The 72,089-nt window shown below is 42.6% G+C and overlaps 1 protein-coding gene across 3 annotated transcripts; it reads left to right on the forward strand.

The window, feature by feature from the left end:
- Nucleotides 1–1,921: 1,921 nt before the first annotated feature.
- sh3k1 (SH3 domain-containing kinase-binding protein 1) lies at nt 1,922–38,551 on the forward strand. 3 transcript variants are annotated; one of them, NM_001140537.1, is given in 19 exon segments: nt 1,986–2,195; nt 3,614–3,771; nt 13,514–13,616; nt 16,422–16,528; nt 17,192–17,336; nt 18,337–18,410; nt 18,675–18,764; nt 22,436–22,505; nt 22,665–22,759; nt 34,176–34,277; nt 34,383–34,434; nt 35,636–35,713; nt 36,176–36,314; nt 36,503–36,573; nt 36,860–36,969; nt 37,045–37,221; nt 37,523–37,749; nt 37,851–37,914; nt 38,023–38,551. In NM_001140537.1, coding segments are annotated over 19 exon segments (1,905 nt in total). In that variant the 5' UTR covers nt 1,986–2,191; the 3' UTR covers nt 38,062–38,551.
- Nucleotides 38,552–72,089: the final 33,538 nt, after the last annotated feature.

Below are 72,089 nucleotides of genomic sequence, written 5' to 3' on the forward strand. Positions count from 1 at the left end.
GGCATATGGCAGACAGTGTGTATGGCATCGTGTGGGCGAGCAGTTTGTTGATGCCAATGTTGTGAACAGAGTTCCCCATGGTGGAGGGGAGGGGGGGGGGGGGGGTTATGGTATGGGCAGGCATAAGCTACGGACAATGAACACAATTTGAATTTTATCGATGGCAATTTGAATGCACAGAAGTACCGTGACGAGATCCTGAGGTCCATTGTCGGGCCATTAATCCGCCACCATCACGTCATGTTTCAGCATGATAATGCACAGCCCCATGACGTAAGGATCTGTACACAATTCCTGGTCGCTAAAAATGTCCCAGTTCTTTCATGGCCTGCATACTCACCAGACATGTCACCCACTGAGCATTTTTGGGATGCTCTGGATCAACGTGAGTGAAAGAGTTTTCCAATATCCAGCAAGTTAGCACATCCATTGAAGAGGAGTGGGACAACATTCCACAGGCCACAATAAACAGCCTGATCAACTCTATGGGAAGGAAATATCGTGCTGCATGAGGCAAATGGTGGTCACACCAGATACTGACTGTTTTTCTGATCCATGCCCATTTTCTTTTGGTATCTGTGACCATTAGATGCATATCTGTATTCCCAGTCCTGTGAAATCCATAGATTAGGGCCCAATTCATTTATTTCAATTGAGTGATTTCCTTATATGAACTGGAACTCAGTAAAATCTTAGAAATTGTTGCATTTATATTTTTCTTCAGTGTATATACATCAATATGCCATGTAAAACACAACGTTCACATTTGCAGAGATCGGATACAGATCAATTGTATATAAGGTCTCTACATACGAGGAACTCTGTGATAATCTGCCCAACATGTCTGCAATGTAGGCAGCATGGAACGCCACCAAATTCTGTTCAGGCCTGCACAGATTATCCAGTCTTTATTTTCAATGGCCGGAGGACGTATATCATCGGATAATCCACATTAATATTATTGTCCCAGTGGCGATTTTAGCATGTAAATCTTGGTGGGGGCAAACTCAAAAAAATGGTTTTAGATGCATGCCAGCAAAGCCACTACACAACACTAAACAATACATGAATTGCACTATAACGGCGACAAGCGGTGCCCACAAACGTTTAGGGCCTACATAAAGCTGTCTCTACAGCAGAGCTTTCTTTCTGGCACAATGGAGTGAATCCTTACCACCGCTACACCTGGCAATCAGCGGAGTCTTGTCTGGCAGCGAAACAATTAATTCAGCTTCGTTTACTGACTTTTAAAAAAAACATAGCCGATATGGCTGACCATATCTTCCTGGCATATTTCATAATTTATGCAGCAGCATATAAGACATTTTTTGGACTGACTTTGTTCTGTGCGGCATTCCTTCGTTGGCATATTTTGTCATCAAAGAAAAAGATTTACAATTCTGAGTTGGATGACCGTTCAAAACCTATTTTCCCAGTCTGACTTCCCAGTTGCAATGCTTGCGATTATCCACTGTCACCGATTCCTTCCAAACCACTCATTGTTGAATTAGCGATGTCCAACTTCTTGTGTAATGTTTATGTTCAGTGGCCGATGAGCACCGATACGTTTCATCTATATTTTCTCTTCATTATTTCTCTTAATTTGATAAGGATTAAGAAGGATTTGCCAGTAGACTTGATTCACGATGATGAATGCTAGCTAAGATTGTGAAAGTAAGACGTTGACATGATCAGTCCAATCAAAGCTACTGTACATATAACGTGATTTGACGTCATTTCTGTGGCCAATGACCTTGAGCCTTCTTGGAAGGGCACTTTTAATATAACTCTATGATAGGACCCAAAGGGCTGAACTTTTGGATGTCTACCCTTACTAAAGGACTGAAGCTAGACTCTGGAACGCACCCAATCTTTTGTGGGAAGATTCGTGATTTCTCGCGATATTTTCTGTACTGACGTGGTACGCAGCTCAGCGCAAAGAGAAAGCGAGCGCGCAGATCTATCTGTACATCAGTGGTTTTCCGCTATCTGGCTGCTGTCTGGTGTGATAAGGGGATAAAGCGGAAGGAATATGGTTCCATCTCACGTTCCTCCGGCTGCAGCGCTGTCATAACGGAGTTTTCGTGTGGGCGGCTGGGGCTTGTACTCGGTCCACCGAATAACCAGGATTCCTGCCTTTCCCGTTTAACGCGGTAGTCCCTGCAGCAGTAGCTGAGCGTCACGGGAACAGATGGGTGAGTTGAGACAAGATGATTTAAAAAAAAAAAAATGTTTTACCTTTGTGATGCTTCAATTTATAGTTGTAACAGTAGAAAACCTAAACACAACTGGACACACCGGGATACTTTACAGTAAAGACGCTGAATGTAGTCTAAACTATGTTTTCGTTAGCTGCGTGTCCTGATGACCATAACGCGATGCTTAGGCGGGGAACTTGCGTGTGTGTTGCGAGTACAGCAGACAGTAAGAAGACATTGATGTGTTACAGATGTTGACACGTTTACATTTTCATTCTCCGTCCTCTCTCTTCAGCTTTCTCGCTCTTCCTCTCCCCGTTTTTGCTAGAATATAGCCTAACTGAGTGTAAATGGGTTTAGTTGTAGAGTTACTGATAGGTAGTGAAGCTCCCTCAAGGTAAACCCCAGGGAGAGGTGGGGGGAGAGAGGAGGGGGAGGACCGGAAGAGAAAGCAGCTTCATGATCTTCACTGTAATACAGACTGAGATAGCAGCTGTTGTGTAGATAGGCCAGATATCCCCTCCTCTCTTCCTCCTCTATTATTTCAATCCTCTCCTCTCTTCTTCTTCTCCTCTCTTCATTCTATTCCTGTAGTGCCTGTATAAGCCACCCCCCTAGTTGTGACCAATAATATACTCATTCACAGATACACACAGACACCACCTGGCACCATCCCTGAGTTCAAGTCCTGGTCCCCATGGTAACCAGACACCTCAGCAGCACCTCCATGGGGATTGTTGTTGGTGGCCAGCTGACATATGAATATTCATGATGCAGCTGCAGTGTGTCATCAGTATTGTGTGTGTGTGTTCTACTACTGAGTTGGGAGTGTATTATGTCTACAGGCTTAGTTGGTACACTCCTATGGTTCCTCTGTTCTTTCTCTCAGTGCAGACAAGCACAGGGTAGATGGGGATAGATGGGGAGAGAATGAGAAAGGGTGTTTTAGGGGTTGGGAGCGAGGAGGAGGGGGATTGAGTCATAGCAGTCCTCCGTCTCGTTCCACCATTCCCGTAGTTACATCCCCACCACCACCCACACAACTATGACAGCGATCTGTGTATTTGTGTGTCCTTTTACAAACTGAGGTATTCTCTTTGGGCGCATTCCTGACTTGGGATGCAAACACAACTCAACTATTGCGGAAATCAAATAACATTTTATTGGTCACGTACACAGTTTAGCAGGTGTTATGGCGGGGGCAATGCAGTAAATGTCTACAATTTCAGAAATTATTTTTAAAAAACAGGAACTAAATGATGCATTCATGTCAATGGAAAACTTGGTGACTTCAGCACAGATCTCTCACATTAAGATTCAGGCTTAAGTTTGTTAGCCATTAAGTCTAAATAGTTAGTCTTTTCTCTTGTCTCTCTTCTCTCTCTGTTTCTCTCTGTCTCTGTGTGTGTTTCCAGTGGAGGCCGTGGTAGAGTTTGACTATGAGGCTCAACAGGAGGATGAGTTGAGTCTGCGTGTCGGTGACATCATCGTCAAGGTAACCAAGGATGACGGAGGGTGGTGGAAAGGAGAGATAGACGGACGGAGGGGGCTGTTCCCAGACAACTTTGTCAGAGTGAGTAACAATGACAACACACTCAAATCAATGTTGTTGTTCCCATATTGTGTTTCAAGAGCATTGTACATCCAAGTGTTTAGGATCTGTAGCACTTTTTAAATGCGTCAAGGTATTTAGAATGTCAATAAAAATGCTTCACAGTGTTTAAATTGTAAATACCTCAACATGTTTGTTCACTGTAACATTTTAGGTTTTAAAAACTAAACACACTGGGGATGAGGTTTTAAGTGTAGGGTGTAAAGCACAATTTGCATATTTCCCAGCATGCCTTTCAAGTGAATGTGAGAGACCTCCCACGACTGTGTTTGTTGGTGAGAGAGACATGGTTGTTGATTTCAAAAACTTGATTCTCTATGTGAACATGTAACTTTTTTTAATGTAAACGTGAACTCTAACTTGGCCATTCACATATTATACATGTCATGAGACCTTTAGTTATGGCCTAGTTATCCTCAATAATGTGTTCTGAAAATCTTGACTCATGGGCCACAAGTGATTAATAATTCTTATTGGAATACAGCTAGAGGGTGAATATCCAACAATTTAAAATATTTTTTTCACTCAAGACATGGCATATGGGGGAGCAGTGAGATACCCAATCGGTTAGATGATACTTTTCTCGTCAATCATCTTGAAAAAAAACGTATAGTTATAGATTGCACTATGCAGAAATAGCTCCACCATTTCCTGGTTGCTAAAATTACAATAGTTCTTCTAATTTCAGTTTATGTGGCAAAACAAACAGGTAGGTGTAGAGAATCATTGTACTGTCTAAACCGCTCTGAAATATATATTTGCATAACCAATACTATTGTATTTTCAGCTGTTTGAAGCTGGTGTATAAAACTGAAAGTGAAATACGCAAAAAACTAAACTTAAGAGAAAGCGTAGAAATAGAGCACCATAGAACCGATCTACCTCTTCTTAGACTTGCTTCCATTGAGATCTATAACACACATTTCTATGTGAATTTGGTCGGTCCGCCTAAAAAAAGTTACATATTGCTGCTTTTGAAAACTCGAAATCAACCAAAGGTCAAATGCTTTACTATCTAAAGGTTACAAGTGTGTGGGCGACATGGAGAAACAAAATGGTGCAGTTTAAGGCCATGTGGCGGAGAGTGATGCAGGCGCTAGAGATGAGGGGTGTGAGCAGTTGGGTCCTGGCAGGAGTGATGTCGTGGATGTTTGTGTGCATCTTTATGTTGTCGTTTTGTATGTGGATAGTTTGTATTATAAAAAAAATATAATAAATAAAATATTAAAGCCAATATTTTTTTCACCCAAACCTGCACTCAATGACTGCTATGGTGAAGGACTTAACAAACAATACTACCTTAACCATCTAAACTGGATCCACCATCTCAGTAACGGGTGTAATAAATCCAACCCCTTACAGATTGGATTAGTTTAGAAAAATGTAAGTTATTTATCTTTGAATAGTATAAAATCAAGTAATCAATCAATGTGCATGAGGAAGCATAGATATTAAAACAAACTATTCTAAAAATCAACCTGCAACTAAACATGCTGGACAAAACTGATAACGAGGCCCCGCCCATGTCTTTTTCACTCTGAGAGAGTTGAACTCAACATAGTTTGGAAACAATAACACCACGGGAATGGAAACATTTCCTGAATCAAATGTCTCGTTCAGTTGTCCTGAAATATAGGTTTGATTGATTGATTGAATTTACTTGACAATTTGTAAAACCCATACATAAAGGTGCTCCAGCTGGTGACGCCTCCACATGCAATTTAAGGAAATCATCAAGGATAACACAATAAATCTTAACAGCTTATTTCCATGATGGTCCTTTTGAAGAGGGAAAGGTGGCAGACATTCCTAACACTGATCTGTATAGAAGGCGTGGAAAGTCACATACATTTCTATTGACTAAATCCACTCTTAACAGGACTATGGGAAAGTAAACACTAGTGTTTAAAATCTGAACACTTAGGAGATGAAGGTGTTCTCCGGGTTGGAAACTAACTGGAAAAAGCTCACTATCATGTTTAATCTTGCATTCTAAATGCTTATTGGCAAATCTAAATATGTCATGTTTCAGTTTTAAACACGTCACGTTTCATGTTTTTTACAGTGTAGCCTAATGAACCTAATGAATGGTTCTGTGAACCTGTAAAGAACACAAACATGTTCTTTGAATGTCCTGGATGGGAGACCAGATGCTGCAGAAAAAACACTGACACCAGTATCTAACGGTGGTGTGATTGTGTGATACGGGGGAAGCATCCACTTCCTTTCACAGTAGAGGAAGTAAAAATGACACAAGCAAACATGAACCCAGTGTTGTTGTGTGTTTCTTTAACCCTGAATGGTCAATGATGAAGTCGATCTAGAATAGAACAGACAAGACGTTCATCTGCTGAATTGTTGCTCCTAAAACTCCTTATTTAATAACTGTTGTGTTGAAATTCACTGCTCACTCAGATTACACTCACCCTGTGTCAGTTTTAGGGATGAATATTTCCCAGAGAACCTTCCAGGTTTCAACACCAGGAATAATACATATTATGCCGAGAGTCCCGAGAAATAACTATCTGTAAGGTCGAGCAGTGAACTTAAAACACAGATTCAACCACAAAGACCAGGGAGGTTTTCCAATGACATGCAAAGAAGGGTACGTATTGGTAGAGGGGTGTACATTTTTTTATTTTTTTTTAAAGCAGACATTGAATGTCCGTTTGAGCATGGTGAAGTTATTAATTACACTTTGGATGGTGTATCAATACACCCAGTCACTACAAAGATATAGGCATCCTTCCTAAACTCAGTTTGCAGAGAGGAAGGAAACCACTCAAGGATTTCACCATGAGGCCAATGGTGACTTTAAAACAGTTACAGAGTTTAATGGCTGTGATAGGAGAAAACTGAGGATGGATCAACAACATTGTAGATACTCCACAATACTAACCTAACTGACAGAGTGAAAAGAAAAACCTGGTTGTCTGCTTTCTACCAGACACTGGAAGATGAATTCACCTTTCAGCAGGACAATAACCTGGTGAAGGAAAAAGGAAACAGCACACTGCTCTTGATAGTATCATTTGATCTTTAATAAGCTTCACGTATCGGCCTCACGGCCTTTGTCAGAGCTTTTGTGAATTTCTTAAAATTAGCACCCTTATGTAGACCTAGCCCCACCCACATCTGTTCCACGCATGGAAAGGGGTTGGAGGCGAAGGAAAAACAAATAAGTGCTACCAAATATAACAGTATGCATTTCATAAATATTTGAATAAAGTGTGTAAATAAGACGTATTAAACACGTCTGTAAAACCACAATGAGGACATAGCAAGTTTTCATTAATCATTGGGTACATCGTACGAAAAACATCAGAGTAATATTAAATAGGGACATAATTCATGTTCAAATTCACAACATAACATACATAGGCATTTCATCATTAAGTCCTTTAGGAAATAATGTCTGGAGGGTGAAAATCCAAAAACATTCTCTTTTGCTCAGAGTATTATTAATATCACCTCCCCTGCTGATATCTTGACTTTCTCTATGCCACAAAATCTAAAGGTAGAAATGTTATGTTTTAGGTCATTAAAATGTACTGCGACTGGATAATCCCTGTCGTTTCTCCTGATTGAACTTTTATGTTCACTAATTCTCTGTTTGAGAGAGCGGGAGGTTTAACCGAAATAGCACAGCCCACATGGACATATAATAATGTAGATAACATGGGTGGTGGACACGTAATAATGTCATTTATTTGGAACAGTTTTCCTGTATGGGGGTGGCAGAAATATTCACAAGTCATCATATCGTTGCACTGTGCGCATCCTCTGCATTTATAGCTACCATTTGGAAAAGGGCGTAAAAGAGCCTGGCTAATTTTCTTTTGTTGCTGGCAGTTGGCATGAACCAATTTATCGCGTAAATTGCGACCTCGCTTATACACAATAAGTTGTGGATTTTTAAATTCTGCCGGCAAAGCTGGGTCCGATGGTAAAATATGCCAGTGTTTCTTGTCCGCATCTCCCACTTTTCGCGCGTTCAAGTATGTGGTTGTGAACATTACGGAGTGTTCTTTAGCTTTAGCGGGTCTTTTCTGTAGCAGTTCATCTCGTGTTTTCCCCAATGCCAAATGAAGAGCTTCATACACACATTGTGGCGGATAGCCTCTTCTTAGAAACCTAATGCGCATCTCCGCTGCTTTTTCTAGATAATCATCTGTGGCATATACGGCGCAGTCTGAAAAACTGGCTTCTAGGAAGTCCTCTTTTTAATGGCTCAGGACGGACGCTGTCCCCCGTAATATAGTATTTCTGTCCATTTCTTTTCTGTACAGAGTTGTAAACAGGGTTCCATTTGATTTCTCAGGACAATAACCTAAAACACAAGGCCAAATCTACACTGAAGTTGCTTACCAAGAAGTCAGTGAACGTTCCTGAGTGGCCGAGTTACAGTTTTGACTTAAATCTACTTGAAAATCTATGGCAAGACCTGAAAATGGTTGTCTAGCAATAACCATCAACCAATTTGACAGAGCTTGAAGAATTTTAGAAAATAATAAATGGGCAAATGTTGCACCATCCAGGTATGTAAAGCTCTTAGAGACTCACAACTGTAATCATTGCCAAAGGTGATTCTACAAAGTATTGACTCAGGGCAGGGCCGGCGCCAGAACAAATCAGTTGGACCAGCCATGTGTGCACCCGCTTGCGCGTTCACAATTAGTTTTAATAGGTGTAATAGTAAAGACCATAGGCAGCTGGTGAATTTCAAGTTTGGGGAAGCTTACAATTTATCCTACCATTTCTACCGATCTTTTATATGCACATTTTTGTGGAACAGTTTAATTTCACTAATAACATTTTATTTTCTCAAAATCATTGTTACGTGGTTGAAAAAATTCAGCTGAGGTGAGGGCAGCAGCCTCAGCCATATGAACACATTGATACACTGTGATCCATTGGCGGCTAAAGAAATGAGCTCATAGAACTCCGAGAGAGCCTATAGGCCAATGCAGCAGTAGGCCTGTACCTACCATCTCAACTAAGTAAAGCTGACAAATAAAAACAGTAGAAAATAACCTGATGAAAATTCTGGTTCTTTCAATCACATGAATCTCTCTTCTCCGCCTGTCTGCCTCCCTTTCTATCTGTCTTGACTTGAGCTGTTGTTAGTGAAGTGCAACGGTGTATCAACTAGACTATTCCAGGCCCTCAGAGTTTCCCACGCCAGTGAGCTCTAGACCGCTGTTTTTTAAATAACGTTTCCACCGACTATATGGGATCATCAGATCATGATATTTTGCTCTTTCACACCGAGGCTTGGTGATTATTGAGGCCGGGAGTGTTAGAAAGATTTTTTTAAATACTGAGGAACTATAATTTGCAATGGATGTAAAACATTTTTTACAAAAAATACTCACTTTGTTTCCGATGTGTGAGGTGAAGAAAACCATACTGAGAAGCTCAGCTTATTAGTGGTGGACGTGTTGAGTTAAGACAATCAGACATTAACAAATGGGCACCTTCCTGTATTTGCATGCCGCAGGCCAGGTAGGCCTACTCTATATGCGTGCTCAGGCTCCCTCAACGTTATCAGGACAGGAGAACACATACTCATTGCTCACAGAGCAAACAAAAGGCAATGAAACGATTGACAAAACCAAAACTTGTTTCTCACAAGTTTAGAAGGTTGTGAACTCTGCAAACAATGTTTCCACTCCGAGAATGAGAACGGCGAATCACTGTAATTAATACATGCATTGATAGAAGTGTATGTAACCATATGATGAGGGAATAATAGTACATTTACTAGGCCTACTGGAGACATATGTAATGGGGAATTGATAAAAAATGTACCATCAAAGGGCAAAGAATTCACACAATGAAAAAATGTATGGGCAAGAATTGGCGGTAGACAGCTGAGCACATTCTGGAGAGCTGCACCATACCTTGGCCACACACCCCTCCGCCACACACAGGTCTGCACATTATACCCCTAGAACAGCATTGGACTTATACTGGACAGATATGGGTAAGAGTGAGCCCTCTCACTTTGCCTTTTCCTGTCTGCTAAAACTATATCACCGGAGAAAGCATCTAAGCGAATGAAACAGCACCCCTCTATATATAGCCCATGTATCTGACGCGGTCTGGCCAGAAATAATATGACATGCTATACTATTTTGGTCCAGACAGCATTACATATATGGTCTACACATACTGAGATGTAAATGTACAAATGTCTTAAAAACATCTTTTCACTTTCTCATTATGGGGTATTGTGTGTAGATGGGTGAGAGAGAAATACAATGAATACATTTTTAATTCAGGCTGTGACGACAACAAAGTGTGAAATAAGTCAGAGGGTATATTCTTTCAGAAGGCTCTGTATGATCACTATGGCATGGGGTATCCCCTAACAAGCGGGGCGCTCCACCACCTTGTCGGCTTGGCTGTGCCAAGAATTACAAATGTTATGATTCTCTTCTCCATCTCTCTGAAGTGTGCACTTGTTCACCCCCATCTCATTAATTGAAAAGAGGCCTTAATGGCCATGTCCTCTTATAATCTCCACCCGGCACAGCCAGAAGAGGACTGGCCACCTCTCAGAGCCTGGTTCCTCTATTGGTTTCTTCCTAGGTTCCTGCCTTTCTAGGGAGTTTTTCCTAGCCACCATGTATCTACATTTGCATTGCTTGCTGTTTAGGATTTTAGGCTGGGGTTCTATATAAGCACTTTGTGACATTTTCTAATGTAAAAAGGGCTTTATAAATACATTTGATTTAGATTATTATCATTTGTTTTGGTATTCGAGTACTGATCTTTAGATCATAATGAATAACATTACATGGACAGAGGGTACCTGATCCTAGATCAGCACTCCTAGTCTGTGATGCTTTATGGATATGGGCCCTGCTGGTATGTTAGTGCTAGGCTGGAACAAAAACCTGTAAAAAAAAAAAAAACCTGCTTTCCAGGACCAGGGTTGGAAAACGTTCATCTCAGAGGAAAAGAGTTTGACCAGATGTGTGTGTGTGTGCGCGCACCAGTGTGTGTGTGTGTGCGCGCAGTCGTGGCCAAAAATCTTGAGAATGACACAAATATTAATTTTCACAAAGTCTGCTGCTTCAGTGTCTTTAGATATTTTTGTCAGATGTTACTATGGAATAGTGAAGTATAATTACAAGCATTTCATAAGTGTCAAAGGCTTTTATTGACAATTACATGAAGTTGATGCAAAGAGTCAATATTTGCAGTGTTGACCCTTCTTTTTCAAGACCTCTGCAATCCGCCCTGGCATGCTGTCAATTAACTTCTGGGCCTCATCCTGACTGATGGCAGCCCATTCTTACATAATCAATGCTTGGAGTTTGTCAGAATGTGTGGGTTTTTGTTTGTCCACCCGCCTCTTGAGGATTGACCACAAGTTGTCAATGGGATTAAGGTCTGGGGAGTTTCCTGGCCATGGACCCAAAATATCGATGTTTTGTTCCCCGAGCCACGTAGTTATCACTTTTGCCTTATGGCAAGGTGCTCCATCATGCTGGAAAAGGCATTGTTCGTCACCAAACTGTTCCTGGATGGTTGGGAGAAGTTGCTCTTGGAGGATGTTTTGGTACCATTCTTTATTCATGGCTGTGTTCTTTGGCAAAATTGTGAGTGAGCCCACTCCCTTGGCTGAGAAGCGAGCCCACTCCCTTGGCTGAGAAGCAACCCCACACATGAATGGTCTCAGGATGCTTTACTGTTGGCATGACACAGGACTGATGGTAGCGCTCACCTTGTCTTCTCCGGACAAGCTTTTTTTCCAGATGCCCCAAACAATCTGAAAGGGGATTCATCAGAGAAAATGACTTTACCCCAGTCCTCAGCAGTCCAATTCCTGTACCTTTTGCAGAATATCAGTCTGTCCCTGATGTTTTTCCTGGAGAGAAGTGGCTTCTTTGCTGCCCTTGACACCAGGCCATCCTTCAAAAGTCTTCACCTCACTGTGCGTGCAGATGCACTCACTCCTGCCTGCTGCCATTCCTGAGCAAGCTCTGTACTGGTGGTGCACTGATCCCGCAGCTGAATCAACTTTAGGAGACGGTCCTGGCGCTTGCTGGACTTTCTTGGGCGACCTGAAGCCTTCTTCACAACAATTGAACCGCTCTCCTTGAAGTTCTTGATGATCCGATAAATGGTTGATTTAGATGCAATCTTACTGGCAGCAATATCCTTGCCTGTGAAGCCCTTTTTGTGCAAAGCAATGATGACGGCACGTGTTTCCTTGCAGGTAACCATGGTAGACAGAGGAAGAACAATGATTCCAAGCACCACCCTCCTTTTGAAGCTTCCAGTCTGTTATTCGAACTCAATCAGCATGACAGAGTGATCTCCAGCCTTGTCCTCGTTAACACTCACACCTGTGTTAACGAGAGAATCACTGACATGATGTCAGCTGGTCCTTTTGTGGCAGGGCTGAAATGCATTGGAAAAGTTTTTGGGGGATTCAGTTCATTTGGATGGCAAAGAGGGACTTTGCAGTTAATTGCAATTCATCTGATCACTCTTCATAACATTCTGGAATATATGCAAATTGCCATCATACAAACTGAGGCAGCAGACTTTGTGAAAATTAATATTTGTGTCATTCTCAAAACTTTTGGCCACGACTGTACTGTAAGCAGGTGTTTCCTGTTCTGACATTGCAAATCTGTTCCTCTTCCTGTTCCTCTTCCTTTTGTTATATCGGTTTGGTTAACTTCTATAGAGAAACACACTCACTTATACTCTGACACACTCAGGTGTGTGTGTGTGAATGTGTGCGTGCATGTGAATGTGTGTGTGTGTGTTATTGCGTCAGACTGTTAGCTGCAGAGCAGGGATTACGAAACTGCATCCTGACGAATGCATTAAAGAACTGTGAAATACACAGCCATGTGTGTGAATAAAAAGGCTGTGTATGTTGCAGCTGTAGGGCAATGCTGACGTACACACAGTAACTCGGGTAGGGAAATGCTGACGTACACACAGTAACTCAGGTAGGGAAATGCTGACGTACACACAGTAACTCGGGTAGGGAAATGCTGACGTACACACAGTAACTCAGGTAGGGAAATGCTGACGTACACACAGTAACTCGGGTAGGGAAATGCTGACGTACACACAGTAACTCGGGTAGGGCAATGCTGACATACACACAGTAACTCGGGTAGGGCAATGCTGACGTACACACAGTAACTCGGGTAGGGAAATGCTGACGTACACACAGTAACTCGGGTAGGGAAATGCTGACGTACACACAGTAACTCGGGTAGGGAAATGCTGACGTACACACAGTAACTCAGGTAGGGCAATGCTGACGTACACACAGTAACTCAGGTAGGGCAATGCTGAAGTACACACAGTAACTCGGGTAGGGCAATGCTGATGTACACACAGTAACTCAGGTAGGGCAATGCTGACGTACACACAGTAACTCGGGTAGGGCAATGCTGACGTACACACAGTAACTCGGGTCGTGTGTGTCCTGTGATAGTTTACATTAAAAAAAAGGGCAAGACACAATAACTGCTTTAGCGTTTGTGGGTGGACATTAAGTTAGGGATGTGTGTGTGTGTGTGTGTGTGTTCCTCTTCCTGCTCATAAAGGGTTAGGTGACTCGGGTTACAGACATTTTATCCATTACCATGACTTCAGCACCTGATAGATAGATGGGACACAAGAAACACAGAGATACAAACATTCAAACTCTCTCTCTGTCCAGGAGATGAAGAAGGAGGTGAAGAGAGCGGCGGGTCCTAAATCTGATTTGTCCAATGGCAGTACAAGCCCTGTACCTGAGCCTGACCGACGACCAGCCAGGAAAGGTACCCCCCCCATCACACACACACACACCCGTAGGTAGGTTAATGTCCCCCTGCTCATACACAGATCCTATTAGAGTGATAGGGATTAGCATGAGGTTATCCTTTGTCCTTCACACACACGTGCACACATTCCTGGTACTACCGTTGACTAAAGGAATTATTCACACTACATCATCATCATACTCATCATCATCATCATACATACATACATGCAGCATACATACATACATACATACATACCATACATACATACATACATACATACTGTTGAAGTCAGAAGTTTAAATACACTTAGTTTGGAGTCATTAAAACTCGTTTTTCAACCACTACACAAATTTCTTGTTAACAAACTATAGTTTTGGCAAGTTGGTTAGGACATCTACTTTGTGCATGACACAAGTCATTTTTCCAATAATTGTTTACAGACAGATTATTTCACTTATAATTCACTGTATCACAATTCCAGCGGGTCAGAAGTTTACATACACTAAGTTGACTGTGCCTTTAAACAGCTTGGTAAAATTCCAGAAAATGATGTCATGGCTTTAGAAGCTTCTAATAGGCTAATTGACATAATTTGAGTCAATTGGAGGTGTACCTGTGGATGTATTTTAAGGCCTACCTTCAAACTCAGTGCTTCTTTGCTTGACATCATGGGAAAATCCAAAGAAATCAGCCAAGACTTCAGAAAAGAAATTGTAGACCTCCACAAGTCTGGTTCTGAAGGTACCACGTTCATCTGTACAAACAATCGTATGCAAGTATAAACACCATGGGACCACGCAGCCGTCATACCGCTCAGGAAGGAGATGCGTTCTGTCTCCTAGAGATGAACGTACTTTGGTGCGAAAAGTGCAAATCAATCCCAGAACAACAGCAAAGGACCTTGTGAAGATGCTGGAGGAAACGGGTACAAAAGTATCTATATCCACAGTAAAACGAGTCCTATATCGGCATAACCTGAAAGGCCACTCAGCAAGGAAGAAGCCACTGCTCCAAACCACCATAAAAAAAAAGCCAGACTACGGTTTGCAACTGCACATGGGGACAAAGATTGTACCTTTTGGATAAATGTCCTCTGGTCTGATGAAACAAAAATAGAACTGTTTGGCCATAATGACCATTGTTATGTTTGGAGGAAAAAGGGATGCTTGCAAGCCGAAGAACACCATCCCAACCGTGAAGCACCGGTTGGCAGCATCATGTTGTGGGGGTGCTTTGCTGCAGGAGGGACTGGTGCACTTCAACAAAATAGATAGCATCATGAGGAAAGGAAAATGATGTGGATATATTGAAGCAACATCTCAAGACATCAGTCAGGAAGTTAAAACTTGGTCGCAAATGGGTCTTCCAAATGGACAATGACCCCAAGCATACTTCCAAAGTTGTGGCAAAATGGCTTAAGGACAACAAAGTCAAGGTATTGGAGTGGCCATCACAAAGCCCTGACCTCAATCCTATAGAACATTTGTGGGCAGAACTGAAAAAGTGTGTGCAAGCAAGGAGGCCTGCAAACCTGACTCAGTTACACCAGATCTGTCAGGAGGAATGGGCCAAAATGTATCCAACTTATTGTTGGAAGATTGTGAAAGGTTACCTGAAACGTTTGACCCAAGTTAAACAATTTAAAGGCAGTGCTGCCAAATACCAATTGAGTGTATGTAAACTTCTGACCCACTGGGAATATGATGAAAGAAATATAAGCTGAAATAAATTATGCTCTCTTCTATTATTCTGACATTTCACATTCTTAAAATAAAGTGGTGATCCTAACTGACCTAAGACAGGGAATTTTTACTAGGATTAAATGTCAGGAATTGTGAAAAACTGTGTTTAAATGTATTTGGCTAAGGTGTATGTAAACTTCTGACTTCAACTGTATACAGTACCAGTCAAGAGTTTGGACACACCTACTCATTCAAGGGTTTTTCTTTATTTTTACAATTTTCTACATTGTAGAATAATAGTGAAGACACACTATGAAATAACACATGTATTCATGTAGAAACCAAAAAAGTGTTAAAAAAAAAAGATTTATATTTGAGATTCTTCAAAGTAGCCACCCTTTGCCTTGATGACAGCTTTGCACACTCTTGGCATTCTCTTAACCAGCTTAATGATGTAGCCACCTGGAATGCATTTCAATTAACAGGTGTGCTTTCTTAAAAGTTCATTTGTGGATTTTCTTTCCTTCTTAATGCATTCGAGCCAAACAGTTGTGTTGTGACAAGGTAGGAGTGGTATACAGAAGATTGCTTTATTTGAGCTGTTCTAACCATAATATGGACTTGGTCTTTTACCAAATAAAGCTAAGAGAAATGACATTCCATCATTACTTTTAAGACGACTTTTAAGAAAGCTGTTAATTGAAATGCATTCCAGGTGGCTACATCATTAAGCTGATTGAGAGAATGCCAAGAGTGTGCAAAGCTGTCATCAAGGCAAAAGGTGGCTGTTTGAAGAATCTCAAATATAAAATATATTGTTAACACTTTTTTTGTTGTTGGTTACTACATGATTCCATATGTGTTATTTCATAGTTTTGATGTATTCACTATTATTCTACAATGTAGAAAATAGTAAAAATAAAGAAAAACCCTTGAATGAGTAGGTGTTCTGAAACTTTTGACCAGCAGTGTGTGTGTATATGTATATATAATGTTAGTATGTGTGCACTATACTACAAATAATATTTGTGAAAATAATAAATAATTAAATAATATACTAGTGTGTGTGTGTGTGTGTGTGTGTGTGTGGTGTGTGTGTGTGTGTGTGTGTGTGTGTGTGTGTGTGTGTGTGTTCCAGGAGATCAAATCCACCAGAGGAGGTGTAAGGCTACCTTCAGCTATGTTCCCCAGAACGAGGATGAGTTAGAGCTGAAGATAGGAGATGTCATCCACATACTGGGGGAGGTGAGAGGGGAGGCTGACTGTGTGTTTGGGTGTGGGTCGGTTTCAACTTTTTCTTTACTGTAGTAACTTCCCCCTCTGGTGGCCACATGACAGATCTGTTAAACCACATTATAATACTGTAGTGACCCTGTGTTCACAGTCATGTATATTAGCTCCCCCACGGGAACTATCTGTCTTACATCATGGAGAGCATGCAGGTCTCCCAACCAGAACCCTGGGCTTTCAATTTTAATCTTCAGACAACTTCACTCTCCCTTCCTGTTTCATTACAATATTGACTTGTGTGTTCAGGTGGAGGAGGGCTGGTGGGAGGGCAGTCTGAACGGTAAGACAGGGATGTTTCCTGTGTTCAGGTGGAGGAGGGCTGGTGGGAGGGCAGTCTGAACGGTAAGACAGGGATGTTTCCTGTGTTCAGGTGGAGGAGGGCTGGTGGGAGGGCAGTCTGAACGGTAAGACAGGGATGTTTCCTGTGTTCAGGTGGAGGAGGGCTGGTGGGAGGGCAGTCTGAACGGTAAGACAGGGATGTTTCCTGTGTTCAGGTGGAGGAGGGCTGGTGGGAGGGCAGTCTGAACGGTAAGACAGGGATGTTTCCTGTGTTCAGGTGGAGGAGGGCTGGTGGGAGGGCAGTCTGAACGGTAAGACAGGGATGTTTCCTGTGTTCAGGTGGAGGAGGGCTGGTGGGAGGGCAGTCTGAACGGTAAGACAGGGATGTTTCCCTCCAACTTCACCAGAGAGCTGGAGGACACGCCCCCTTCACTAGACACATCCACTAGGTCATCACAGGAGGAGCTACGCAGCAACAAGACCAGTGAGTCACACACACATCACAGCCATGCACATGCACAAACCATCACCAGCTAGGTTTCCATCCAGTTGGAGACAGATTTTCATGCGAATATTCTAAAATCTGCCTAAAATAAATATGTGCATTTTCCCACCAGTGGTATGTTTCCACCAAACAGACTTGTTACAGATAAACATCAGTGCGTGATGATGTAGTGCACACAAAGTAATTTGTCTTATATTTTCACATACCGAATAAAAATTATTCTGTTCAATGTGTTTCCATCGCATTTTCAACTCTAGCGATTGTTTTGTCACAAAAACTGTTGTGTTAAATAGTAAATGTGCCTACTCTGGTCTTGGCACCTGCGCTCTAGCCAACAGCTCACAGATACAGTGCAGGTAGGCTGTGAGGGTTGTCTAGTCTACACCATGAGATTATTATGGTTTTCTATTAGTCAAACAGCAGTCAAGCATAGATCATCATCTCACCAGAATAAGACCCTGGATATTTATTGGAAAGCAGCGTCAAGCTCATTACCGTGCACTTTCACCACCCTATGAAATGAATCAGAACTTATTTCATCTGTAGTCTAATAAACTGCAAGTTTTCCCGACGAGTCGTAGTGGGACAACATGTCATCCATATGATGGTTGTTATATCAATATTTGTGTATAAAAACGTTTCCCCCGTCATTTCTTGTATAAATCATTTTACCACCTTGTCTAGTGGATTTTGTTTTGTTGACATTTGGAAAGTTTTCCGTCAGGCTTGTCGTGCCATATTTTATCCAGCGTGTATTTTACACACATAAAAAGGTTGGATGGAAACCTGGTTACTGATCAAATGGTTTTTATATGCATGAAATGGCAGATCAATATTCATATGATGTAATACAATTAAAGAACATTGTTACGTGATTCTGCTGAAAACAGGGTTTCTAATCTATTGTTAGCATAAATAGTCAGTGTGTGTGTGTGTGTGTGTGTGTGTGTGTGTGTGTGTGCGGTGTGTGCGTGCGTAGGTAAAGACAGTCCAGGCAGCGAGAGTGACGGAGGAGAGAGTCGCTCTGACAGTGGAGAGATTCAACCCAAGAAGGTCTCTATTGTCTGTCTGTCTCTGTCTGTCTGTCTGTCTGTCTGTCTGTCTGTCTGTCTGTCTGTCTGTCTGTCTGTCTGTCTGTCTGTCTGTCTGTCTGTCTGTCTGTCTGTCTGTCTGTCTGTCTGTCTGTCTGTCTGTCTGTCTGTCTGTCTGTCTGTCTGTGTCGTGGTAAGTGTAGTTTAATAACAGTTTCATGATAACTGTGATGTGTTAGAACAGTATTGTCGTGGTAACTATAGTGATGGTAACGTGTGTCTCCAGGTTCGAGGGTTTGGGTTTGGTGACATCTTTAAAGCCCAGCCCATCAGACTGAGACCTGCATCTGGAGACATGGACACAGAGGGAGAGAAGGTGATGCACGTCCCCCCCCCCCCCCCCACACACACACACACACACACACACACACACACACACACTTAAAGGGATAGTTCAGGCAGAATCTATATTTGGGTGGAATTACCCTTACCTTGAGTTGTGTCTGAAGGCCCATAGTGACAGAATCCACACTAGTCCAGCAGTTTAAATTCATGAACTTAGATGATCCTAATTATGTAAGCTCCTGGCTGTGGCAGAAGGAAACAATGGATTATTGTGGATTCTGTCACTATGGGCCTTCAGACACAACTCAAGGTAAGGGTAATTCCACCCAAATATAGATTCTGCCTGAACTATCCCTTTAATGGTGCATACAGATGTAGGATTTAATTTGAGCCAGTTTGCTAAAGCAGGAAAATAATTATTCAGCATCAGGAAATGTGAATTATTAAATGGATTATAATTAATGGACATTTTTCTTTAGGGTAAATCATGTCTGACATTTTTAAAGTGAAAATCACAAACGTTTGGAAGCCTTTTTAAACCTGAAATACACAGGTTTCCCAAACTCGGTCCTTGGGACTACAAGGGTGTACATTTAGTTTTTGTTCCCCTAGCACTACACAGCTGACTCAAATAATCATCTAGCTTTGATCATTTGAATCAGCTGTGTAGTGCTAGTGCAAAAACCAAACCGTACCCCTCTTGGGGTCCCGAGGACCGAGTTTGGGAAACGCTGCACGACAAGTTAAGATCCTACATCTGTATACGATGTCAGTGTTTACGTGTAAATGGGGGAGGAAGTCCATTCCAAGCTCCTCCTTTTCCTGTCTCTCAGTTTCAGGAAGTACCTCATATTATATCACACACACACACACACACACACACACACACACACACACACACACACACACACACACACACACACACACACACACACACCGTTCAGTGATGAAGGCGTGTGAGAGCGCTCTACAGGGAGTAACGGAGGGAGAGGCAGTAGAGGTTTTCACCTACGTGTACACACACACACACACACACACACACACACACTGAGTCACTGTGGCTGGCAGGACAGATATAGCAGGGCTGTGTCTAGAACCACAGGACTAGGGTAAGACAAGCCTACGTCTCTCCTTTTCTCTCTCTCTTCACTTTGTTCTGTCTCCTTTTCTCTCTCTCTTCACTTTGTTCTGTCTCCTTTTCTCTCTCTCTTCACTTTGCTCTGTCTCCTTTTCTCTCTCTTCACTTTGCTCTGTCTCCTTTTCTCTCTCTTCACTTTGTTCTGTCTCCTTTTCTCTCTCTTCACTTTGTTCTGTCTCCTTTTCTCTCTCTCTTCACTTTGTTCTGTCTCCTTTTCTCTGTCTTCACTTTGTTCTGTCTCCTTTTCTCTCTCTCTTCACTTTGTTCTGTCTCCTTTTCTCTCTCTCTTCACTTTGTTCTGTCTCCTTTTCTCTCTCTCTTCACTTTGTTCTGTCTCCTTTTCTCTCTCTTCACTTTGTTCTGTCTCCTTTTCTCTCTCTCTTCACTTTGTTCTGTCTCCTTTTCTCTCTCTCTTCACTTTGTTCTGTCTCCTTTTCTCTCTCTTCACTTTGCTCTGTCTCCTTTTCTCTCTCTCTTCACTTTGTTCTGTCTCCTTTTCTCTCTCTCTTCACTTTGTTCTGTCTCCTTTTCTCTCTGTCTTCACTTTGTTCTGTCTCCTTTTCTCTCTCTCTTCACTTTGTTCTGTCTCCTTTTCTCTCTCTTCACTTTGTTCTGTCTCCTTTTCTCTCTCTCTTCACTTTGTTCTGTCTCCTTTTCTCTGTCTTCACTTTGTTCTGTCTCCTTTTCTCTCTCTTCACTTTGCTCTGTCTCCTTTTCTCTCTCTCTTCACTTTGTTCTGTCTCCTTTTCTCTCTGTCTTCACTTTGTTCTGTCTCCTTTTCTCTCTCTCTTCACTTTGTTCTGTCTCCTTTTCTCTCTCTTCACTTTGTTCTGTCTCCTTTTCTCTCTCTCTTCACTTTGTTCTGTCTCCTTTTCTCTCTGTCTTCACTTTGTTCTGTCTCCTTTTCTCTCTCTCTTCACTTTGTTCTGTCTCCTCTCTCTCTTCACTTTGTTCTGTCTCCTTTTCTCTCTGTCTTCACTTTGTTCTGTCTCCTTTTCTCTCTCTCTCTCCACTTTGCTCTGTCTCCTTTTCTCTCTCTCTCTCTCACTCTCTCTCTCTCCACTTTGCTCTCTCCCCTTTTCTCTCTCTCACTCTCTCTCTCTCTTCACTTTGTTCTCTCTCCACTTTGTTCTCTCTTCTTTCTCTCTCTCTCTCTCTTCACTTTGTTCTCTCACCTTTTCTCTCTCTCTCTCTCTCTCTCTCCACTTTGCTCTCTCTCTCGCTCTCTACTTTGCTCTCCTTTTCTCTCTCTCTCTCTCTCTCTCTCTCTCTCTCTCTCACTCTCTCTCTCTCTCTCCACTTTGCTCTCTCCCCTTTTCTCTCTCTCTCTTCACTTTGATCTCTCTCCTTTTCTCTCTCTCTCTCTCCACTTTGCTCTCTCTCTCGCTCTCCACTTTGCTCTCCTTTTCTCTCTCTCTCTCTCTCTCTCTCTCACTCTCTCTCTCACTCTCTTTCACTTTGTTCTTCTTTTCTCTCTCTCTCTCTCCACTTTGCTCTCTCCCCTTTTCTCTCTCTCTCTCTCTCTCTCTCTCTCTCTCTCTCTCACTCTCTCTCTCTTCACTTTGTTCTCTCTCCTTTTCTCTCTCTCTCTCTCCACTTTGTTCTCTCCCCTTTTCTCTCTCTCTCTCTCTCTCTCTCTCTTCACTTTGCTCTCTCTCGTTTTCTTTTCTCTTGTCACACTCTCGCTGAGTCTGATTTATAACGGGACTGTGTGGATGATGGCAGGGTCATGTTTGGTTTAGGGTGTGTCTTGTGTAATGTTTGTTGTGTATGAGTATATTGATCTGTGTCTGCGTGTGCATTTTTGTTGTGTGTGTGAGTTTGGGTACGTGTCAGGCTGTGTTTGTGCTGATGTGTGTACGATATTTTGCAGCCTGTCCTGCTGTGCGGGTGGCTGTGTAGTGGTGGTTTATGGGAAGTGTAATTTCTGTTCTCTAATGATAATTGGGCTGGTGGTGGGAGAGGGGTTTTAGAATGGGGGGGGGGGTTACTATTACTATGGGGGGTAGTTCCTGGTAGTAGCCTTTAAACACAGATGGAGGATCAGATTGCCCCACCTCCAAAAAATACAAAGCGTCTACAGTTAACTTCTGTACTAGACTGAACTCTATCTTCCCCCGAGGGCTGAGGAGTATCCAGCTGTGTGTCAGTCTGACGTTACTTTAACCATGGTTGACCAGTTAGTGTGTGTGTGTGTGTGTGTGTGTGCACTCCACATGGCTTGAAATTAGAACAGCTCGACTGGGTAGAAAGAGGGATGCAGTGGGAGGAAAGAGCGAGAGAGAGGCAGGAAGTTGTGGAGGGAGAGGGAAATGGGACTGGAGGGAGGGAGGGAGGTGAAGAGGGACTGGGGGAGAGAGAGGGGCAGAGGAGTTGGGATGTTCTTCTGAGTGTGAAACAGAGAAGTGTGTGTTTGAGACAGACCGGGCTCTCTCTGTGTGTGGTGTGTGTGTGTGTGTGTGTGTGTGTGTGCCACATAGACAGAGCCCAGTCTGTCCGGAATTGATCGCAAATGGAGTATTCTGGGAATGTAGTTTCCTGTGTGTTTCCCTCTTCTCCTCTAGGCACAGGTTAGGAAATCACCCTCTGTTTCCCTGGAAACCATGAAGGCGGAACCTGAGGGCATGGTGAAAGGTGAGAGGGAGGGGCCTGGGATCTTCTAGACAGTCTCTCACTTCCTGTTTCACACCTAGAATAAGATAAAGATTCACACCTGCTGAGTCTCTTGATTTACTTTAATAAACCTGAGTTTTGGGATTCAACGTGAGTGTCTGTATTCTGATTGGTTCCCAGGCCGTGAGCTGTGTAAGGTCATCTTCCCGTACGACGCCAATAACGAAGACGAGCTGTCAATGAAAGAGGGAGAGATTGTCACCATAATCAACAGGGTGTGTGTGTCTAACATCAGAGTCCATGCATGCGGTTGTGCATGTGTGTATCAGGTTTGGGGTTAATTCCACAAATTCAATTCCAATTCAATTCCCTCTACCTGTAAATTCCAAATTCCATTTAATTCAAATTCTGCAGTAAATTCTTTATTTTAAGTGCATTAAATCCATTAACGGGGAGATGTATAAATATTGAATTCCAATTCAAGTAGCCCTTTCCACTCGTACCTGTATACGGGTTGAAAATGGCAGATTTGGGCACTAATAAGCACCTAAGTTGGAACGCAGTGGCTGTACAGTAACATGCTATACATGATGTCAGAGCTCAGTGGCTGTACAGTAACATGCTATACATGATGTCAGAGGTCAGTGGCTATACAGTAACATGCTATACATGACGTCAGAGCTCAGTGGCTACAGTAACATGCTATACATGTCGTCAGAGCTCAGTGGCTATACAGTAACATGCTATACATGATGTCAGAGCTCAGTGGCTATACAGTAACATGCTATACATGACGTCAGAGCTCAGTGGCTACAGTAACATGCTATACATGACGTCAGAGCTCAGTGGCTATACAGTAACATGCTATACATGACGTCAGAGCTCAGTGGCTATACAGTAACATGCTATACATGACGTCAGAGCTCAGTGGCTATACAGTAACATGCTATACATGATGTCAGAGCTCAGTGGCTACAGTAACATGCTATACATGATGTCAGAGCTCAGTGGCTGTACAGTAACATGCTATACATGATGTCAGAGCTCAGTGGCTATACAGTAACATGCTATACATGACGTCAGAGCTCAGTGGCTGTACAGTAACATGCTATACATGACGTCAGAGCTCAGTGGCTGTACAGTAACATGCTATACATGATGTCAGAGCTCAGTGGCTATACAGTAACATGCTATACATGATGTCAGAGCTCAGTGGCTACAGTAACATGCTATACATGATGTCAGAGCTCAGTGGCTGTACAGTAACATGCTATACATGACGTCAGAGCTCAGTGGCTGTACAGTAACATGCTATACATGATGTCAGAGCTCAGTGGCTATACAGTAACATGCTATACATGACGTCAGAGCTCAGTGGCTGTACAGTAACATGATGTCAGAGCTCAGTGGCTATACAGTAACATGCTATACATGACGTCAGAGCTCAGTGGCTGTACAGTAACATGCTATACATGATGTCAGAGCTCAGTGGCTATACAGTAACATGCTATACATGATGTCAGAGCTCAGTGGCTATACAGTAACATGCTATACATGATGTCAGAGCTCAGTGGCTACAGTAACATGCTATACATGATGTCAGAGCTCAGTGGCTGTACAGTAACATGCTATACATGACGTCAGAGCTCAGTGGCTGTACAGTAACATGCTATACATGACGTCAGAGCTCAGTGGCTGTACAGTAACATGCTATACATGACGTCAGAGCTCAGTGGCTGTACAGTAACATGCTATACATGATGTCAGAGCTCAGTGGCTATACAGTAACATGCTATACATGATGTCAGAGCTCAATGGCTACAGTAACATGCTATACATGATGTCAGAGCTCAGTGGCTGTACAGTAACATGCTATACATGACGTCAGAGCTCAGTGGCTGTACAGTAACATGCTATACATGATGTCAGAGCTCAGTGGCTATACAGTAACATGCTATACATGACGTCAGAGCTCAGTGGCTGTACAGTAACATGATGTCAGAGCTCAGTGGCTATACAGTAACATGCTATACATGACGTCAGAGCTCAGTGGCTGTACAGTAACATGCTATACATGATGTCAGAGCTCAGTGGCTATACAGTAACATGCTATACATGATGTCAGAGCTCAGTGGCTATACAGTAACATGCTATACATGATGTCAGAGCTCAGTGGCTACAGTAACATGCTATACATGATGTCAGAGCTCAGTGGCTGTACAGTAACATGCTATACATGACGTCAGAGCTCAGTGGCTGTACAGTAACATGCTATACATGATGTCAGAGCTCAGTGGCTATACAGTAACATGCTATACATGACGTCAGAGCTCAGTGGCTGTACAGTAACATGCTATACATGATGTCAGAGCTCAGTGGCTGTACAGTAACATGCTATACATGACGTCAGAGCTCAGTGGCTGTACAGTAACATGCTATACATGATGTCAGAGCTCAGTGGCTGTACAGTAACATGCTATACATGACGTCAGAGCTCAGTGGCTATACAGTAACATGCTATACATGATGTCAGAGCTCAGTGGCTATACAGTAACATGCTATACATGATGTCAGAGCTCAGTGGCTATACAGTAACATGCCTATACATGACGTCAGAACTCAGTGGCTGTACAGTAACATGCTATACATGATGTCAGAGCTCAGTGGCTATACAGTAACATGCTATACATGATGTCAGAGCTCAGTGGCTGTACAGTAACATGCTATACATGATGTCAGAGCTCTGGCTCTTCGGTTCACAGCGCTGTGTGGATTTTGACTGACAGCCATTTTGAACTTGAGCACCGCACGCCAAGAAGTTGCCCCCATTCCTCCTGCTAATTGGGCAACTTTTGCACATTTTTGGTCTGAGGGAAATTAGCCGTTGAGGATTATAATAAATACCGCTTTGATGTCATACAGACAAACCAAACACCATCACATTTCTATATCATAAAACTACTGTCATATACAGTGTCAGCGTTTATGATCACTATGTTTGATGTACAGTTACCAGATGACATACTGTCATACCCTGGGTTGTCCTGAACAGAAGGAGCCTGTTTGATGTACAGTTACCAGATGACATGGTGTCATACCCTGGGTTGTCCTGAACAGAAGGAGCCTATACGGACCTGAATACACATCTTTCTATACACATCAAAGACTAGTCCATGTCATATTATATTTTATAACTTAGCTAGTCATGTTGGCAATAGAACAGACCTTCAAATGATGCCCACCTGACCCAGATTGAATTATAATGGACTGTTTTTTTGGATTGGGTAAACAACAGTTATTGTGTGACGCAGGGTTGTGTTCCAACAAAACAAGTAAAAAGTGTGCTTGCTCTAGTTCCTCAACGGCACAGCTAGGAGAGCTACAAAAGCACCTTATAGTTGAAGACTCTTCTTTGAGTCATAAAAGTGCATTGAAATGACTAAATAACTGTGCACACTTTGGAGAGGTGTGTGACCACTTGGAGACACCAGTTTTTCGTCTTATGTTGCAGCTACCCCAAATATACCAAGAATATTCTTATCATGTTACTGAGTGTATCCAGAATATTTTCAGATTTCTTTATCAACAAATGCAGCAAAAAGTACAGTAAATGTAAAATGATCATACAATCAACAGTGTAATGTTTGGATTCAGTCTTGTCAGGTGAACTGTTGTGTCCTTACCTGTAAAGTTCTGTATCCAATTTTCAAGGAAAATAGATTAAAAGGGAAACGAGTAGCTCTCGTCGTCGATAAACTATATATTGATAACCAGTTGTTCAGAGACACAAAGACTACTCCATGGTTATTTAAACAATTACAAAGTTATTATAGACAAGGAAAATAATGAAACACAATTCTAGCCCGGTTATGGATTGTAATAATACAACAACAAATATAGCTTTTCTATCTATCTTCAAATATAACTAATTGGAACACAAAAGCACTAATTCAACTTGGTGAAGATAAAAACTCAGTAAACAGAAGGCACAGTATGTGTGGATGGTGTGGTGTGTGTTTTTTATGTTTGGGAAAGTGTGGCGTTGAGTGAGAAAGGAAATGGTTGCGTATCCCAGAACCAATGTATTGCTGTGAGCAGGTGTTGTGAGAGAGCTTTCAATGTTGTGCAGATGAGGGATATACATTTATAATGAATTATACATTTCATTTATTTATTGTCCTATCATGGTGGAACAGCATTTTCAAATAAATTCTACATCTAATTTATTTATTGTCCTATCATGGGGAACTACATTTTAAAAATAAATTCTACATCTAATTTATTTATTTATGATCCTATATTGATGGAACGGTCCACAACCCTATACACCCTAACTGTTTTATGGGCCTGTTGTAAGCGGTCTGTATGCAGCCAAAATGCGGTCAGAGACCTTCTAGAGCAGCACTGCCCCCTCAAGATTCTGAGCCTGCTTGGCAGGGTTGGTCCTGCAAAGCCAAAGCCCCCTGATGGGAGAGCATAATATACAAGGAAATTCTCAAAGCTGCTAATGAGAACCTTGGCGACCTTGTACCTAGCCGGTGGGGATTCCGGTGGGGTGGCCCACCCAGGCAGTGGCAGTGCTGGCAACACTAGCTGCAGTAACCCATGGTGAGGGGGTCACACTCGGACATTCAGAGAGGGGGTATATTATTATGGCCCTGGTGGTACAAAATCAAAAGTCTGACTGTATGGAGATGCCTGGGAATATGGTCAATACGGGGGACCGTGTTTCAGTGAAAGGGGTACATTTGACCTCCATCATCTAGGACGTGACAATGGTTAATAAAATCTCCCCATTTCTGCCCATTTTTTTGCACAGTCTTGCAGGCCTTCTCATGCAACTGTATATGCATTTGTAAATCAAGACCTTTCTTGAGTTGGGCTCTGGGATGGTGGAACTGTTGAGAATGTGAGCCTATGGTTGTGTAGGGGGAAAGGGTTGAGTGTGTGTGGGTGTATGTGCATATCCCACAACTAATATAATAATTGCTTGCAATAATGTAATTTTGGTAATGGCGAGACTGGTGAGAGGTAAAATTCTTTGCATAAATTGCCTACATTACTACAAATATTAATAGCTAATTATGGAAAATAAGAAACAGGATTTAAAAATATATTTTTTTTTTGATGGCTATATATAATACAAATCGAGGTGAGGGCGATGGAAATGCATTTGGCGGTTGATCTACTTCTGTTCTGTAAATGGCACTGTGTGCTCTTTTCCAAGGATGGATCCCAGTCTTTTCAGGGCTATGGGATATGGGGGCTCAGGGGTGGTCTGCAAGGCATTGGGATGACATCCCAACTCAGGATGAGGAGGGCTTTTAGCGGGTGGAATAGTGGGGACCAATTGGAGGTTTACTTAGTAGCAATGCAAATATCATGGTACAGCTATATGGGCACTCAATCATCATGTTACTTTTTAATGGTACGTTTACAAACATATATTTTGATAAATAGAATTTCAAGTTGTGTCTCATTATGGTGAGTGGTGAAATACAATTCAGTACTCATCTATAAAACAAAAGCAATTTAGATCAAAAGAGTCCATATTAACAAAGGAAATTGAAGGACTAACAGTACAGTTAGATCGCAATAAAAACTGTACCATAGAGGCACAGAATAAGTTAGAGGAAAAACAAAAAGAAATGGAGGAACTTATTCAAGAAAGATCCAGTGTAATATTATAAATATGATAAAAATAAAGCGAACAGGATGGAATATAGGGGAAAATACACCAATTCTTTTTCGATCTTCAATATAGAAATGCTACCAACATTTTTTTTATTGAAACTTGTTACCAATGGAGTCATGCATGATTCACCGAATGATATTTTGAAAGAAGTAAAGTACTTTAAGAATATGTTTTCGTTTCAGTCTCCTCCATCTCCACTAACCGAAGCTAATTGTATGGATTTTTTTTCTATATTAATAATGTAAAATTAACATCTGTACAGGAAAGACTCATGTGAAGGCCAAATTACAGAGGAGGAACTTGCAATTAAAGCCTATAAGGCTGGGAAAACTCCAGGGCTGGATGGCATACCAGTGGAAGTACAGTATACCAAACTTTTTTTATATATATTCAGAGGACCATTATTAGCATGTTTTAACCACTCCTATATAAATGGTAGATTATCGGACACGCAACAAGGTTTGATATCATTATTACTGAAACAGGACCCAAGTGGTATATGTAAAGATCCAGTCCATTTAAAAAAGTGGAGGCCTCTTACACTTCAGTGTTGTGATGCGAAAATCCTAGCAAAATGCTTGGCGCATAGAATTAAAAAAGTATTGTCAGATATTATTCATCCTAATCAGACAGGTTTTTTACATGGATGATACGTTGGAGATAATATAAGACAAGTACTGGAAACAATAGAATACTATGAAATATCGGGGACACCAGGCCTGGTTTTCATAGCTGATTTTGAAAAGGCTTTTGATAAAGTACGACTGGAGTTTATATATAAATGCCTAGAATATTTAAATTTTGGGGAATCTCTTATTAAATGGGTTAAAGTTATGTATAGTAACCCTAGGTGTAAAATAGTAAATAATGGCTACATCTCAGAAAGTTTAAAACTATCTAGAGGAGTAAAACAAGGTTGTCCACTATCGGCATATCTATTTATTATTGCCAACGAAATGTTAACTGTTAAAATTAGATCCAACAATAATATTAAGGGATTAGAAATCCGTGGCTTAAAAACGAAGGTGTCATTGTATGCTGATGATTCATGTTTTCTTTTAAAACCACAATTAGAATCTCTCCACAGATTCATAGAGGATCTAGATTCTTTTGCTATCCTCTGGATTAAAACCAAATTCTAAGTGTACTATATTACGTATTGGATCACAAAGAAAATGCAAATTTCACATTACCATGTAGTTTACCAATTAAATGGTCTGACGGAGATGTGGACATACTCGGTATACAAATCCCAAAAGAAATAAATTCTCATTCCAATACATTTTTATAGAAAGTTAGCAAAAATAGATAAGCTCTTGCTACCATGGAAAGGAAAATACCTGTCTATTTGTGTAAAAATCATCCTGATTAACTCTTTAGTCATATCACAGTTTACCTATTTGCTTATGGTTTTGCCTACACCTAGTGACCTGCTTTTAAAATTTAATTAACAAAAAATATACAATTTTATTTGGAATGGCAAGCCAGACAAAATTAAAAGGGCCTATTTATATAACGAATATGAATTCGGAGGGCAGAAATGATACAATATTAAAGCATTTTAACTCTCACTAAAGGCATCAGTCATACAAAAGTTATACTTAAATCCAAACTGGTTCTCTAGTAAATTGGTAGGAATGTCTCATCCCATGTTCAAGAATGGCCTTTTTCCCTTTATTCAGATTACACCTGCTCACTTTCGGTTGTTTGAAAATGAAATCATCTCCAAAATATTTATTTTTATTTTTAAACAAGCCATAGAAAGTTGGTTGCAATTTCAGTTTGATCCACCTGAAAAGACAGAACAAATAATACAACAAATATTTTGGTTAAACTCAAATATACTAATTGATTAAAAAATAAAACGTCTTTTTTGAAGACATTTTTTAAAAAGGTAGACTTTTTGTGAATGATATCATAAATAGGACTGGTGGAGTTATGTCACACATGCAGCTAACACAGACATATGGAAATGTCTGCTCTACCCAAAATTATAACCAACTAATTGCAGCATTACCACAAAAATGGAAGAGGCAAGTAGAAGGGGAAAAAAGTAAGGAACTTGTCTGTCGGCCCTGCATTAAAGACCATAAATGGTTAAAAAAAAGTGTGTGAAATAAAAAGATACACCAATTTCATTTAAGGACCAAAAAAACTGACAGCTGTGCCATATAAATTGCAAAATAGTTGGGAAGAGATTTTCGATGTACCTATTCCATGGCACATGGTTTATGAATTGATACGCAAAACAACGCCGGATTCAAAACTTCAAATTTTTCAATTTAAACTGTCCACTTAGGAAGCAACACTGATTGACAGTAAATTTCACATGCTGTTGTGCAAATGGAATAGACAACAGGTGGAAATTATAGGCAATTAGCAAGACACCCCCAATAAAGGAGTGGTTCTGCAGGTGGTGACCACAGACCACTTCTCAGTTCCTATGCTTCCTGGCTGATGTTTTGGTCACTTTTGAATGCTGGCGGTGCTTTCACTCTAGTGGTAGCATGAGACGGAGTCTACAACCCACACAAGTGGCTCAGGTAGTGCCGCTCATCCAGGATGGCACATCAATGTGAGCTGTGGCAAGAAGGTTTGCTGTGTCTGTCAGCGTAGTGTCCAGAGCATGGAGGCGCTACCAGGAGACAGGCCAGTACATCAGGAGACGTGGAGGAGGCCGTAGGAGGGCAACAACCCAGCAGCAGGACCGCTACCTCCGCCTTTGTGCAAGGAGGAGCAGGAGGAGCAATGCCAGAGCCCTGCAAAATGACCTCCAGCAGGCCACAAATGTGCATGTGTCTGCTCAAACGGTCAGAAACAGACTCCATAAGGGTGGTATGAGGGCCCGACGTCCACAGGTGGGGGTTGTGCTTACAGCCCAACACCGTGCAGGACGTTTGGCATTTGCCAGAGAACACCAAGATTGGCAAATTCACCACTGGCGCCCTGTGCTCTTCACAGATGAAAGCAGGTTCACACTGAGCACGTGACAGACGTGACAGAGTCTGGAGACGCCGTGGAGAACGTTCTGCTGCCTGCAGCATCCTCCAGCATGACCGGTTTGGCAGTGGGTCAGTCATGGTGTGGGGTGGCATTTCTTTGGGGGGCCCGCACAGCCCTCCATGTGCTCGCCAGTGGTAGCCTGACTGCCATTAGGTACCGAGATGAGATCCTCAGACCCCTTGTGAGACCATATGCTGGGGCGGTTGGCCCTGGGTTCCTCCTAACGCAAGACAATGCTAGACCTCATGTGGCTGGAGTGTGTCAGCAGTTCCTGCAAGAAGAAGGCATTGATGCTATGGACTGGCCCGCCCGTTCCCCAGACCTGAATCCAATTGAGCACATCTGGGACATCATGTCTCGCTCCATCCACCAACGCCACGTTGCACCACAGACTTTCCAGGAGTTGGCGGCTGCTTTAGTCCAGGTCTGGGAGGAGATCCCTCAGGAGACCATCCGCCACCTCATCAGGAGCATGCCCAGGCGTTGTAGGGAGGTCATGCAGGCACGCGGAGGCCACACACACTACTGAGCCTAATTTTGACTTGTTTTAAGGACATTACATCAAAGTTGGATCAGCCTGTAGTGTGGTTTTCCACTTTAATTTTGAGTGTGACTCCAAATCCAGACCTCCATGGGTTGATAAATTGGATTTCCATTGATTATTTTTGTGTGATTTTGTTGTCAGCACATTCAACTATGTAAAGAAAAAAGTATTTAATAAGATTATTTCATTCATTCAGATCTAGGATGTGTTATTTTAGTGTTCCCTTTATTTTTTGGAGCAGTGTATATATGGGGGATACAATCTTCCCAGCTCTGCAGATTTTGCTGTGAGGAGGCAGAGTCATTAGATCATTTATTTTGGTATTGTCCATATGTAGCTCGTTTTTGGTCACAGGTCCAGGAATGACTGAAGAATTGCAACATTTGCCTAGAACTAACGCTACAGATATCAATACTGGCTGATTTGAAAAGCCATAGTCAATCAATCAATAATATAATAATTATTTTAGCAAAAACAATCTGTAGAAGCTATGAGAATAGAAAGGTTCAGTACTTTTGAGAAGCATTACAGCACAGTTGAAAAATATATGGCAAATAGAAATCCAAAATGGATGGTGTTGAGAGATAGATGGGAGGGGTTGAATGGAGCTGAAGGGTGTGACTAATAACAAGATAACCAATGTAAAACATACGGGGTCTGTAAAATGTATATAGGTTCATACATTTTGTGAAATAGCACAGTTAGAAATACAAATCAAACTGGATGGACATCAGAAATAGAGGAAGGACTAAAAACAAACAAAATATAACTATTGTAAAATAGATAGTTGTAAAATGTGTATAAGATGTATAAACTGAAGGTAGAAGCATAAGTGTTATTGGTTATTAGTTTACTCCAATTGGGGGAAGGGTGGTAGGGTTTGTGGGAAATAATAAATGTATATTATAACAATAAGTGTATGTATGTATGTATGTATGTATGTATGTATGTATGTATGTATGTATGTGGATATATATATATTTACCAAAAAAAGATATGGGGGATTGGAAATGATGCAGACTATTACATTGATGGAAGCAACAATCGTTCCAACATATTAAGCTGGTCCACCCCTAAGATGTAATAATAATAATAATATTCCCATAATATCCAAACTGTTCCCTTTCAATTGCTGCCATGGTTATGCATATGCTTTTCATATTTCTTCTGTAAGAAACATTTCAATTTAGGCCTATCCATATAGGCCAATTCCCATTCAATTCCAAAGATGAAATGCTTTTACAATTCCAATTAAATTCAAACAGTCCAATTACAATTCAATTACAATTCCATAGCTGGAAGATTGTTTTGTATTCAACATAAATTCTCCCCTTCATGAGTGAATTCAAAAATGTAATTGCAATTTCCAATTACATTTTAATTGACCCCAACCCCGGTGTGTATTATGCTTGGGTTGTATCCAGACTGTCCTTCTCTCACGTCGGGATTGACTGTATTACCAGTTCGGTACACAAGGGGGCGACAAAATACCCATTGTGCGTCTTTTACCAGAATGCTAACAAAATTAGCACAACTAAAGGTGAATTTCCATGGAGGCTGCTAGCTAAATATGCTAACGAGCACAAATGAAAATAAACGAAAAAGATAAAATGCATAAGAAATATATTGCTGCGTTTGGTAAATGCAGATCTATCTTGCTTCTTATTGTAATTTCTAATTTTGTGCTTCAGTTGCGCTTCTCCACTCGGATGAGAATTCAGGAACGGGCATTCTATCAGCAGACAGCGCTGTGACTGATGTGGAGCTAATTTTCTCTGGTACTTTTCTTGGTGTAGCCAGCCTATTTTTCTCTGGTAAAATGCAAGATTAACTTTAAGCGAAACATTAGGTAATGTAGCTGGTTACATTCTTTTTATGATAAACATTAGAAAAATAATGGCCATGCATCATTATTTGCAAAGAAAGACCTTGCTTTTTCATTGTAAGCTCATTTACTTGTGTGGCTGCCAGCCAATTACCGTCACACTTCTGTAGTCATCTGATGACAATGAAGCTGTTTTCTGCTGAATGTGTTGCACTGATGTATTTTATGTGAAGGAAAACTATAGTTGCACGTCCCTGATCACTCTATTGTAGCAAAAAACCAGTGTTGACTTTCAATATAAACCTTGACCCCTGTCAATACACAGCTGGACTCACAAACACGTGACTGGCTCAACTGTTGTGTGGAACTACGTTAAGCTTCCTAATCTTAAATAATGTGACAGGTGACATGAAGAATGTGATCTGCTTTATCTCCTAATGTATTGCACAAGTTGACTGCAGGTATTTACTTAAAGTAGCTACAAATATTCAAATTATTGAAAATAGTTTCAACGGTATTGAAAAACCATCCCGTGGCTATTTCCAAATACCCCGGTAAGAGTTTATACTGTATACCGCCCAAGCCTAGTGTGTTTAACCTGTGTGTGGATTCTGTGTGTTGTAGGACTGTGCTGATGCGGGGTGGTGGATGGGGGAGATAGGGGGGAGAAAGGGAGTCTTCCCTGATAACTTTGTCAAGCTGTTAATACCTGATGTGGAGAAAGAGGTAAGACGCACAAATATCATTTGATTTGTACTGTTATTATAGTGTTCAAGGAATGACATTCCATGAGAGCAAAATCACTTAGTGTTTCTTTGTGTGCGTTTCCAGAGACCAAAGAAGCCGCCTCCCCCCAGTGTCCCTTCGGGTAAACACACCACAGGTAATCCCCCATCTCCTCTCTCCACAGGTAATCCCCCATCTACTCTCTCCACAGGTAATCCCCCATCTCCTCTCTCCACAGGTAATCCCCCATCTACTCTCTCCACAGGTAATCCCCCATCTCCTCTCTCCACAGGTAATCCCCCATCTCCTCTCTCCACAGGTAATCCCCCATCTCCTCTCTCCACAGGTAATCCCTCATCTCCTCTCTCCACAGGTAATCCCCCATCTACTCTCTCCACAGGTAATCCCCCATCTACTCTCTCCACAGGTAATCCCCCATCTCCTCTCTCCACAGGTAATCCCCCATCTCCTCTCTCCACAGGTAATCCCTCATCTCCTCTCTCCACAGGTAATCCCCCATCTACTCTCTCCACAGGTAATCCCCCATCTCCTCTCTCCACAGGTCATCTACTCTCTCCACAGGTAATCCCCCATCTCCTCTCTCCACAGGTAATCCCTCATCTCCTCTCTCCACAGGTAATCCCCCATCTACTCTCTCCACAGGTAATCCCCCATCTCCTCTCTCCACAGGTCATCTACTCTCTCCACAGGTAATCCCCCATCTACTCTCTCCACAGGTAATCTCCTCTCTCCACAGGTAATCCCCCATCTACTCTCTCCACAGGTAATCTCCTCTCTCCACAGGTAATCCCCCATCTCCTCTCTCCACAGGTAATCTCCTCTCTCCACAGGTAATCTCCTCTCTCCACAGGTAATCTCCTCTCTCCACAGGTAATCCCCCATCTCCTCTCATCTCCTCTCTCCACAGGTAATCCCCCATCTCCTCTCATCTCCTCTCTCCACAGGTAATCCCCCATCTCCTCTCTCCACAGGTAATCTCCTCTCTCCACAGGTAATCCCTCATCTCCTCTCTCCACAGGTAATCTCCCTATTTTTCTTCACCTTACTTCTCCTTTATCACAATCCTCTATCTCTCCTCTCTGCTCTTCTCCACTCAGGCACTGGTACCATTTTGTGCGTCTCTCAATATTCTTTCTATCTCCATCTCTGCTCTTCTCTGTTTTGTGTTAGTGTGTGTAAGGGAGAGAGATAGAAACTAGGAGCAATGGTGATAATTAAATAGGCAGAGAACCAAATGGTGATAATTAAACAGAGAGAGAACCAAAGATAGAGATATCTATAGGGAAGAGTGTCAGTAATGTCACCCTCAGTTGACCGCTGACCCCTGTGACCTGTAGAGAAAAGGTCAGAGGTCAGGAAGGTACCCCCGGAGCGCCCAGAGCACGTGCCTCACAGACCACCTGACGACAACAAAGGTACTACAGTACTACTACAGTAATACTATAAAAAAGCTACTAACTCTGCATCACAGATCTGATGACAACAGAGGTACTACTACTACTACTACTACTACTACTACTACTACTACTACTACTACTACTACTACTACTATACTACTACTACTATACTACTACTACTACCTTTACTATACTACACTATTCCACAATCATCTACAATGCCTGCTTCGGCTTGCTGCAGCCTGACTACTACCCTATATGGCCCTATTCAGCCTGCCTGCCTTAACTCTCTTCGCCTCTTCAGCTGGCTCACACCTCACCTCTACACGTGTGTGTGTGTGTGTGTGTGTGTGTGTGTGTGTGTGTGTGTGTGTGTGTGTGTGCGCATGTGCGCGCACCTGCGCGTGTGCCATCCCCACTTATCCCATCCGTATATGTGTTTGTGTGTGTATGTGAATGTGTTTATGTTTTTGTGTGTAGGTGAGGAGGTGAAGGTTGGAGAAATCCCTAAGCCCGCCCTTCCGTCCATCCCTCCAAAAAAGCCCCGCCCACCAAAGACAAGCTCCTCCCACCTCCCTCCCCGAGGCCCAGACAGACCTGAAAGACCTCCTTCTGTACCGTCAGTACGCGCACACACGCACGCACGCACGCACGCACGCACGCACGCACGCACGCACGCACGCACGCACACACACACACACACACACACACACACACACACACACACACACACACACACACACACACACCACACACACACACACACACACACACACACTAAAGTTGTCAACTGGTCTGCCTGTTCAGGTGTGAGAGCCCTAAATCTGAGGGTGGGGCTGTGACTCCAGATTCTGCCTCTGACATGTCAAAAGACATCGGTGAGTTTGACTGAGAGGACAAGGGGCAGACCTGGGGCAGTTTGACAGTTATGTGACAGGACACTAGTCCAATCAGAGTAGGGAATTGGCTGACTTAAGAGACAGAGAGGTTTGAATATGAATGAAGATCCTCAGTTCTCTCTCTCTCTCTCTCTGTCCATATGTGAGGGATTAGCTGCCCTAGCCTTCATATTGGTCAGGGAACTGTGTGTTTGTTTGTGCCTGTTCTCTGGTAAGATGTTATGTGTTCCTGTGGATTAACAATATAATGTGTGTCTGTGTGTAGATGTGGTTTATTTGGACTCGCTAGTCTTGTCTACAGAGAAACTAAGCCATCCCACCGCAATGCGACCAAGAGTCCTCGTCCGCAGACCACGCTCCCTGATCATCAGCACAGTAAGTGTACACACACGCACACATCCTTCTCTTTAACATGTCTTGATGACACCTCTCTCCTCTTCTCTCTCTCAGTCTTCTCTGTCCAGTATTGACCAGCTGGACTCTCCTGTGGTGGAGGAGCAGAGAAAGGGGAAGGACAGAGAAAAGGAGGAGCAGAGAAGGGGGAAGGACAGAGAAAAGGAGGAGCAGAGAAGGGGGAAGGACAGAGAAAAGGAGCTGCAGGAGAGGAAAGCACTTCCCACCATCACTGTAAGAATTTGTTGAATTTAAATGTGGTGAATTACATTTTAGCAGTGAATCGGAGTATATTGTGTGTAGTATATTGTGTGTGTTTGTCTATTCCCGGACCATCAAGTTGGCCTGCGAAAAATAAAAAGGATTTCTGGTTTATTAATGAACCTAGACCTGTGTATGAGTTGCTGGTTGAAACAATAGAATCAATCCATGCCCATTTCAAGCATGTATTCCTAACAAATGGGAGGTTATTTCCAAACATTTAAGTAAGTTAGCTGGCTAACTCATGAATCCTGATTTGTGACATACCCCACAGGTACCTGACAGTAAGGGTGTGCTGCCACCCAAGCCTGCTGTCCTTCACCCACCGTCGACAGAAAGCCTGGCCCTCCGCCCTATAAGCCCCTCCCCTTCATACACAAAACCCACCTCTTCATGTATAAGCCCTTCCCCTGAGCCCAGGCCGACGCCCACCCTGGAGGAGCTGAGGGGACAACTGAGAGAGCTGAGAGCCTCTGTAGAACTGCTGAAGAGCCAACACAGGTGTGTGTGTGTGTGTGTGTGTGTGTGTGTGTGTGTGTGTGTGTGTGTGTGTGTGTGTGTGTGTGTGTTAATAGTGTGAGTGACTGGTGTCTCTGTCCCAGGCAGGAGATGAAGCATTTGTCCAGTGACCTGGATGAGGAGAAGAGGATCCGCCTTACTATGCAGGTGAACACATCTAGAGATGCTCGCCGTCTAGTGCTGAACAACATTCATTTACCGCTGCTACATTTTTCATCTTAGCTATACATTACATTTGGTGTTTGTCTTTTTCAGATGGAGGTGGAGAAGATTAAGAGGAGTTTATTTAAATGACCTTTCACCCTCCCTGGCGCATATTGATGACATCACCTCACGCTGGAGCCAGAGTGTGACATCATCCCTGGGAAGGGTTCAGACGAACTAGTTTGTGCCAGAAATCAACATCAATGACAGACGATCCCAATCCCCTCTTGTCTGTTTGTGTTGAAAAGGCTTGCTTATTTTTTTTGTTTCCTGCTATCTGATTGGAGTGTTCTGGATCAGGGGCGTAGCCTCACTACTATTCTGTCTGACATCACGCTACTCAAAACACCTGGAACACCTTCACCTGCTGTTAGAGTGTGTGTGTCAGCATACAAGGTTTCTATGGCAACCCCACACTGTGGCCTTCCTTCCTGTTTTAGATGTCTTTCTTTCTGATGACATAAAGACCGTTTGTGGACTTCATATCTCCAGGAAAGTGAAATAGACTTTTATATTCCAGTATTCTAAAGATGAAGATTATGGATGTGTGCTGATTTTAATAAAATAAAAATAAACTCAACCAACCTGTCTGTCACCCTACCCCCAGTAGGGGGAGCTACAGTATCAGTTACTGTCTCACACTACCTTACCTTGCCCAACCCAAACACACTTTTTTATTTACCTTTTATTTAACTAGGCAAGTCACTTAAGAACAAATTCTTATTTACAACGACGGCCTAGGAACAGTGGGTTAACAGCCTTGTTCAGGGGCAGAACGACAGATTTGTAGCTTGTCAGCTCGGGGATTCAATCTTGCGACCTTTCGGTTACTAGTCCAACGCTCTAACCGCTAGGCTACCTGCCACCCCACGTGTGCATTGTTTGTGTGTGTTTGTCCAGTGCCCCTCCACTGCTCTTTACTCTGTTGATTACGGTAATTAGTCTGGTCGAACATCAGAGCGCTGGACACACACACATTCCTCAACACACATACAGGCTGCCGTTTTCTTGCTTGTATAAACTGCTGTGTGTGTTGTAGACAAGTGTGTTACCATCTCTGTCTCATCAGGTAGTGTGTGCATGTTGTTTTGTGTGTGTGTGTGTGTGTGTGTGTGTGTGTGTTGTTTTGATTAAAGACACAGATCGTGTGCGACACTTCAAGAATGTCCTCAGACGGTGGACATAACTCAGCTTGGCTGGCTGTCTGGGGGTGTCAGATCAGAGGACACACAGTGGATTATATATGGCGCTGAAGGAGATGGCTGCTGGTTTACGATCCCGTAACCAATTGTGCTATTGTGTATGTTTTTTCGCGTTATTTGTGACTTATTTTGTACATGATGTTTCTGCCACTGTGTCTTATGACGGGAAAAAAGCTTCTAGATATCAGGGCAGCGATTACTCACCTCATACTGGACGAATTCTTCTTCAACAATATACAATTGAAGTCAGGAGTTTATATACACTTAGGTTGGAGTCATTAAAACTTGTTTTTCAACCACTCCACAAATTTCTTGTTAACAAACTATAGTTTTGGCAAGTCGATTTGGACATCTAGGACATTTTCAAGAATATTTTACAGACAGATTATTTCACTTATAATTCACTGTATCACAATTCCAGTGGGTCAGAAGTTTACATACACTAAGTTGACTGTGCCTTTAAACAGCTTGGAACATTCCAGAAAATGATGTCATGGCTTTAGAAGCTTCTGATAGGCTAATTGACATCATTTGAGTCAATTGGAGGTGTACCTGTGGATGTATTTTAAGGCCTACCTTCAAACTCAGTGCCTCTTTGCTTGACATCAGAAAAAAAAATGGTTCATCCTTGGGAGCAATTTCCAAATGCCTGAAGGTACCACGTTCATCTATACAAACAATAGTTCGCAAGTATAAACACCATGGGATGCCTTCTGTCTCCTAGAGATAAACTTACTTTGGTGCGAAAAGTGCAAATCAATCCCAGAACAACAGCAAAGGACCTTGTGAAGATGCTGGAGGAAACGGGTACAAAAGTATCTATATCCACAGTAAAACGAGTCCTATATCAACATAACCTGAAAGGCCGCTCAGCAAGGAAGAAGCCACTGCTCCAAAACTGCCATTAAAAAGCCAGACCACGGGTTGTAACTGCACATGGGGACAAAGATCGTACTTTTTGGAGAAATGTCCTCTGGTCTGATGAAACAAAAATAGAACTGTTTGGCCATAATGGCCATCATTATGTTTCGAGGAAAAAGCATGTGCGAGCAAGGAGGCCTACAAATCTGACTCAGTTACACCAGCTCTGTCAGGAGGAATGGGCCAAAATTCACCCAACTTATTGTAGGAAGCTTGTGGAAGGCTACCCGAAACGTTTGACCGAAGTTAAACAATTTAAAGGCATCGCTACCAAAAACGAATTGAGTGAATGTAAACTTCTGACCCACTGGGAATGTGATGAAAGAAACAAAAGCTGAAATAAATAATTCTCTTCACATTCTTAAAATAAAGTGGTGATCCTAACTGACCAGACAGGGAATTTTTACTAGGATTAAATGTCAGGAATAGTGAAAAACGGAGTTTAAATGTATTTGGCTAAGGTGTATGTAAACACCCCTCACTATTGTCATTGGTTGCACTAATTGCACTGTTTGTCTACATAATCTGGTTCAAGTATTCATGACATCACCCTGAGGAAGGCACAGTGATGCCGAAACGTGAGTCTGTAATACCAACATGTTTCAAGGAGGAACTGCCAAGGGGACAGGGAGCAGGCTCTAGGTGTGATGTTACATGTGTTAAGTCATGTGACCACCCGGTTCCGGACATGTTCTGTCTGTGTGGACGGATCTGCAAGGACATCTTCCTCGAATCTGACTGTGAAGACACCAAGAACAGGGACAACGCCATCCAGTGGTGAGACAAACACACACAGGTTTGCCAGGACTGAAGCCCAGGAGCCCGAGAAAGCAGGGGGCCATGTGGCTATGTCCCATGAGGCACTGTCCCCAAGAAAGGGGCCTTGTAGGCTATAAGTTGTCTCTCTTACTCTCTCTAGGTACAGGAAATGTTTTGAACTCCAGCCACCTCTCTACTTTGGTATCAACGTGGCTATTCTGCTCATTGTTGCTGGACAAAAGTAAGAACTCTACACTACTGTAGTACACCCGTAAACCCTTAATTGTACACCTATCCCCGACACCCTTAACTTGACTGTGTCACCGGGGTTCCCCAGAGATCAATACTCACTTCCCTGTTGTTTAGTCACTCACTCTCTCTTTTGCTCTCTCTCTTTTGCTCTCTCTCTCTCCCAGGAGTAAGGTTAAAGAGTTTACTGGGTCGCAAGGGCTTGTTAGAGAAGATTAACAATGAATGGGATGTTAGTTACTGTTCTTCACCATTAGTATGTTAGCTAACGACATAAAGCTACTCAGGCTGCAGAAAAACTCTTCAAACTCAAACCTCCAATCTGGTAAAAGCACACATACTCCATCCCTCTAGCTCTCTCTCTCTGTCCTTCTCTCTCTCCATCCCTCTAGCTCTCTCTCTGTCCTTCTCTCTCTCCATCCCTCCTAGCTCTCTATCTGTCATTCTCTCTCTCCATCCCTCTAGCTCTCTCTGTCCTCTCTCTCCATCCCTCTAGCTCTCTCTCTGTCCTCTCTCTCCATCCCTCTAGCTCTCTCTCTCTCTGTGTTTCTCTCTCTCTCCATCCCTCTAGCTCTCTCTCTCTCTCTGTGTTTCTCTCTCTCTCCATCCCTCCCACTCTCTGTTTCTCTCTCTCCATCCCTCTAGCTTTCTCTGTGTCCACTCTCTCCATCCCTCTCTCTCTCTGTCCTTCTCTCTCCATCCCTCTAGCTCTCTCTCTCTGTCCTTCTCTCTCTCCATCCCTCTAGCTCTCTCTCTCTGTCCTTCTCTCTCTCCATCCCTCTAGCTCTCTCCGTGTCCTCTCTCTCCACCCCTCTCACTCTCTCTGTGTCCTCTCTCTCCACCCCTCTAGCTCTCGCTCTGTCCTTCTCTCTCTCCATCCCTCTAGCTCTCTCTGTGTCCTCTCTCTCCATCTCTCGAGCTCTCTCGTTGTCCTTCTCCCTCTTTCTGCGTGTGTGTGTGTCTGTGACTGTGTGAGCGAGTGTTTGTGTGTGTTGCGGTATGACATTAACGAGAAGACGGACTGTGTGGTGCTGGGCCGGGGGACCTATGGAGTGGTGTACGCTGGGAGTCTGTCAGTGTTGCTGCGGTCTAAGTGGGGTTTGTTGAAGGAGGCGACCATTGTCTTCTTCACACAACAGATCTCTCTCCCTCTCTCCCCTTCCCCCTCTCTCTGTCTCTCTTCCTCTCTCTCTCTCTCCCCATCTCTCCCTCTATCTGTATGTCTCTCTCTCCCCCCTCTCTCCCTCTGTCTGTCTCTCTGTCTCTCTCTCCCCCCTCTCCCTCTCTGTCTGTCTCTCTCTCGCTCTCCCTGCCTGTCTGCCTGCCTGCCTGCCTGCCTGCCTGCCTGCCTGTCTGTCTGTCTGAACTGTTGATTAGCTCTTAGCAACTCTGGGATGCTGGCCTTCTAGGCAGAGTTCCTCTGTCCAGAGTCTGTGTTCTTTTGCCCATCTTAGTCTTTTCTTTTTATTGGCCAGTCTGAGATATGGCTTTTTCTTTGCAACTCTGCCTAGAAGGCCAGCATCCCGGAGTCGCCTCTTCACTGTTGACGTTGAGACTGGTGTTTGGCAGGTACTATTTAATGAAGCTACCAGTTGAGGACTTGTGAGGCATCTGTTTCTCAAACTAGACACTCTAATGTGCTGGTCCTCTCGCTCAGTTGTGCACCGGGGCCTCCCACTCCTCTTTTTCTATTCTGGTTAGAACCAGTTTGCACTGTTCTGTGAAGGGAGTAGTACACAGCGTTGTACGAGATCTTCAGTTTCTTGGAAATTTCTCGCATGGAATAGCCTTCATTTCTCAGAACAAGAATAGACTGACGAGTTTCAGAAGAAAGTTCTTTGTTTCTGGCCATTTTGAGCCTGTAATCGAACCCACAAATGCTTATGCTCCAGATACTCAACTAGTCTAAAGAAGGCCAGTTTTATTGCTTCTTTAATCAGAACAACAATTTTCAGTTGTGCTAACATAATTGCAAAACGGTTTTCTAATGATTAATTAGCCTTTTAAAATGGAAAACTTGTATTAGCTAACACAATGTGCCATTGGAACACAGGAGTGATGGTTGCTGATAATGGGCCTCTGTTTGCCTATGTAGATATTCCATTAATAAAAATCAGCCGTTTCCAGCTACAATAGTCATTTACAACATTAACAATGTCTACACTGTATTTCTGATCAATTTGATGTTATTATAATGGACAATTTTTTAAAAATTCTTTAAAAAACAAGGACATTTCTAAGTGACCCCAAACCTTTGAACGGTAGTGTATATACACATATACACTTCATTTAGAATATACCTTCCTTTATTATTCCTCGCAAACCCTATCACCCTTCCCCCAATTAGAGTAAACAAATTAACAATAACACTTAGGCTTCTACTTCCAGCTTATACATACTATACACATTTAACAGACACAATCTATTTTACAATAGTTATATTTTGTTTGTTTTTAGACCTTTATATTCTCATAGTTTCTACAGATTTTAAATTAAAGATGACATTTTTATATTATTGATTGATTGACTATGACTTTTCAAGTCACACAGTATTGCTATCTGCAGCGTTAGTTCTAGGTAAATGTTGCAATTCTTCAGCCATTCCTGGACCTGTGACCAAAAATTAGCTACATTAAGGACAATACCAAAATAAATGATCTAATGACTCTGCCTCCTCACAGCAAAATCTGCAGAGCTGGGAAGATTTTATCCCCCATATATATAACATTCTATCAGTTGCAAGAATTTTGTATAATAATTGAAATAAAGAAAATCAAAGTTTTGAATCCGGCATCATTTTGCATGTCAATTCATAAACCATGTGCCATGGAATCGGTACATCAAAAATCTATTTTTGAAATTTTGCAATTTATATGGCACAGCTGTCAATTTTTTGGTCCTTAAATGAAATTGGTATATATTTTTATTTATCACAATTTCTTTAACCAATTTTGGTCTTTAATGCAGGGCCAACAGACAAGTTCCTTACTTTTTCCCCCTTCTACTTGCCTCTACCATTTTTGTGGTAATATTGCAATTAGTTGGTTATAATTTTGGGTAGAGCTGTCACATGTGCTCCCTCTCTGGCCTCTAGGTCACCAGGCTGCTCGTTTTGGTGCGCACCTGTCACCACCGTTAAGCGCATCAGCACATTATGATACTCACCTGGACTCCATCATCTCCTTGATTACCTGCCCTATATATGTCACTCCCTTTGGTTCCTTCCCCAGGCGTCATTGTTTCTGTTTCTTGTCTGTGCGTTGTTTTTGTTTATTGTTTTGTTTATTTATTAAAACACTCACTCCCTGAACTTTCTCCCCGACTCTCAGTGCACTCGTTACAAGACCAAACATTTCCATAAAGTATGTCTGTGTTAGCTGCATGTGTGACATAACTCCACTAGTCCTATTATGATATCATTTACAAAGATTACCTTTTTTTATAGAGGAACATTTCTTTTTATCAATTAGTATATTTGAGTTTAACCACAATATTTGTTGTATTATTTGTTCTGTCTTTTCAGGTGGATTAAACTGAAATTTCAACCAACTTTCTATGGCTTGTTTAAAAAATATGAATATTTTGGAGATTTCGATTTCAAATAACCGAAAGTGAGCGGTTGTATACTGAATAAAGGGGAAAAGGCAATTCTTGAACATGGTGTGAGACATTCTTACTAATTTACTAGAGAACCATTTTGTGATCCAATACATAATATAGTACACTTATCATAACATGTGTTGTGTTGTTCTACAGCAGGTGAAGAGTTTAATTCCAAAATGCTTGTGTTAATTAAAGAACATAGTGAAAAAACTGACAGATATGTATTAGGTTTAAAATCTATCACTTGATGGTTTCATTTCATGTTTTTTTTGTTGCAAAATGCTATATGTCCACCTCACTCTGAGAGAAATAAGATAATAATCTGTAATTTAATTACGCGGTTAAAATAATCATGTAACTTTAATTAACTAGAAAGTCGGGGCACCACGGGAAAATGTTTATATTTCCAGAATGAACGCTCCAGATATTTTCATATCTTATCATTACAGTCACTTATTAATGTATTTTATTACCTCATCAGTCTCATTACTGAACGTCGCAAACGCTTGGATATCTGCACGAACCCTAACATAAATCATGAATCAGTGATATACAAATTGCCTTAATTATTTATTTACTAACTAATCAATCTATTCAATAACAGAATTACATAAACACACACAATACATTGGTTACTGACATGATAGAAAAGTCCCTAGTGGGCTAAGCCGATATGACGGCTTGGTAGACAAAGGAAAGGGGTGGGGACAGTTGAAGAGCGGGAAACTCAAAGTTTCTAACTACACTCATGGAAATCCTAATACTTTTAACATGAACAACTGCTCATTCGAAAATGAATTGCAATTTACATATTTACGAGTGTATGCCTTTGTTGTCCCTCTCTGCGATCGCCAGTCTGTCTGCTGGATAATAGTTAATCAGAGTCTCTGCTTGTTTAATGCTGGTCGCCGTGTCCTTTGTAGATCTGTTATAATTGATATGTCAGCGTACCTTGTAGTTCTTAAGAGTTTTTCTGTTAGAATAGATGCTTCCGAGGTTGTCGGTATTCTCGTCCTAGCCTTATGCATATTTTCAGCTGCAGACTGATAAAGGTTACGGTCTAGGATTTACTTCTTCGGTAGTGATCGATAGTTTCAGAGTTTAGCCATTTCAACGTGGGGACCCTGTCCTGGCGTTATCTTGACTCTAGTTTGTAGATTTCTTAACCATTCGTGACGTACGGTTTACCGTGGGTCTCTTCGGCATAAAATGTACATTTTGTCACAAGTGCTTTTATACTCTGTGGAAGAAAGGGCGGTTCCATGACGCCTGATGTAATGTCTGGAATCACGGGGGCGTGGCCACTGACTAGTTAAAACTTCATATCTAAACACGTATCTCATTTAGAAGGCCAACATCACAATACATCTTCTCACAAATAGTTTCATATTCAATCATATATTTTATACAACCATCAGATGTTTACACAACCAAAGACACAGTAATGTGTGTTTCCTGTCGTTCAATGAGATCACCAAATTAAACAAACTCGACATGACTGTCCCTTAAGTGTCCACGGACCATTCCCACATTCTCAATTAGGAGTTTTGGCAAGAAGAATGTCTTGTTCTCCGTAGGCTCTCTCCCTCAATACTCCATGGCAGCGAAGAGAGTTTTTCCCAGGAATTTATGACCGTTGTAAAACCTGTGGTGGGAGAGAGAGTGAGAGAGGGGGGGAAGCCACGATATACACCCAAAAGGGCCACGTCGTGACAGTAATATGAGATCTATATGTAAAACATTTACATTTGACATTTTAGTCATTTATTTCTCTGAGAGTGAGGTGGATAAATAGCATTTTGCAAAAAATAAATGGTAATTTAGCAGATGCTCTTATCCAGACCGACTTACAGTTAGTGCATCCATCTTAAGATAGCTAGGTGAGACAACCACATCACAGTCAAATAAACAATACACCAACATTCCATTCCAGCTAAACAATGAATATATAGAATTTTAAATTTGTTTTAATCTAAATTCCACAAATAAAAAAATGAGAACAGTAATATTTTACACACACACGAAAGTACAATAAGCATTCATTTATTATGAAAAAACTGAAATGTAAAACATTTGTGGATACAGTGTTTTGGAAATAAACTCTTCAAGTCTAAATCAAGTGTCTTCATGTAGAATTGTAATTATCCTGATCAAGCACATTGTGTGTGTGTGTTTATGTGTGTGTACAGTGGTTCCTCCGTTAACCTGTTATGGCTAGGGGGCAGTATTTTCACGGCTGGATAAAAAACGTACCCGATTTAATCTGGTTACTACTCCTGCCCAGTAACTAGAATATGCATATAATTATTGGCTTTGGATAGAAAACACCCTAAAGTTTCTAAAACTGTTTGAATGGTGTCTGTGAGTATAACAGAACACATATGGCAGGCAAAAACCTGAGAAGATTTCATGCAGGAAGTGGCCTGTCTGACAAGGTGTCGTTCTTCTTGTCTCTGTTTATTGAAGAGTGAGGATCTTAGCTGTCCCGTGACACTTCCTACGGCTGCCATAGGCTCTCAGAAGGCGGAATCGTGGCTTTGCAGGCTCTGGCTGAAACAAAGTAGCGCGTTTGGGTAGTGGCTGGTTACAGTACTGTGAGACTCAGGCTCGTGCCTGCGTCGACCGAAAGCTTTGTTTTCTTTCCTCTGTTTAGCTAAATGGACATTCCCGGTCGGAATATTATCGCTTTTTTACGAGAAAAATGGCATAAAAATGGATTTTAAACAGCGGTTGACATGCTTCGAAGTACGGTAATGGAATATTTCGATTTTTTTTGTCACGAATTGCGCCATGCGCGCGACCCTGATTTACCATTTCGGATAGTGTCTGGGACGCACGAACAAAACGCCGCTATTCGGATATAACGATGGATTATTTTGGACCAAACCAACATTTGTTATTGAAGTAGCAGTCCTGGGAGTGCATTCTGACGAAGACAACAAAAGGTAATCAAACTTTTATAATAGTAAATCTGATATTGGTGAGTGCTAAACTTGCCGGGTGTCTAAATAGCTACCCCGTGATGGCTGGGCTATGTACTTAGAATATTGCAAAATGTGCTTTCACCAAAAAGCTATTTTAAAATCAGACATATCGAGTGCATAGAGGAGTTCTGTATCTATAATTCTTAAAATAATTGTTATGCTTTTTGTGAACGTTTATCGTGAGTAATTTAGTAAATTGTTAGCAAATTCCCCAGAAGTTTGCGGGGGGTATGCTAGTTCTGAACGTCACATGCTAATGTAAAAAGCTGTTTTTTGATATAAATATGAACTTGATTGAACAAAACATGCATGTATTGTATAACATAATGACCTAAGTGTGTCATCTGATGAAGATCATCAAAGGTTAGTGCTGCATTTAGCTGTCTTCTGGGTTTTTGTGACATTATATGCTAGCTTGAAAAATGGGTGTCTGATTATTTCTGGCTTGGTACTCTGCTGACATAATCTAATGTTTTGCTTTCGCTGTAAAGCCTTTTTGAAATCGGACAGTGTGGTTAGATAAAGGAGAGTCTTGTCTTTAAAATGCTGTGAAATAGTCATATGTTTGAAAAATTGAAGTTTTTGTATTTTTGAGGAATTTGTAATTCGCGCCACGCCCTATCATTGGATATTGGAGCGGTGTTCCGCTAGCGGAACATCTAGATGTAAAAGGTTAATGGCCCTGACTTTCTGGTCTATCTGACATATCAGAATAGCATTTCCTGACAGACATATTGTGTTCTTTCATCCTTCTGTAAAAAAATCTAACCGTTACACTGTCATGAAATATGATTATATATCAACGATGAAGCAAATAGGACATGGCCTGCTTATGAGTTGCCATGAAAGAAAGTTGGATGAGTTCAACTGAAAATGGCGAGAACAGGCGTTCGTAGATAAATGTTTTTGGATAGTTTGAGAATAATAATTGCATGATTTATCATTCTACGGTATGTATGTATGTAATATAGGAGAATGTTATTAACTGACACTGAATCGTAGGAGCTAACTACTAGCTATGTAGAAGTTAGACAGAAGACCGCCCAGTGCTGCTCACCTGAGATACCATCATCACACAGTCCTTCGTAGGTGTCCGCTATGACTTCCGTTGTGTCGGAAAGAAAGGCTGAACAGTATTGTTGTAGCCAAACTGACACTCAAAAAATGGCCTAAATGGAGGGTGGTAATAGCGAAATAGCATTTTTTATTCTCAAAATATGTTTGGGGAATAAAATGCATTAAGTTATGCGCTCTTACAAAATATTTGAGTGCAGAACAATTATTTTTGATTGAAAATAAAAAAGTTTCTTTCAGAACAATTATTTTGATTGAAAAGAAAAAGGTTTTGCTCTCAACAAAAAGACACAAATGTACCTCCATAGCATATAACAATTTGCCTATGAATAACTAGACCTTCATACAAACTTGTTATGCAGAATTCTTGTGGCACAACCGAAGGTGCTGCCGTATCCTGCCAGCACGCCCACAAGCGAGCCACTCAGGCGGAGAATGACGCGTGGAAGAGGGCGAGGAACAAGATGGGAGTAACAACAATCTGTTGCAAGTTGGGGAGGGGGGCTAATAGCTGAACATTAGACTATTCAACCATTACTAAAGAATAGTCTAATAGCTGAGCTAGGTTTGAAAAAAAACCTCTACTTTCACAGACCAGATTTGCCCTAACGACCAAGGGGGAGTTAGAGCACTGATTATGCTTTTGGGTCCCAATGCACTACTGTGTCTCTAAATGACAATGAATGGGTAATATAAACCAAATAGTAAACTGATAATTGTGCACGACTTCAAATGAAACAAGCAGGGAGCAGGTTTCGAACCCTCAACCTTCTTGCCCGAAGTCCAGCGTGCTATCGACTGTGCACCTAAAGCATGCTCAAGCCGCGGAGTCGCTAGAGCACGTCCTTGCGGTAGCTTGCTACTCAAATAAATGAACTTACACGTTATGTTGGCTGACAATTTGTTAGTTACGCTGTCCTTACGAACCACATAGCATATCATTGCAGCAGTATGTACCGGTACGTTAGCTATCTACCTAACGTTAGTAGTTATACATAAAACCTGTTTGTATATTAACTATAGGGAAACTACCCAACGTTATTGACTTGATTATTCCCGTCATTCTTAGCTTAGCTAAATGGTATAGTCGTTGTGCATTCTCAATGGACATTCGGGTGCTTTCATAAATTTGCTCTGGCGATCTACTCCGATTTCAGAGCACTCTCGTCTGAGTGTACCAGAGTGGAGAATAATGAATTTACGAGCGCTCAACACCTGTTGAATATGGCCGGTGTCAGTAAACGTCGGCAAAAAAGCGTAATTAAATTGTTTCCAGCAGCACAGTTACAGTCACCAATGCTCTGGTTAACACAAAAACGCTACGGTCTGAATTTACAAACTGACAATCTGACAACTCTCTGAATTTATGAGCACAGACACTCCAGATTGAATTTAACTAGGCAAGTCCGTTAAGAACAAATTCTTATTTACAAGGACAGCCTACTCCTTCCTCCTCGTCGGGGAATTGAACCCCGGTCTCCCGCATGCCCTGCCCGCACGACACAGGGATTCTTTAGCTAAATAGTCCAGTACTGTACTGCCGACCGTCACGTTGTGCAGCGCCATATTTTCCATTCCATCCTAATGGAAACCCAGAGGGTTTTTTGTTTTTCTTGGAATAGAAACACCATAATATTAATGAAATGAATTAAGCAAGTACAAGTCAAAAGTTTGGACACACCTACTCATTCCAGGATTTTTCTTTATTTGTACTATTTTCTATATTGTAGAATAATAGTGAAGACACAACTATCACAACTATGAAATAACACATGTGGAATCAGTTAAGAACAAATTCTTATTTACAAGGACAGCCTATTCCTTCCTCCCCGTTGGGGAATTGAACCACGGCCTGTCTAATGAAGGCAAATAATTTAGAATCCTCCAATCCTCTTATGCTGTAGCCTACTCCCGACCGTCATGTTGTACAGCGCCATATTTTCCATTCCATCCTAACGGAAACCCTGAGGGTTTTGTTTTTTGTTTTTCTCAGAATAGAAACACCATAATATTCATCAAATTAATTAAGCCAAATTTCTTAAAATCAATCCCATATACTATATTATTACAAAAAAGGTTTTAAATTCTCTGGTAATGCCAATACGGAAGACTATCAAATGCTTTTCAAAGATGCCCTCTGGTGGTCAAACTAGAACGAACTAATGAAAAAATGTCTGACAATTAAATAATATGCCACAGAATGCTGCAGCATCCTGCAAGGTGTGCTGCAGTATGACACAACTTTTAAAGGAGCAACCACTCCTGTATGTACATGTGTATGTGTGTTCAAGGTGAACAAGGTCCTGAGGAATCATCATATCAAACCTCACTGGATGTTTTCTATTGACAACATCATCAGACGAGCTGTACAGACAGTAATCACCATCCTCATACCAGGTGTATAAATGCAGCTTCTTCCTCAGCAAAATGTGCAATTGGAGCAACCTCTAGCCCTTCCCCGCTGACCTTTAGTCACTGCTGCACAGGGAGAGAGTACCAGCAGGTCTTAAAGACAAAGCTACAGCAAAGCCAACATGACCTGGAGTTGGTCAGCATCAGACACAGACCCCCAGACACACACACACACACACACACACACATCCCTGGTCCTTTCTGTCTTGTTCATTTTCAGATGTTCCTCTTCCAAATCCCAGCTGTCCAGGAGCCTGTGAAGCAGCTCTCGGATTGGCTGAAAGACAGGGTGCGGATGCAGACACCATTGACAAGGTGGGCCATCTACATTGTTTGTGTTTTGGTTCAGTGTGCATGTTTACTTTGTGTTTTGGTTCAGTGTGTATGTTTACTTTGTGTTTTGGTTCAGTGTGTATGTTTACTTTGTGTTTTGGTTCAGTGTGTATGTTTACTTTGTGTTTTGGTTCAGTGTGTATGTTTACTTTGTGTTTTGGTTCAGTGTGCATGTTTACTTTGTGTTTTGGTTCAGTGTGTATGTTTACTTTGTGTTTTGGTTCAGTGTGTATGTTTACTTTGTGTTTTGGTTCAGTGTGCATGTTTACTTTGTGTTTTGGTTCAGTGTGTATGTTTACTTTGTGTTTTGGTTCAGTGTGTATGTTTACTTTGTGTTTTGGTTCAGTGTGTATGTTTACTTTGTGTTTTGGTTCAGTGTGCATGTTTACTTTGTGTTTTGGTTCAGTGTGTATGTTTACTTTGTGTTTTGGTTCAGTGTGCATGTTTACTTTGTGTTTTGGTTCAGTGTGTATGTTTACTTTGTGTTTTGGTTCAGTGTGTATGTTTACTTTGTGTTTTGGTTGGTTGTTGAATTTTGGTTGAAGTTGAGTTTGGCATTGGTTGATTACATTAGTACATCAAATGTCAAGTGTGTGTGTGTGTGTGTACACTTTTGTGTCAACACGTACTAGGACCTGGGGCAACAACCACCTTCTGTATCTCTCTCTCTGTGTGTGTGTTTGTGAAGGGGTGGGGTGCTGTGTCGTATCTGGCGGGGGATCCAGAGGCACAGAGAGCGAGAGAGGCTGACGAGGGACGGCCCCAAAGATGATGGGGTACATGGACTACGATATAGTAGCTGGGGACTTTAATACAGGAAAACTTAAATCAGTTTTACCAAATTTCTATCAGCATGTTAAATATGCAACCAGAGGGAAAATAACTCTGGACCACCTTTTGCTAGCACAGACTGGAATATGTTCTGGGATTCCTCCAATGGCATTGAGGAGTACACCACATCTGTCATTGGCTTCATCAGTAAGTGCATCCATGACGTCGTCCCACACAGTGACCATACGTACATAGACCAACCAGAAGCCTTGGATTAAAGGCAGCATCCAATGCCGCTTTCAAGGAGTGGGACTCTAACCCAGAAGCTTATAAGAAATCACGCTATGCCCTCCGATGAACCATCAAACAGGCAAAGCGTCAATGCAGGACGAAGATCGAGTCATACTACACCGGCTCTGATGTTCGTTGGATGTGGATATGCTCTCCGCAGCCGATGTGGATAAGACATTTTGATGGGTCAACATTCACAAGACGGATTACCGGGACGTGTAAAGCAAGCATGTGCTGACTAGATAGCAAGTGTCTTCACTGACATTTTCAACCTCTCCCTGTCCAAGTCTGTAATACCAACATGTTTTTACGCAGACCACCATTGTGCCAGTGCCCAAGAACACTAAGGTAACCTGTCTAAATGACTACCGACCCGTAGCACTCACGTCTCTAGCCATGAAGTGCTTTGAAAGGCTGGTCATGGCTCACATCAATACCATCATCCCAGAAACACTAGACCCACTTCAATTTGCATACCGCCCCAACAGATCCACAGATGATGCAGTCTCCATTGCACTCCACAATGCCCTTTCCCACCTGGACAAAAGGAACAGCTATATGAGAATGCTATTCATTGACTAAAGCTCAGTGTTCAACACCATAGTGCCCTCAAAGCTCATAACTAAGCTAAGGACTCTGGGAGTAAACACCTCCCTCTGCAACTGGATCGTGGACTTCCTGACGGGCCGCCCCCAGGTGGTAAAGGTAACAACACATTCGCCACGCTGATCCTCAACACTGGGCCCCTCAGGTGTGCGTGGTCAGCCCCCGACTGTACTCCCTGTTCACTCATGACTGCACGGCCAGGCACGACTCCAACACCATCATTAAATTTGCCGTAGGCCTGGTCACCGACAACGACGAGACAGCCTATAGGGAGGAGGTCAGAGACCTGGCCGTGTGGTGACAGGACAACAACCTCTCCCTCAACGTGATCAAGACAAAGGAGATGATTGTGGACTACAGGAAAAAGAAGACCGAGCACACCCCCATTCTCAATGACGGGGCTGCAGTGGAGCAGGATGAGAGCTTCAAGTTCCTTGATGTCCACATCACCAACAAACTAACAGGGTCCAAGCACACCATGATAGTCGTGAAGCAGGCACAACAAAACCTATTCCCCCTCAGGAGACTGAAAAGATTTGGCATGGGTCCTCAGATCCTCAAAAGGTTCTACAGCTGCACCATCGAGAGCATCCTGACTGGTTGCATCACTGCCTGATATGGCAACTGCTCGGCCTCCGACCGCAAGGCACTACAGAGGGTAGTGCGGACGGCCCAGTACATCACTGGGGCCAAGCTTCCTGTCATCCAGGTCCTCTATACTAGGCGGTGTCAGAGGAAGGCCCTAAAAATTGTCAAAGACTCCAGCCACCCTAGTCATAGACTGTTCTCTCTGCTATCAAATGGCAAGCGGTACTGGAGTGCCAAGTCTAGGTCCAAGAGACTTCTAAACAGCTTCTACCCCCAAGTCATAAGACTCCTGAACATTTAGTCAAATGGCTACCCAGACTATTTGCATTGCCCCCCCCCCCCCCCCCCCCCCCCCCCTCCACACCACTGCCACTCTCTGTTGTCATCTATGCATAGTCACTTTAATAACTCTACCTACATGTACATACTACCTCAACTAACCGGTGCCCCCGCACATTGACTCTGTACCGGCAACCCCCTGTATATATTGTTATTTTTTAATGCTGCTCTTTAATTACTTGTTACTTTTATCTCTTATTCTTATCCGTTTTCTTTGAAACTGCACTGTTGGTTAGGGGCTCGTAAGTAAGCATTTCACTGTAAGGTCTACACCTGTTGTATTCGGCGCATATGACTAATAAAATTAGGTTTGATTTGATTTTGCACACACACACACACACACACACACACACACCAGACTGTTTTTCTAAGCCTTTATTTCCAGTATGTCAAACAATTAAAATGTAATTTGCTTTTTTAGAACTCTTTTAACAATACATTTGTCACTGAGTGCTTGACAGTAACCTAACAAAGCATGATCCTGCCCTGAGCAAGCAGTCTGTATTCGTACAGGATCACTTTTACAGTTCCTTTTGACCAGAACAAAGAGCTTTAGTGCAGGCACTGGGTGGGGTGGGGGTGGGTGGGAGGTATTTTACATCACACACACCTCTTAGGTTTCTCCCTACTGTAAGTAATCTGGTGCCCTGGAATAACTCAACCAGTCTGTGTATTCTCTTGGTCTCTCTAATTCAGTACAGTGAGGTATTCTATAGTGTAGAAGTGTGTTTGTAGTCAACACAGGTGTGTGGCTATGATGTTTTATTACAGGTGTGTGGCTATGATGTTTTATTACAGGTGTGGCTATGATGTTTTATTACAGGTGTGTGGCTATGATGTTTTATTACAGGTGTGTGGCTATGATGTTTTATTACAGGTGTGTGGCTATGATGTTTTATTACAGGTGTGGCTATGATGTTTTATTACAGGTGTGTGGCTATGATGTTTTATTACAGGTGTGTGGCTATGATGTTTTATTACAGGTGTGGCTATGATGTTTTATTACAGGTGTGTGGCTATGATGTTTTATTACAGGTGTGTGGCTATGATGTTTTATTACAGGTGTGTGGCTATGATGTTTTATTACAGGTGTGTGGCTATGATGTTTTATTACAGGTGTGTTCATGTTTCAGATATGTTCAATATGATTTCAAAGGTGCAATATCTACAGCTGTTCCATGGTAATTGTCAATAAATTATATACAGTATACCCATTGATTGTTAATGAATACAACATATAGCATAAATGCCTGATGAGCAGCCTTAACCCATCATAATTCAAAATAAACTGGTACATACATGATATAAACCAACTATACTATGTAATAACCATTAATACTTTTTGGTATGTTTTTGTTCTGAGGGTTAATGAGAAATTAACCCTGAGATGAACTAGAGTTCTAAGGAGCAAACACACACACACACAGGGAAATTCCTGTGGAGTACACACCCAACGCTCTGTTAACCCACATCAGTACTGCTGTACTGTTTGTCTTCTGGAAAGAAACCTTCGGCATGCTCAACTGGTGCTGCTCCTTCAACTGATATAAACTTTCAACCGGTTTTCCCCACTAAGCAACTAGTCGGAGTCAGAGGCCGAGCCTTCGCAGGTCTCTCCTCCACCCTTTACGAGGTCTGAAGCTCTGACTAATTGAAAACCCTAGTCATTGGCGACTCCATTACCCGCAATATTAGACTTAAAAATAATCATCCAGCGATCATACATTGTTTATCCACGTTGGCACCAACGATGTTAGGATGAAACAGTCAGAGGTCACCTAGCGCAACATAACTTCAGGGTGTAAATTAGCTAGAAAGATGTGTTGGCATTGAGTAGTTGTCTCTTGGCACCCTCCCAGTTAGGGGGAGGGATGAGCTCTACAGCAGAGTCGCTGAATTTGACCATTTTCCTGTCCTGCTAGCCATGCAAAATGTAACAAGTACTTTTTGGTGTCAGGGAAATTCTATGGAGCACACTAAAAGTACATTATTTTCTTTCGGAATGTAGTGAAATAAAAGTAAAAGTAGTCAAAAAATATAAATAGTAAAGTACAGATACCCCAAAAAACTACTTAAGTAGTAGGATATTTTTACTTCAGTACTTTACACCACTGACATGGAGTGAATCCTTACCACAGCTACACCTGGCTATCAGCGGAGCCTTGTCTGGCAGCGAAACAATTAGTTCAGCCTCATTTACTGCCTTTTTAAAAAACATAACTGATGTGTCTTCCCTGTGGCTCAGTTGGTAGAGCATGGTGTTTGCAATGCCAGGGTTGTGGGTTCGTTTCCCACGGGGGGCCAGTACGAAGAAAAAAAAATGTATGAAATGTATGCATTCACTACTGTAAGTTGCTCTGGATAAGAGCGTCTGCTGAATGACTAAAATGTAAAATGTCTGACTTGATTAAACAAATGTGGTTTCTACTGACAATTGAGATGTTCAAACTATGACATAAGGGAACGATGAGCAGATAAGAGGCAATCCGTAATTTCGATTAAGACATTAATGAGCGAGCTTAAACGGACGTAGTCAATATAACTACTTGTTCAGCACTTTTGAAATGTACAGCGACATAATTCAGAACGTGAGCCATACTTACAGTATTCTCTCTGTACACCAAGTCAGTACTTAGGATAAATAAAGGGGGCATGTAAGCAGACAATGAAAACTCTTACAATATTTGATGATGATATTTCTCTAAAACAGGCTATAGGCTACATGTACACCATCAAGTCAGAACAGTAGGCTAAGTTATGAGGGGGAAAGGGACCAAATTATTAGGGTGAACTCTTCAGTTGTTTTTTCTTAGCTACAGTATACATATCTCCCTGTTATATTACATTACATAATTTATGCAGCAGAATACAATACATTTTGTACTCAAGCGTTGTGCTGTGCTCACATGAACAGGAAGGTGGCACGGCGGTCCTTCTTGTGGGCAAATTTTTTTCATGAAACTTTGTCATCAAAGTCTGGAATTCTCTGGATTTATGATGCTTTCAAAGACAAGAACTAAAAGACTGGGAACTAAAAAAAAAACAAGGTTGAAATGTGATGTCAGTGATCTTCAGGTCAGAGCTCTAGAAAGAGGCCAGAGTTTCCACTTATTTTCCCAGTCTGAGCTAGTTTTTTTGCAGAGTTCCCAGTTGTCTTGAACTCACTGAAGTCAGATTTCCCAGTTCCAAGTTTCCAGTTGTTTTGAACGCGGCTGAAGTCATGCTGGATTGACAGCATAGCCAAAGTATACAACCTTTTCTGGCCCATGGTGTTGCGTGTGAATGTTTATCCTGTGAAGCTTGGAAAAGAGACCCTTAAACCCAGACTTGGACCACACACCCGCTCCACCAAATAGCAGGCAGGGGAAGCAAAATAGTGATTGCTTTGCAACGCTTGCAGTTACTCACTGATTCCTTCCAAACCACTCATTGTTGAATTTGCAATTTCCAACTTGTTGTGTAATGTTTATGTCCAATGGTCGATGAGCACCGATACGCTGTATCAATTGCTTATTTTCATATGACAAGGATTTTCTGTTTCTCATATTTCTGCCTTTAATGTCCCTGGATATTCCATAATCTGGAGCGGCAGGGGAGAGGGCACAGGGGGTGGATTGCTTATGCACATGAAAAAAACTTTAAATGTAATCATATCATATGACAACATGCCAACGACCTTGAACGTATGGGGGTGAATGTCTTCCTCTCCCCTCATATATCTTTCACTATTATTGGATTATATCGACTACCAAGATCTGATATCTCATTTTATGACCATCTAAATACTATGCTAAAAGAATGTGATCATCTTCATGGGCGATTTCAATATAAACTGGGAAAACAAAACTTGCAGGAAAAAACTCAGACTATTTCAACTTGACTCAAATAATACAAGGTCCAACCAGAGTAACACAGTCATCCCAGACTCAAATTGATCTGGTGTTTACTAACAGACCTGATCAAATAACTAAGTCCATTAATTTACTACCTGGCATATCTGACCACAATGTTACATTGGTGGTTCGAAAGCTCACAAAAAGAGATTTAGGAACCATTTTAATATGCAACAGTGCGATTAAAAAAAGGCTGAAAAGTGACCAGAGTAACTACGATGCAGCTATAAGTCAAATTGACTGGTCTGATCTGTTAAGCAATGAAGACCCAGAGTCTGTATACAGAACATTTCTGTCAGCTATTGACAAAGTGGATACATATTTACTTGGAAATTTCAACGTAAGCCAAGACGGAAAACCTCTCTACCATGGCTCAAGGAGGACCTCTGGAGGTAGATGAGAGAACGGGATCTTTCCTTGAGAAAAGCACTGAAGTCTGGTTAGAATGATGGCAGACATATATTTACAGCGCTGAGAAATAAGGTGGTAAGCAATATATAAAAAAGCAAAAGCAGAGTTATTTCTTAGAGTGATCAATGAAGCAAAAGGAGATCGCAAAGTAATTTGGGAAGATCTCAACAAGCTAACAGGGAAAAGAGCAAAAAACATCCTGAATTAAAGGTTAATGGGATTTTAATTCAAGACTCCGATTTCATTATCCACCACCTTCAATAATTGTTTTGTTGACTCTGTCAGGGAACTGACTCAAAGATGTTCAAGCAAGACCACAGTTCTTACTCCCATAGACAATAATAAACCAATATTCAGAATTCCTGAAATCTCAGTGTCAGCAGTGGACAGCATTATTAGCTTCTTCAGTAGCTCTAGAACAAAATATGCATTTGGTCTAGACACTGTATTCCTGAAGAGACACAAATATTCTCTGATTGTCCCTATTGTACATCAAGTTAATCTGTCCATCAAATATGGGTTCTTCCCCAATGCTTGTAAGTCTGCTGCACTGATACCTGTTTTTAAATCTGGTGACCCAACACTGGTGGATAATCACCATCCTATAAGCACTCTTCCAGTGCTATCAACAGTATCTGAACGATAGGTGGCTGATCATCTGACTGATCTCCTCATTCAAGGAACCTCCACACATCAAATGCAATTTGGATTCAGAACTAACCATTCTACTGAAACAGCCAATTGCTATTTTCTGGAGTGCATTAAATCTAAAATGGACATAGGTGGTGAAGTCGGCCACAGTCTTAAAAAGGCCTTTGATACTATGAATCATTAATTGGGGCGGCAAGTACCCTAGTGGTTAGAGCGTAGGACTAATAAACGAAAGGTTGCAAGATCGAATCCCTGAGGTAAAAATCTGTCGTTCTGAACAAGGCAGTTAACTTCTCTAGGGCCGGCGGGACGAAATCGTCCCACCTACTTAACAGCCAGTGGAATCCTGTGGCGCGTTATTCAATACTTCAATTTCTCAAACATATGACTATTTTACACCATTTTAAAGACAAGACTCTCGTTAATCCAACCACACTGTCCGATTTCAAAAAGGCTTTACAACGAAAGCAAAACATTAGATTATGTCAGCAGAGTACCCAGCCAGAAATAATCAGACACCCATTTTTCAAGCTAGCATATAATGTCACAAAAACCCAGAAGACAGCTAAATGCAGCACTAACCTTTGATGATCTTCATCAGATGACACACTTAGGACATTATGTTATACAATACATGCATGTTGTTTTGTTCAATCAAGTTCATATTTATATCAAAAACCAGCTTTTTACATTAGCATGTGATGTTCAGAACTAGCAAACTTCCGGTGAATTTACTAAATTACTCACGATAAACGTTCACAAAAAGCATAACAATTATTTTAAGAATTATAGATACAGAACTCCACTATGCACTCGATATGTCCGATTTTAAAATAGCTTTTCAGTGAATGCACATTTTGCAATATTCTAAGTAGATAGCCCGGCATCACAGGGCTAGCTATTTAGACACCCAGCAAGTTTAGCACTCACCAAAGTCAGATTTACTGTAAGAAAAATGTTATTACCTTTGGTGTTCTTCGTCAGAATGCACTCCCAGGACTTCTACTTCAATAACAAATGTTGGTTTGGTCCCAAATAATCCATCGTTATATCCAAATAGCGGCGTTTTGTTCGTGCGTTCAAGACACTATCCGAAAGGGTAAAGAAGGGTGACGAGCATGGCGCATTTCGTGACAAAAAATGTCTAAATATTCCATTACCGTACTTCGAAGCATGTCAACCGCTGTTTAAAATCCATTTTTATGCAATTCTTCTCGTAAAAAAGCGATAATATTCCGACCGGGAATCTGCATTTAGGTAAACAGACGAAAGAAAATAAAGCATGGGGTCGACTCGGGCACGCGCCTAAGCCCATAGTACTCTGATCGGCCACTTGCCAAAAGCGATAATGTGTTTCAGCCAGAGGATGCCTCGATATCATTCAGCTTTTTCCCGGGCTCTGAGAGCCTATGGGAGCCGTAGGAAGTGTCACGGTATAGCAAAGATCCTCAGTCTTCAATAAAAAGAGCCAAGATGAACAACAACTTGTCAGACAGGCCACTTCCCATATAGAATCCTCTCAGGTTTTTGCCTGCCATATGAGTTCTGTTATACTCACAGACACCATTCAAACAGTTTTAGAAACTTTAGGGTGTTTTCTATCCAAAGCCAATAATTATATGCATATTCTAGTTACTGGGCAGGAGTAGTAACCAGATTAAATCGGGTACGTTTTTTATCCGCCGTGTCAATACTGCCCCCTATCCCCAACAGGTTAACCCACTGTTCCTAGGCTGTCATTGAAAATAAGAATTTGTTCTTATCTGACCTGCCTAGTTATATAAATATATATATTAGGCACCCTTCTGTTTACCATTTATATAAATGAACTGTATGATGATACAGTTCTGTATGTACACACTTTTTTTGACAACTAGTAGTTAACCTGTTGAGGTGTAGGTGGCAGTATTTTCACGGCCGGATGAAAAACGTACCCATATTAAACTGGTTACTACTCTGGCCCAGAAACGACAATATGGATATTATTAGTAGATGTGAATAGAAAACACTCTGAAGTTTCTAAAACTGTTTGAATGGTGTCTGTGAGTATAACAGAACTCATATGGCAGGCAACAATCTGAGAAAAATCCAACCAGGAAGTGGAAAGTCTGAGAATTGTAGTTCTTCTTTTGATTCTCTATCGAAACTACAGTTTCTGTGGGGTCACGTTGCACTTCCTAAGGCTTCCATTGGCTGACAACAGCCTTCAGAAAGTTCTTTCAGCATTCTCCTGTCACTGAGCAGATAATAGGAGCTCAGTCAATCAGTGGACTGCCTGAGTACAAATGGATTGGATATGCGTGAGCCCGCGAGCGCACCGTTCCCTCTTTTTCTTCTGGAATGAATATGCTATTGTCCGGTTGCAATATTATCGCAATTTTACGTTAAAAATACCATAAAGATTGATTTTAAACAGCGTTTGACATGCTTCTAAGTACGGTAATGGAACATTTTGACTTTTTGTCTCTGGTACCGTGCTCGCGCGTTATGCCTTTGGATAGTGCTCTGAACGCACAAACAAAACGGAGGTATTTGGACATAAATATGAATTATTTCGAACAAAAACAACATTTCTTGTGGAAGTAGCAGTCCTGGGAGTGCATTCTGACGAAGATCAGCAAAGGTAAGAGAATATTTATAAAACTAATTCTGAGTTTAGGTGACCCCGAACTTGGCGGGTGTCTGTATAGCTTGCTGTGATGGCGAGCTATGTACTCAGAATATTGAAAAATGTGCTTTCTCCATAAAGCTATTTTAAAATCTGACACAGCGGTTGCATCCAGGAGTAGTCTATCAATAATTCTGTAAATAATTGTTATATATTTTGTCAACGTTTATGATGAGTATTTTTGTAAATTGATGTGCACATTCACCGGAGGTTTGGTGGGAATACATTTTCTGAACATCACGCGCCAATGTAAAATGCTGTTTTTGTATATAAATATGAACTTTATCGAACAAAACATACATGTATTGTGTAACATAATGTCATAGGAGTGTCATCTGATGAAGATCGTCAATGGTTAGTGCTTCATTCAGCTGTGTTTTGGGTTTTATTGACACATGTCCTTGCTTGGAAAATGGGTGTGTGATTATTTTTGTCTATGTACTCTCCTAACATAATCTAATGGTTTGCTTTCGCTGTAAAGCCTTTTTGAAATCGGACAATGTGGTTACATCAAGGAGAAGTGTATCTTTAAAATGGTGTAAAATAGTTGTATGTTTGAGAAAGTTGAATTATGACATTTTGTTGTTTTGAATTTGCCGCCCTGATATTTCACTGGCTGTGTCCCGCAGGTGGACGCTAGCGTCCCACGTAGCCCATAGAAGTTAACCAGTTAACTGAAGCTATGGTACATGTTTCTAAATGGATGACTAATTCTTGCCTGTATTTAAATATTGACAAGACTGTTTATGTACCCCTCTAAGAAATCCATTGATTCTTCCCAACGAGCTGTTCTTGTTAATGGGGAGAATCTGAAAGTTGCGTCTAACTTCAGGCATCTCAGCCTCATTTTGGACTCCAACTTGACATTTAAGAAACGTGAAGAAGATGGTTAACACGGTCAAGTTTGGATTATCAGACCTTTCCTTCCTCTGGAGGCTGCCAAACTATACATGCATGCTATGATCTTCTCACATCTGAGATATTGCCGCACATGCAGGTCAAAAGCAGGAGCTACTATTCTGAAACCATTTGAATCACTCTACAAACAAACACTTAAGATTTTTGATAACAAACCAAATAGTCACCCATTGTCATACAATTTACAAAAATAATTGATTTAGTCTGGATAGCTTTAAGCAGTATGTAGATGCAAGCCTTGTCTTTAAGGTCCTGCGTGGTCTTGCCCCTCCACCCCTATGCCGGCATATCATGCTCAAAGAAAGCACCTCCAGGATAACTATCAGACCTCAGGATAAGACCAGAGGAGACAGAGGGCTGTGAGACAGAGGTTTAATCCTTGATACATGAAACGTGGGATGTATACGGAGGGTGCGGGGCAATAGAAGACGAACAGCAGAGGAGCTAAGGATCTTGGAGATAGGGAAAGGGCCGATAAAACGGGAGTAAAGTTTGCAGGATTCTACCCAGAGGGGCAGATCCCGAGTAGACAGCCATACGCTCTGCCCAAGATGATAGCGGGAGCCGGGGTCCAGTGGCGGTCCACTTGTCGACGATAGCTGGAGGTGGTCTTGAGAAGAGCGGACTGAGCTCTCTTCCAGGTGTGCCAGTGGTGGACAAAGATCTGGGCAGAGGGTATGTTGATCTCTTGCTCTGGGAAGAGCGGGGGCTGATAACCGACAGAGCAGTCGGCGAGCGATAGCCCAGTGGCTGAGCAAGGTAGGGTCTTCCCGGGCGTACTCCACCCACACAACTTGCTGGCTCCTGGTGGTGGGGTTGGCCGAGACGAGGCATCGAAGAGTCGTCTCCAGGTCCTGATTGGCAAGCTCTGACTGGCCATTAGATTGAGGATGAAACTCAGAGAATAGGCTGGTCAACAACCCAATGAGTGTGCAGAACGCCTTACAGAACCGGGACGAGAACTGAGTATCCCGGTCGGAGACCATGTCCACCGGAAGTCCATTGATCCAGAAGACGTGCTGCACCATGAGCTGGGCTGTCTCCTTGGCAGAATGTAGCTTGGGGAATGAAATGCGCGGCTTTGGAAAACCTGTCCACTACTGTGAGGATAGTGGTGTCGCAATCAGACGAAGGGAGACCAGTGACGAAGTCCAGGGATATATGTGACCAGGGAAGGTGAGGGACAGGAAGAGGTTGATGGAAGCCAGCCGGAGCTTTCCGAGGAGTCTTGTTCTGAGCAAAGACAGTGCAGGCAGCGACGAACGCAGAGACGTCAGGGACCATTGTGGGCCACCAAAAGCATTGTTGCACAAAGGTCAAGGGCCGACGGGAGCCAGGGTGGCAGGCAAGCCTGGAGGAATGAGCCCATTCCAGGACCAGGGAGCGGGCAGTGTCTGGGACAAACATCTGGTTAGTGGGGGGGGGGCCCGGCTTAAGGACCTGGTTCTCTACTCCCCAGACGAGGGTAGCCGCCAGGCACGAGGTAGGAGGATGGTCTCGGGGTCCGAGGGTGTAGATGCGGTGCTATAGCTATGTAAAGCGCGTCCGGCTTAACATTCTTAGACCTCGGCGGTAGGAGATGGTGAAGTTGAACCGGCCCATTGAGCTTGCCTGGAGTTGAGACGCTTGGCGATGCGGAGATATTCCAGGTTCTTGTGGTCCTTCTACTCTATGAATCCAAGTTCTGCCCCCTCTAACCAGTGTCTCCACTCCTCCAATGCCATCTTCCCCGCGAGTAGTTTTTGATTCCCCACATCATAATTCCTCTCCGTGGCGTTAAGACGAAGGGAGAAGAAGGCGCAGGGATACAGCTTAAGGTCCAGGGCAGAACGGCCCCCCCTCCGACACCCGACGCGTCTACCTCCACCACGAACTGACGGGGCGGTTCTGGATGGATCAATAAGGGAGCTGTGGTGAAGCGGTGCTTAAGGTCCAGGAACGCCCGGTAGTCGATGCACGGGCGCAGGGTTTTGTCCTTCTTCTCCACAAAGAAAAACCCTGCGCTGGTAGGGGAGGCAGAAGGACGGATACCCCCTTCTGCAGCCCCCCCCGGGTTGGTATACAGCCCCCCCCCCCCCGGGGTGGTGTAGTGCCTGGGAGAAGGTTGATCCCGCAGTCATAGGGTTGATGTGGAGGAAGCGAAGTGGCCCGGGCCTTGCTGAAAACCTCCCGGAGGTCCTGATACTCCGCGGAGAGGTTCGAGGCTTCTTCTGAGCACACAGGAAGACGTCCCAGGGCAGGCTACGCCGAATTCAGGCAATGGGCGTGACAGAATAAGTTTCCAGCCCATGATAGTACCAGCAGTCCAGTTGATAAGGGGAGTGTGGCGCTGGAGCCAAGAACCCCAATACCACGGGAACCTGAGGAGACTTGATGAGCATAAACTGTATAGACTCACTGTGGTTCCCAGACACACGCAAGTGGATAGGAGTAGTATTGTGGGTGACCCTGCCTATAGAGCACCCATCCAGTGCTCAAATGTCCATGGGAATGGAGAGGGGCTGAGTGGGGATGCCCAGCTCAGACACCAGGATGGCATCCATGAAACTCTTGTCGGCCCCAGAGTCAATGAGAACCCGGAGAGATTTTGACTGGTCGCCCCACAGCAGGATGGCATGGAGAAGGTCTGCGTAAGCGTTCGGCTGGAGACAGCCTAGTTCTGCCGAGTTGCATCAGCTCCGGAAAAGGCGAGTCAGCAGACCACGGAGACTCTCAGGGAACTCAGGTAAGCTCAGATTCTCCTGGGGACTTCCCGGGGTTCCTCGGAGGCAAGATGGGATCCTTGGGCGAGCGATTGGGACTGGAATCAGACCTCCTCTCCCTCCTACGTTCCCGTAGCCGCCCATCGATTCGGATGGTCAAGGTGATGAGTGAGTAGAGATCCGTAGGCAGCTCCCAGGCTGCAAGCTTGTCCTTAACCTCCTCCGATAATCCATGAAGGAATGTATCGAACAGGGATTCCGGGTTCCAGGCATTCTCGGCAGCCAACATGTGGAAATCAAACGCATAGTCCGCCACACTGCGGGAGTCTTGGCGAAGTTGGAGTAACTTCCGTGCATCCTCTCTCCCGGACAACGGAGAATCTAAAACCTTTTTTACCTCAGCCACAATCTCCTCCAGGCTGAAAGACTGATAAGGGAATTTATATGTTCAAAGGTAATGACTAAACAATTCCACCCTGAAACGTAATTATGACATTATGTAACATATATAATGAATAATTAGACAAACATAACTATTAGTAATTATTAGATTCTGTAACATGTATAATGAATTAGAATGATAAACTTCAGTCTAAGGTTTGGTCGAGACAAGTAGAAATGTGTGTGTGACTAAGAAAATACCGAGAACAATTAAACTGTGTATGACCTGACCTGGCTAGAACTCTGAGAAACTTACGGCAGGAAAGGGAGTCCCATCAAGGTCCCTCTAATCTCGGGGGAATGGAACTTCCAGCTTGGTAATGATAAACAGTGGTGAGAACTATGGGGAAGGATACATCCCATCTACTGTCCGTGTGTATGTATGTGCGTAGGCTATCTACTGTTTGTGTGTAGGTATGTGCGTAAGTAGGGAGGGAGTGAGTTTTATAAAATGACATGTTCTTTGTATTTTGACTTTAGAACGTTCTCTGAATAAACTGTACGGACCCTTTGCATAAGCAGAGTCTTTGCCTAATTATTATTAAACCCAGGGTCTTACAAACCTCGGGGATTGGTCAAAGCTTATTGATTGTTAGTTATTATCATTGGGATTGAAAATTCTCATGACAAACACACCGCAGATTGTTGTGCCCACACAGCTGTATCCCAGGCGAGAGCCTCCCCGGACATTAGCGTCATGAGATACGCTATCGTCAAGCGGTCCGATGGGAAGGATGAGGACTGCAGCTCGAAAATGAGGGAACACTGGGAGAGAAACGCCCGACAGGTTCCTGACCCTCCAGCGAAGTGTTCTGGAGGAGGTAAGCGGGGGTCTCTGGAAGCCGGGGTGGCCTGGAGAGACGCACTGCTGACAGCGGTGTTACTGAGGGGCTGGGAGGTTACTGTCATGGACGGATGCCTCACAGATAATCCACGGAATTTCTCCAGCAATGCATTCAAGGCACGGTCATGGCATTCTGCCAAGGTCTGGAATCATTTCATAAGACCACAAAGTTACTCCTCGTGTCTCCCAATGGTGGCTCCTCAGGAGGAGACAGCGTTGCGGAGCTGGTCCGAGTCTGCTGGGTCTGTCATGGCCATTTCGTACTATCAGACTTCAGGGTAAGACCCAGATGCAGACAGTTCGAAATAACAAAAGTTTATTGACAAAACGGGGGGCAGGCAATCAACAGGTCAAGGGCAGACAGAGGTCAGTAATCCAGGGCAGAGTCCGTAAGGTACAGAACGACAGGCAGACTCAGGGTCAGGGCAGGCAGTATGGTCAAAAACCGGGAGAACTAGAAAACAGGAACTAACGAGAAACAGGAGTATGGGAAAAACCGCTGGTAGGTTTGACGAGACAACACCAACTGGCAACAGACAAACAAAACATTGGTATAAATGCACAGGGGATAATGGGGAAAATGGGCAACACCTGGAGGGGGTGGAGACAAGCACAAGACAGGTGAAACAGATCAGGGTGTGACAATAACAAGGGCAGTAACTAGAGGGGATTGCGTTGTCCCTTTTCAACACAGTACAATCGGTCAATCGGCCTTCTTTGTTAGAGCTACAATATATTGGAATGCAATGCTCATGGACTTGAGATGCTGCACTGATTATTGTATTTTTAAATGTAAATTAAAACATGGCTCAAATGTATTCAAACCTGTTTTCTGTGATTCCTCATATGTAAGACGACAGTTGATGATAGTGTTGTTGTTGTTGTTGTTAGAATGATATATTATTGGATGTAATGTATTTGTATTGTTTTAGTGAGTATTTGTATAGTGGCTGTGTAAAGGCCTTTACCTGCCCAGGGACTACGGGTGCAAATGAGCTTATGGTTAACCCCAGCACATTTACATGGATGTTGCATTATTGTAACATTGATGTGCATTGTCCCCTACAAATAAATAAATAAATAGATTGAAAGGGATTGCCAGTAGATTGTCGACGTGATTCATGATGATGACTGCTTGTCAAGCTTGATAGGTAAGATTTTGAAAGTATGATGTTGACATGATCAGTCCGATCAAAGCTACGGTAGATATAACGTAATTTGACGTAATTTTATCTGTGGCCAATGACCTCGAGCTTTCTTGGATTGGCACTACTAATGTAAATCTATAGCAGCAACCAAGGGGGTTTGAACTTTCTAGCTCTCCCTGTAGACTTTGCGTTGACAATAGTGACAGAACACTGCGCAACTAGAGAAGATTACCAACCCCTACGCTTTGTATTTTCCCCTGGCTGCCCCACCACCCCAGAAAGCACTGAGCTAGGCTGAAACACCTGCATTTTGGAACTACCTTACTCATGTTTGTATGCAGATTCTCAATATGTTTTTTTTACTTTGTTTGCAAACTGATATTTGGTACATATTAATCCCAAATTAACATGCCAAACAGGCAAAATATTTGTTTATTTTTTTGCTGAACATGTGGGGCTCAAAATAGGTTGCCACTGATCACTGCAATCGCAACAAATAATCTGCTCAAACCCCAACCAAGAATTATCAAAAGCCGTACTTTAAATTCTCGGACAACCCAAAGATTCCTAGATGCCCTTCCAGACTCCCTCCACCTACCCAAGGATGTCAGGGTACAAAAATCAGTTAACCACCAAACTGAGGATCTAAATGTAACCTTGCGTAATAGATGCAGAAGCACCTCTAAAAACAAACAAAAAACATTTGTCACAACAAATTAGCTCCATGATATACAGAAAACGCCCGAGCCCTGAAGCAAGCTTCCAGAATATTGGAAATGGAAATGGCGCTCCACCAAACTAGAAGTCTTCCGACTAGCTTGGAAAGACAATAGCGTGCAATATCGACAAGCCCTCACTACTGCTCGATCAGCCTACTTTTGCAACCTAATTGAGGAGAATAAAAACGTTTTGATACTTTACTTTTGATACTGTCGCAAAGCTAACTAAAAAGTTGCATTCCCCAAGTAAGGATGTCCTTCACTTCAGTAGTGAGGAAATCATGAACTTCTTTGATGAAAAGATCATGATCATTAGAAAGCTAATTACGGACTTCTCTTTGAATCTGCGTATTTCTCCGAAATTCAGTTGTCCTGAGTCTGCACAGAACTGCCAGGACCTAGGATCAATGGAGACACATTCACAAAAATAGTCATGGCCTCTAAACCTTCCAGCTGCCCACTGGACCCTATTCCAATGAAACTACTGAAAGAGCTACTTCCTGTGCTTGGACTTTCTATTTTGAGCATGGTACAGCAACTGCACCACCTGCAACCGCAGGGCTCTCCAGAGGGTGGTGCAGTCTGCCCAACACATCACCGAGGGCAAACTACCGGCCCTCCAGGACACCTACAGCAACCTATGTCACAGGAAGGCCAAAAAGATAATCAAGGAAGGACAACAACCACCCGAGCCACTGCCTGTTCACACCGCTATCATCCAGAAAGCGATGTCAATACAGGTGCTTCTATCTCAAGGCCATTAGGCTGTTAAATAGCCATTACTAGCATCTTAGAGGCTGCTGCCCTAAAGACATAGACTTCAAATCACTGGCCACTTTAATAATGGAACACTAGTCAATGTAAGGAGTGATGTCGGACAGGAGAAGCAGGTATGGGGAGTCAAATATTTAATAGGGAACAGACATAGAACACAACAGGAACAGCGTCAGCACACGGGTAAACAAGGACATATGACAAACATCAATCCCAAAGCAGGGAACAGAGCTAGGGAACAGACAGATATAGGGAAGGCAATAACACAAGTAATAGAGTTCAGCTGAGTCCAATGAGCGCAGATGCGCGTGACGGGGAAAGGCATACTGATGGTGGCTTGATTGCGTAATCCTGGTGAGCCTGGCGTCCTTGGGCTCTGCATCTGTCCTCGTGCTCGATAACCACATTCTTTTGGAGAGATTGGAAACTCTAATTGGTCTACACGGACAAGTTCTTGCCTAGTTTAGATCTTATCAGTCACTCAATCAAATGTATTTATCAGGCCCTTTTTACATCAGCAGATGTCACAAAGTGCTATACAGAAACTCAGTCTAAAACCCAAAACAGCAAGCAATGCAGATGTAGATGTAGAAGCACGGTGGCTAGAAGAAACTCCCTAGAAAGGGAGGAACCTAGGAAGAAACCTAGAGAGGAACAAGGCTCTGAGGGGTGGCCAGTCCTCTTCTGGCTGTGCCAGATGGAGATTATAAGAGGATATGGCCATTGAAGCCAGATCGTTCTTCAAGATGTTCAAACATTCATAGATGACCAGCAGGGTCAAATAATAATCAGTGTTTGTAGAGGGTGCAACAGGTCAGTACCTCAGGAGTAAATGTCAGTTGGCTTTTCATAGCCGAGCATTCAGAGGTCGAGACAGCAGGTGCGGTAGAGAGAGAGAGAGAGTTGAAAACAGCAGGTCCGGGACAAGATAGCATGTCCGGTGAACAGGTCAGGGTTCCCTATCCGCAGGCAGAACAGTTGAAACTGGAGCAGCACGGCCAGGTGGACCGGGGACAGCCAGGAGTCATCGGGCCAGATTGTCCTGAGGCATGATCCTAGGGTTCAGGTCCTCTGGGAGGGGAGGGAGAGAGGAGAGAGAGAATTAGAGGGAGCATACTTAAATTCACACAGGACACCAGATGAGACTGGAGAATTACACCAGATATAACAGACTGACCACCGGCACATAGACTATTGCAGGATATATGATATGAAGGAGACTGAGACAGGGGTGGGTCGGGGGATACTGTGGCACCGTCCGACGATATCCCCAGACAGGGCCAACCAGGCAGGATATAACCCCACCCACTTTGCCAAACCACAGCCCCCACACCACAAGAGGGATATCAACAGACCACCAACTTTCTACCCTGAGACAAGGCTAAGTATTGCCCACAAAGATCTCCTCCACTGCACATGCCCAAGGGGGAGCAAAACCGGACAGGAAGATCACGTCTGTGACTAAACCCACTCAAGTGATGCACACCTCCTAGGGACGGCATGGAAGAGCACTAGTAAGCCAGTGACTCAGCCCCCGTAATAGGGTCAGAGGCAAAGAATCCCAGTGGAGAGAGGAGAGTCGGCCAGGCAGACACAGCAACGGCAGTTCGTCACTCCAGTGCCGCCAGACTATACTCAATCATAGGACCTACTGAAGAGATGAGTCTTCAATAATGACTTAAAGGTCGATCACATGGGTAGGCAGACCATTCCATAAAAATTGAGCTCTATAGGAGAAAGCCCTACCTCCAGCTGTTTGCTTTTAAATTCTAGGGCCAATAAGGAGGCCTGCGTCTTGTGACCGTAGCGTACATGTAGGTATGTACGGCAGGACCAAATCGAAGAGATAGGTAGGAGCAAGCCCATGTAATGCTTTGTAGGTTAGCAGTAAAACCTTGAAATCAGCTCTAGCCTTAACAGGAAGCCAATGTAGAGATGTAACCGATGTGAAATGGCTAGTTAGTTAGCGGTGGTGCGCGCTAATAGCATTTCAATCAGTGACGTCACTTGCTCTGAGACTTGAAGTAGGGTTTCCCCTTGCGTTGCAAGGGCCGTGGCTTTTGTGGCGCGATGGGTAACGATGCTTCGTGGGGTGTCAGTTATTGATGTGTGCAAGGGTCCCTGGTTCGAGCCCAGGTTGGGGCGAAGAGAGGGACGGAACCTACACTGTTACATTGATGCTGTTGACCCGGATCATTGGTTGCTGCGGAAAAGGAGGAGGTCAAAGGGGAGTGAGTGTAACCGATGTGAAATGGCTAGTTAGTTAGCGGTGGTGCGCGCTAATAGCGTTTCAATCAGTGACGTCACTCGCTCTGAGACTTGAAGTAGGGTTTCCCCTTGCGTTGCAAGGGCCGTGGCTTTTGTGGCGCGATGGGTAACTATGCTTCGTGGGGTGTCAGTTGTTGATGTGTGCAAGGGTCCCTGGTTCGAGCCCAGGTTGGGGCGAAGAGAGGGACAGAACCTACATTGTTACAGAGAGGCTAGCACCGGAGTAATATGATCAAATTTTCTGTTTCTAGTCAGAATTCTAGCAGCCGTGTTTAGCACTAACTGAAGTTTATTTAGTGGTTTATCTGGGTAGCCGGAGAAAAGTGCATTGCAGTTGTCTAATCTAGAAGTGACAAAAGCATGGATTAGCTTTTCTGCATACATTTTGGTCAAAAAGTTACTGATTTTTGCAATGTTACGGAGATGGAAAAAAAGCTATACTTGAAATATTCTTGATATGTTCGTCAAAAGAGAGATCATGGTCCAGAGTACCGCCAAGGTCCTTCACAGTTTTATCTGAGATGACTGTACAACCATCAAGATTAATTA

The sequence above is a fragment of the Salmo salar genome, chromosome 29, assembly GCF_965601325.2.
Source record: "Salmo salar chromosome 29, fSalSal1, whole genome shotgun sequence".
NCBI classification, from domain to species: domain Eukaryota; kingdom Metazoa; phylum Chordata; class Actinopteri; order Salmoniformes; family Salmonidae; genus Salmo; species Salmo salar.

Coding starts and splice junctions, on each gene's coding strand:
- sh3k1 (XM_014181525.3), top strand. Junction 17,337..18,336: donor GCTACGCAGCAACAAGACCA/GTGAGTCACACA, acceptor GTGCGTGCGTAG/GTAAAGACAGTCCAGGCAGC. Junction 37,222..37,522: donor AAGCACTTCCCACCATCACT/GTAAGAATTTGT, acceptor CATACCCCACAG/GTACCTGACAGTAAGGGTGT.